This window comes from Theropithecus gelada, chromosome 14 (assembly GCF_003255815.1).
Source record: "Theropithecus gelada isolate Dixy chromosome 14, Tgel_1.0, whole genome shotgun sequence".
Lineage (NCBI taxonomy): Eukaryota > Metazoa > Chordata > Mammalia > Primates > Cercopithecidae > Theropithecus > Theropithecus gelada.
The window spans coordinates 105371599-105443687 of NC_037682.1; the positions used below are offsets into that span (position 1 = coordinate 105371599).

At 40.4% G+C, this 72089-nt stretch overlaps 3 protein-coding genes and 2 pseudogenes across 23 annotated transcripts in view; 2 read left to right on the plus strand and 3 right to left on the minus strand.

Annotated features, from left to right (window-relative positions):
* Positions 1-6437: 6437 nt before the first annotated feature.
* Positions 6438-47615, minus strand: ZW10 (zw10 kinetochore protein). Its single transcript, XM_025358152.1, has 16 exons — positions 47372-47615; positions 42035-42169; positions 34024-34125; positions 33724-33801; positions 33420-33579; positions 31766-31918; positions 30861-31049; positions 21482-21645; positions 20757-20939; positions 17099-17337; positions 14985-15056; positions 12489-12658; positions 11528-11658; positions 10838-10969; positions 9877-10079; positions 6438-7067 (listed from the first exon to the last, which is right to left on the minus strand). The coding sequence occupies exons 1-16, from the start codon at positions 47474-47476 to the stop codon at positions 6947-6949; spliced, it is 2337 nt and encodes a 778-aa protein (XP_025213937.1). The 5' UTR covers positions 47477-47615; the 3' UTR covers positions 6438-6946.
* LOC112607277 lies at positions 24349-30779 on the minus strand (annotated as a pseudogene).
* LOC112607089 lies at positions 43179-43408 on the plus strand (annotated as a pseudogene).
* Positions 47616-52561: 4946 nt separating the features above from the next.
* CLDN25 (claudin 25) lies at positions 52562-53244 on the plus strand. The gene has a single exon (XM_025355312.1). It carries the CDS (start codon positions 52562-52564, stop codon positions 53192-53194), a length of 633 nt encoding a protein of 210 aa, XP_025211097.1. The 3' UTR covers positions 53195-53244.
* A 15418-nt stretch (positions 53245-68662) lies between these two features.
* The window catches only part of USP28 (ubiquitin specific peptidase 28), an 80347-nt gene continuing 76920 nt past the window's right edge, over positions 68663-72089 (minus strand). For all 21 annotated transcript variants that reach the window (XM_025357702.1, XM_025357696.1, XM_025357695.1 and 18 more), the window contains 2 exons: positions 72051-72089; positions 68663-70224 (listed from right to left, as the gene is read on the minus strand). The exon at positions 72051-72089 is cut by the window's right edge and continues 157 nt beyond it. In XM_025357702.1, coding sequence (XP_025213487.1) covers positions 70049-70224; positions 72051-72089 — 215 coding nt within the window. In that variant the 3' untranslated portion in view covers positions 68663-70048. The remainder of the gene's footprint in view (positions 70225-72050) is intronic.

Consider the following 72089-nt stretch of genomic DNA (forward strand, 5'->3'; position numbering starts at 1 on the left):
ATAATACAATGAAAAGCAGGAGTGCAGCTGCAGATGGAAACCAGCAATAAATTCTATAACATTCTATGACAGTATAAACAATACAACAAACAGTACCTTTGTCAGCAAAACCGTAAGAATAGCCTGAACACGGAAAAATAATGACAGGATAATCAAAGGCCAGAAAAGCATTATTTCAAGGAATTTGGGGTGAGAGAAGGGGGTATGGTCAGTGAAAGAAGAGGAACAAGAAAAAGATTATGCCTGAAGTTGATGACTTGAGTTAAAAAAAAAAAAACAAAAAAGATGCCAGAGGCCTGGTAGAGTGGCTCACTGCCTGTTATCCCAGCACTTTCGAGGTTGAGATGGGAAGACTGCTTGAAGCCAGGACTTCAAGATCAGCTGGGCAACAAAGCAAGACCCCAGCTCTACAAAAAAGTTTTAAATTAAATAAAAAAGTTTTAATGACAGAAAGTTGAAGGGCTCAAGCACTATTGTGCTTTTATATTTTCTATGAAGAATGACCTTCAACCTGAAAAAGCTAGAACAAATGTAGTTGAGAGGAAAATGAAACCTAACATAAGTGAAAAGACAGGAAAAGAAGCCGGGCACGGTGGCTCACGCCTGTAATCCCAGCACTTTGGGAGGCTGAGGTGGGCAGATCACGAGGTCAGGTGTTCAAGACCAGCTTTACCAACATGGTGAAACCCTGTCTGTATTAAAAATACAAAAATGAGATGGATGTGGTGGTACGTGCCTGTAATCCCAGCTACTCAGGAGGCTGAGGGAGGAGAATCGCTTGAACCCAGGCGGCGGAGGTTGCAGTGAGCCGAGATCGCTCCACTGCACTCTAGCCTGGGTGACAGAGCGAAAAAAAAAGAAAAGAGAACCTTGGTTTTCAGTGAGTTCACAACACCAGACCCAGAGGAATTATATCCCAGAGGATTTACAAATAAAAGAAACTGCAAATGCAATAACAAAACCATGTTACGTAGTCCTTGAGATGAGCAAATACTCTAATTTTCAAAAAGCGGGCAAAAGATCTACTTTGACTTCAGACCAATGCAACTGAAGGCAATTTTACAAACAACCATAGAGCAGATTACTACATAAATAGTTGGTGAGCAAAAGTTCTAATTTTTTTTTAGTTTTAAGCAATAATGTAGATACAGATATGGCAAACTAGACTGTGTTTAGGAACAGAGCTTAGTTTGAAATTAAAGGAAATTTATAATAAAATGACATACTTAATGTTATACATAATTTTTATCATACCACATGGCAATCAAGCATAAATGGAACCCTTCCTACTAATAGAAATGATTAATATTCTTTTAAAGCATCATTTCTAAAGCAGGGAATGGGGAATGGGAAACAGAAGTCAGCCAGTGGCTGCTCCACTACCGATCATTCCAGACAGATCTTAGGGAAGGGGTAGCTCTGCCTTAAACGACGCCAGTCCCAGACTCCAGCCTCCATCAAGTCCTAGGACTCAGTAGGTGAAACTGGGTAACCATGCCTTCTGGGATTCTCTGTGAAAGTAACCCCTGATAAAGTGGTTCTAAGAGTACAAGGGATATACTCTCTGATGAAACAAACAGTAAGAGGAAAGCCTCCCATGCAGATTTTGAACACCCAGAAGCTATGGGATTGGGTTAGTTAGAGCAAGTGGCTGAGGCAGAGGAAGGAGCAGACAAAGGGGAAGTGGAGGCATGAGTCAGTTGTCAGCTGCTTTGCGGGTGTTTGTTATTTAATACTGAATGTTTGGCCGGGCGCGGTGGCTCAAGCCTGTAATCCCAGCACTTTGGGAGGCTGAGACGGGCGGATCACGAGGTCCGGAGAGCAAGACCATCCTGGCTAACACAGTGAAACCCCGTCTCTACTAAAAAATACACAAAAAATAGCCAGGCAAGGTGCCAGGCGCCTGTAGTCCCAGCTACTCCGGGGGGCTGAGGCAGGAGAATGGCCTAAACCCAGGAGGCGGAGCTTGCAGTGAACTGAGATCCGGCCACTGCACTCCAGCCCGGGCGACAGAGCGAGACTCTCAAAAAAAAATACTGAATGTTCAGGGAATGGGAGTGGAGTGGAGATACTAGGATGAGCCTGAGTGGAGAAGTGCGGCTGGGGGCAAGAGGAGGAAGGAAGACAGCTCCTGGGAGCAGAGGCAAGGGGGAATGGCAAGAGCTGAAGGAAGGATGCCACAAGAGAAAACTGCACAAGAAACAACATTCAGACTATGGAATCAGTCCTGAGTTTCAAATACACTGCCTGGCCCTTGCTTCAACAATCCACTGTGTTTGTGGGTTCAGGGGAAGGGAGGCAGGATGGGCACGATGAAGCATGACTGGCCACGTGATAATAATTGTGTAAGCTGAGTAATGGGTATACGGGTTCACCATACTATTCTACTTTTATGTTTTCATTTTTTAGTGTGTGTGTTTTTTTCCCCTAAGCTACTAAGGGTTTACCATTTAACTCGGGGTTTAAAAAAAATAAATAAACATAAATTCTGTTCTATAAGACCTGACACAATCTTGCCCCTCTCTTCCTGTTACTGCTCTAGCATCCTTGTTGCCTACCTGCTCCCTCACTCTCCGTTATTCCCTGAGCTCACCAGACATGCTCCTCTCACCGCAGGCTTTGCAAGAGTTGGTCTCTCTCCCTAGCATTGACTCCGCTCAGACATCCACACAGCTTACTCACCTTCTTAAGGAGATGCACTCTGCCCCGCCTATGGAGAACTGCAGCTCGCCCCTCTGCTCCACCTTCTCCGGAACTCCTAATCCTCATCACCCTATGTTTACTTTTTCCTAACACTTATCATCTTCAAACATATATATATATATATATATTTCATGCTTATTATCTTTCATCACTGGAATTACCAGAGGGACAGGAAATTTTTGTTTTGAGGTTTTTTTTTTTTTTGGTTGTCGTTCAGTGACTAGAATGCCTGGCACCCAATAAATTTAAGTAGAATGAATGTAGAAAGTTTAAGAACTACTCAGAAGCCTGTGGCAAGGGAGGGTGTAGGTGTCTTTGGCCTTGTCTTCTTTAATAGCTAGAGTAGCTAAGACCCAACTACTCCCACCCTACTCTTCTGTGCTAAACAAAAAAAACTAGGGCACCCAATTTCTGAAGAGGAGTGAAAAACTTATACATAGCTCATCTGAATTACTGCCCTCCTCCCCAGCTTCTAGGCAGAGATTTCATAACTTGATTTTGAGACATCTAAGGCTATTTCCAGCTATAGCTTGTGATATCACAAAATTCTTAACCAAGCTCTTCATGATAAAGTGAGAAATTTCTGTCTAAATTATAAAATAATTGGAAAACTTCTCAAAACCAGGGCTGTGTAGTTTTTCGGAAATTTTAGGCTTTGGCAAAATGCATATTTTTTTTTTTTTTTTTTTTTTTGAGACGGAGTCTCGCGCTGTCACCCAGGCTGGAGTGCAGTGGCGCAATCTCGGCTCACTGCAAGCTCCGCCTCCCGGGTTCACGCCATTCTCCTGCCTCAGCCTCCTGAGTAGCTGGTACTACAGGCGCCCACCACCGCGCCCGGCTAATTTTTTGTATTTTTAGTAGAGACGGGGTTTCACTGTGGTCTCGATCTCCTGACCTTGTGATCCGCCCGCCTCGGCCTCCCAAAGTGCTGGGATTACAGGCGTGAGCCACCGCGCCCGGCCCAAAATGCATATTTTTAAGAGAAAGTTATCACATAACAAATGTTTAAAATTGGTTTTGTGATTTTGTGATTAGGAAGAATGTAGGCATCAAAACCCAATTTAGAACTACCTGGTGCCAAGACTTTTTGTACATGAGACAATTTCCAATAGGCTTATCCCTCCCTGCATTGACAGCTATGTCCCATGGCTAAGAAGTTACTCCTACATATCTCCACAAACCAGCTATGGAGTTGAACAAATTACCTTCTTGAGCCGGTTTTCTTACGACACAAAATATCCTGTGTGTGTGTGTGTCTGTGCGCGCACGCACACGTCCTCACATATTTGTGAGTACCATTCTACTTTCAGAAGATGGACAAAATCTTGTGAAATCAGATAAACAATAAAATAAAACCCACCCCAAAAAAGCTAGGAATCATTGCCTTAAGTGATAGCATAAGTATTTGCAAGCATGAGAAAGGGATTATCCAAAACTCCTTTAACGGTGTTGTTAATGAGAGAAAATACTATTTGATCTATCCACAAGTGATTGCTGAGCAATATGCTGCAGCATATAGTACAGATGCTGTTCAGAGTACGGATGACCTTTCCAGAACTGACCAAGGTCAGAATATAAACTCAGGGTAAAATGGTCAGGTTTCTCTGGCTTGCATTTCCACAGATGAGGTCTAGATGCCTTGTGAGGCTCCCAGGCTGAGGTAAGAGTGCCATCTGGAGGATCTCCATTTCAGAGAGAAATGTGTTTGCAAAACTGACTGTAAAACAGGTCACCAAGTCAGGATCCACATAGAAACAGGAACCATTAGCAAATAATTGCATGAATTTATGCTGTTTGCACACTTGCCTTTTTAATAAAACCTTTCCTTTGGGAAACTTTTCTTGAATTTCATCTCTCAAAGTCATTTGTATAGTTCTTGTTGCTCTTTAGGAAGGGGGTCTCTTCTACTTGGCCCATAGATCCACTGAGTCAAGCCTCTTACAGTTCTCCTTCTCCCATAATCTACACACTTTTCCTAAAAAAAGTTTTGATTCCCAGGTGGTACAGGTACCCTCAAGATCCCAAGAAACTCTCAGGCTCCCCATCAGAACAGGTACCCTCAAGGGTCATGGAACAGTTGCCATGCCAACTTCCACATGCTCAATTAGATGATTCATCTCTAACCAGAATGAACATGCACTTAATCATCAGCTATCAATAGCCTTGACCAGGGAAGAGGATAGAGTCTGCCTACTCTATGTGCCATAATACATCACTTTTAATGGCAAAAATTGCAGTTACTTTTGCACCAACCTAATATATTCATTAGGTGAAACAGTCCCGAGGGACTGCATCTGCTTAGGCTAAGAGCTGCAATGCAGTTTTCTGTGTTACTGTGAGGAAGAAGTGAAAGGCATGCTTTTCAGTTACAAGAGATCCTACCTCCAAATTACTGTACCTGTCAGGAATAGCTTCTATGAAGAAAAGAAATCTGCCATTCTGTGTAATCGCCCTGTGATGCCTTTATTTCAGTTCTACCCTTAGTTCCCCATTCTCTCAATTGCTGAGAAAAGTAATGCTAGCTGAAATTACATGAATTTTCAAAAATGGGTATTTTCTTCACCTGTGAAAATGTGCCCTTCCTCCTCTCTTAGAAAGCCAACTTCTTTGTTCCTCCAAAAAACAAAGCTGATTCAGACAATTCTTTTTTCTGCGTTCTCATAGTAGGACATGCAGAATATAGATAAATAGCTTGTTAACCACAGATGAATTCTTTCACAAAAAGAAAACCAGTCTTCTTTCTTAATAGTTCTTGTATGACCCTTAAATAGGAAAAAGAAAGACTAGGCAACCAGAATGACATGGTTAAAGGGGCTGAGCCAGAACTAAGAAAAAGGTTAAGGGCAGGAGGAAAAACAGTTTGTTCCACGTCTGCAAGGAATTGGAGGACCTTCTGCCCGCAAGGCTGAGGATTAAGGAAGCACACCCACTGGATTAGCAATTTTTTTTTTTGGAGACAGGGTCTCATTCTGTCGCCCAGGCTGGAGTGCAGTGGTGCAATCTCGGCTTGCTGCAACCTCCACCCTCCCAGGTTCAAGCAATTCCTCTGCATGAGCCTCCCAAGTGTCTGGGACTATAGATGCCCACCACCATGCCTGGCTAATTTTCGTACTTTCAGTAGAGATGGGGTTTCACTATGTTGGCCAGGTTTGTATTAGCAACTTTCTTCAGACAGCACCAACTCAAAAGAACCTAAAGGTCATACCCCTTATCCTCTTTTCAGGACAGGAAACTATATTTCAGTAGGAAGAGATACAATTCAGAGTCCTAGACAGGTCCAGAATAACCTCAATATATTCCTCCAATGGCTGCAAAGAGTTAAAAACACAAAAAGCTGAATTGAAGGCTTACCTATGTCCACCAAACAAAGGATTAGGCTATGAAGACCAGAGTCAGCATGTCATGGCACACACATTCCAGAGGAACATTGGCAATTTAAGACCTTTGCCATCTGACAAGATAAAGAAACAGTGTTGAGAAGGAAGAAAAGTCCAACCAAGAAAATAAAATTTAGTTGAAATAGCAAAAAAGTGCCAAAAATGTATGCTTAAAGAAAGTCCTAGGAGTTCCAAGAATTCTGAAAAATTATCAGGTAGTGTTCTGATGAATGAAGATGACCAGTCAGTGAGTCCTGTGTGACGGTCATAAACCTCAATAAAAAGGATGGCATAGAACATAAGAAATCTTGTTGGTCTCTTTTGTCAAAGCTCCCATGTTATTAAAGACACTCACCCTTAATTGTAAAAAGCATTATTTATTGGAAAGAAATATTACAGGAAGTCTCCTTAATTCCTGCAAGGCCAAATATGGTGCCAATTCTTCCCTTCCCTCCCCCTACACCCCTAAAATATCACCCATTTGCTCAGAAATTCTCTACCCCGACTCCTGGAATCTCCCGATTCCTTACTCCAAAGCCAAGGCCTGCATTTACAATGTATAGGTTCCCAGAGGGCTCTGGAAGCAGCATGAAATAATGCTGCCTGACAGTTTGTTAGCTAATCAAAGGAAGATGGCTAGAAAGTCAATGAATTGAGGTGCTTTGCTTGACAATTTATCTTAATAAACAGTTCTTAAACAAAGCCTCATACAGGCCAGAAGGTAAGACGTTCTTCTGTAAAGTCAAACTTCCATGATGTACTGGTTCACCAAAACCAATGGGCAATTCAAAGAAGTCTTTAAGGGAGTAATTATGCCAAGGGAAGAATCCACATATTCAAGACATAGCTTTCTTAAGAAGATGGAGCTATTTAATTTTAGCAAGGGCAGCTGCTCTTCTTTCTGTGTTCTGAAACAAGGCACGAATTAAAGCTTTTACTTCACTGGAAGAGAAAGCAGCTGCCAGGGGTCCTTTTCCATCTGCCCACCTGCAAAACAAAAGATAGAGTTTCATTTCCTATTAGGTCTCGGAAGTATAAGCAAGACTTAAAAATTGCCTATTTGATCCAAATGCTTATTTGCTTGAAACAGAAATAAAACAAATTCTGGGCATCCTTCCTCTTCTTTATAGAACTACCCCACAATGTCTTTGACCTCTTTGCTCACCCACTACAACTGGTATCAGCACAGCCAGATGAAAAGACCAAGTGAAGAGTATGAGACTGTTCTCCCTTATTCTATACCAAGTCCTCTTTGAACTAATAATTATGACCATACTCTCACGCCTTAGGCTCTGTAACTGTATTACAAAGTAAGCCACAGGCAACCAATTTTAACTGACGAAGGACTAGTGTAAAAATATATAAAGAAGTCCCATGAATCAATAGTGAAACCACAAACAACCTATTAGAATAAAGGGCAAAAAATATGAACAGGCATTACATAATAGAAGAAACATAAATGACCAATGAAAACATGCTCAACATCATTAGAATTTACGGAAATGCAAATTAAAATGACAATAACCTGTCATTGTATGCCAATTAGATCAGCTGAAATTTTCCAGTCTGGTAATTCCAAATACTGGTGAAAATGAGACTAAATAGGACAAATAAACTATGAAATATTTGTACAATGGAATGACACAGTGGTGAAAATGAACTGCAGCTACATATACCATCAAGAATGGATTTCAGGCCAGGCGCGGTGGCTCACGCCTGTAATTCCAACACTTTGGGAGGCCGAGGCAGGTAGATCACATGAGGTCAGGAGTTCAAGACCAGCCTAGACAACATGGTGAAACCCCATCTCTACTGAAAATACAAAAATTAGCCGGGTGTGGTGATGGGCACCTTTAATCCCAGCTACTCGGGAGGCTGAGGCAGGAGAATTGCTGGAGCCTGGGAGGCAGAGGTTGCAGTGAGCCGATATCACACCACTGCACTCCAGCCTGGGTGACAGAGTGAGACTCCATCTCAAAAAAAAAGAATAAATGTCAAAAACAATAATAATATTGAACAAAAGAAGTAAGTTACAGATGATTCTACTTATACCAAGTTCAAAAAAAGGCAAGTCTAAACTTTATATTATTTAGGAATACATGTAAATGTAGTAAAACTATAAAGAAAGGCAAGGAAATAAATAGCATAAAAGTCAAGATAGTAGTTACCCCTCATGGAGAGCATTTGGAGAAGGGTATACATGGATTTTCAAAATACGGGTATTATTTTTCTTCAGTTGGGTAACAGGTACATGAAATTTATTCTTTTTCTTTACGTTGTAAATATAGAGTATATCTACTGTATTCCTTCATATGTATATTTTACAACTTTAGCCTTATATTTACAGAAATCTCTGGGGAAAAAAAAATTTCCTAGGCAGTAAAAAGAAGTTGAGTTATACTGTTATAATTTTTCTTATAACAAGGAATTAATGATCATTCTTAGACTGCAAGAAGGCCCTTTAACACATAGAAAAATTCTTATCTACTGCCCACTGGAGCCTACTACTTAAAAGCATCTTTGTTACCCACTGAGGACTTGTAAATAATAAATGAATAAATCTAAACTTTCTATGAAATGTGATTGGAGGTATTCTGACGTGACTTTTTTTTTCAAGTAGAGATCTTGTTTACATTGTACGAATGACTAATATTTGCAGCAAACAACTCAGACACATCTAGGATAACTGGTCCAATATAACCAGACATCTGTAGTAAACCAAGCTAAAGCAGACAGACAAGTACCTACAGGGATGGAGATGACCTTAAGGCCTCTACAGAGAGTCCTCTATGTAAGGTATACATACCAACCAATAATCTACCAAGACAATATGAAAGCATCCATGAATGCGTAACCGACCCGCATCTATTCTGTTGTGTGCGATGGCCTCTGCACACTATGATATGATATAGCATACACTCACTGGGCACAGCAACATTAACTGATGGTGTTGAGAGAAAACATCATCCACTACATTTAAGAAAGGATGAATCTCTACTAGGTACATGGTCCTTAACCTTTAAAACTACTGCACTCCCTGCAGAAAGACTGCGATCAAACAGTAGTTTGATGCTCAGTATTTCAGACAGATAAAAGTCACTTCTCTGTTAATATATTAAAGTAATTCTGAAAATTCATCCAGGCTGGCTGCAGTGGCTCATTCCTGTAATCCCAGCATTTGGGAGGCCAGGAGTTTGAGACCAGCCTGGGCAACATAGAGAAACCTCATCTGTAAAACAAAACAAAAGAAAACAAATCAAATCAAATAAAAAATAAATAATAAAATGATAAAATAAAATAAATTAGCCAGGTGTGACGGTAGGCACCTGTAATCCCAGCTACTCAGGAGGCTGAGGTGGGAGAATCCCTTGAGCCCACGAGTTTGAGTCTGCAGTAAGCAATGATTGAGCCACTGCACTCCAACCTGGGTGACAGAGTAAGACCATGTCTCAAAAAAAAAAAGCATCCACTGTTCCTTAAAGGGAGCAACAATTTCCATCCAGATGTCAGAAGGCTGTAATTCTTACAGTTGCCAGATCATTTGTACAGCATGCCAAAACCACATATTCAAGACCAAAATAATATGGATAAGAAGTCGTTATGTTATCAAATATGGGAAAGTGGTAATGAGATCTGCACTATGATAGATCATGAAAAGGCCCCAGCTACTCCTACTCATTATGAAAGTCTTTCATGAGTAACATCAGCAAACAGGGAAAAGCCCTGCTATCAAGGGCACTATTACTCTTTTGTAGCTATGGAGAGTTATATGCCTCTATAGAAGGGTTACACATACCGATCCCCAATTTCTTGCAAGCTGGCTTGTAGCATCATCATCAATTCCTTGAATGGCATCCATTTTGGCACATAGACTGGAACCTCTTCTTGATATTTCTTGTTCTTGCTTTCTTCAGATAAAGGTGCAAATACTTGGGGTCCTTCATCCATCACTGTTTTGCATAAGGAATATAATCTATCGCCATCTTCAGTAGATATGTCCTGGTTTTGCATAGAGGAAAGACAATAGAATAGAATTGGGCCAGCTCAGAAGTGGGGAAAGGGCAGCAGATCTTTGATGCATGCTGTCCAGGTGGGTTGGCTACAACAATGTTTTCCAACCAATTTAGCACAACTTACTAGACACTACTTTTCATCAGCTCTCTGACAATACTTTTATATAAGAATGACACAAAATATGTTTCAACAGATTGTCAGTAATTTAGTTTGCCTGCATGAAAGAGCCCGTTTCTCCAATAGAATGTCGCACAGCTTGTTGCAAAGCAGGGGATGTGATTACAAATAAGGATTTAGTCAATCTATGATTTAGAGGCATCAGCTGGCCAAGCCCAGCCACTTTTCCTGAAGAATCACATGTAAAATTTAAACTGCAACAGTGTGTTGGAAAAATGGAACCTGCACAAGACTGCATTCACTTTACTAAATCAAATTATTGAGTTTACTTGCAAATTGAATGACTTTACACTATGCAATGCATCTCAGGACCACTACCCAGTTTCTAACTTCCTCATTCATAATCAAGATGGTATGTTGACAAACAGTTAAATCCTACTTTCGTATAAAAGAGATTAACCAGTTTCTAGTAAAATAGAAATAAAACAAAACTGAAAGACAAAAAATAACAGCATGAGTTAGACATGAAAATATGAACAGTTTCTTCAACATCACTTTCTCAGCAAAGTCACAATCTGGGACATGAATTGCATCTCAAGGCTGGGGTAGCATCTAATGGCCCTTACCTCTAGGGCAGTAATTTTGCCAATGATCTCAGAAATTGCTGTATTGAGTAAAGTCCCCATAGCTTTGCAATATATATTCACTGGCAGGACATCCTGCCACACAATTCCAAGTCTCTTTAGTTGGTGCAGTACCTGTAGAAGAATACAGCTATTTACATGGAAGAAAGATTATTGTGACTCATATTTTCCAGATTTACATTTATCATTTGTGAGTTTATAGCGACAGTGGCATTATGCCAAAATGAGGTAAAGTAACTAAGGATATATGCTTCTTGAACATTTAACCATAGTGATATCCCTGGTAGATGAAAAGCAGATTCATCAACCTGAGGATAGGAAAACTGCAGCAAAAAGATAAATCACTTAAGAAAGCGGAGCATTAAGATAAAAGCCAATATTTAAAATTCCCAAATCTAAGTTCAGGAAACAACTACGTGCTACAATAGACTTTCTAGGTAACTAGTTGCAATTATTGAGTCAATGAAAGGATAGTTTCCTGTTGTCTTGGTGGGAGAGGGGAAGAAAAAGTTCTTAAACATGACTGTAAAAGGTATCTAGATTTTCCAAAGGTGGGGGTGCAGGGAATCAACTGAGTACTTGTTACATATTGTTTTCTGCTTTAAAAAAAAAAAAAAAAAAAAGGCATCTAAGGATAGAATACAAATTTCAGTGCTAGCAAGAGCCTCCTACCTGCCGGACTGCTTTACTTGCTACAGAATAATTCTCTTCATCGTCCATATTTGAAAAGTTCCTAGCACTTGATAATCTTTCCAGAAGTTCACCTTTCTGTGCCCGCATTTGGGCCAAAAAGCATTCTGTCCCTGTGATGGAAAAACAGAATAAAAAATTTTAAAACCTGTTCAATTACACACTGGAAAACCAGGATAGACAAGAGATGCATAAACCATGTATCTGTTCTGCCTATATAAAAATAATTGCTAGATAATATCATAAAGCTGCCCTAAAGCTACTAGAAACAATCACCTTGAATACATTAGCCCGTTTCTCAAACCCAACCTCCAGATAATAAGTCTTTTCCAGTAATTTGCTTAGAGCCAGAGTCAGCTAAGAAAAATTACTATAGAAAAAAGAACTACATGTTATTCTGATATATCTACACCACCTAAGGGAAAAGTCAAGAACTGAAAAACTAAGTGAACCATATAGATTCTCTACCATGATCAACATATTGATTTACTCCACATTTCATTTCTTTTGCCTTTTAGTAATCCCAAGTAAAACTAAGGGAGGTGTAAGATGGGGGAGCTGTCTTGGGGTTTTGCAAAAGAAACTAGCACTGACACTGGTGAGCTCTTACCAACAATATAAACAGAATTGTCACAATATAAATCCTATTATGTGTCATTCTAATGACATAATCCTGATCTGGCAAATTCAATGCACACTAGCACTGCAGTTTGGAACTCTAACATACCATGAAATCATCTTACAAAAAAGTAAAAGTCTCCCACAAAGACTACACTCACCTTATACAATTAAATAACTGGAAACACTTGCAGATTAAATGCCCTCCCACTTTCCGATACAGCTCAGGACCACCATTCTAATTATTTCATTCAAAAACTACAAAGATACTATGTTGACAAGCTGCATAATCCATATGCTTTCCTACATTTAAGGTATCAGTTACCAAGTCTCCTGAAGCCAGGTACAAGATCCACAAAAGTAGCAGTGCCATCACAAAGAATGGGGGCAAGACGCAATCTGAACTGATGCCCGAGGGTCAACAAGTGGTGAGCAATGTACATACAGTTGTTGTGATGAATAGCGGCCAATTGGGGAAGTTTTTGAAGGTTCTCCCTAGGCCAGAAGGAGAGGCAGACAAACAAAGAAACCACCTGTTACTGAAGCTGGGGTTGATGAAACTCACAACTTCTCTAATGTATTTCTAGGCTTTAATAACTGTCTAGTTTCTAAATGCTACACATAACAAGATCCAATCTCATCCCTCCCACTCCTAGAGGGAGGCTGTTCTGCCTCAATGGGATCTTATCCCATAAAACTATCCTGGTGATTAACAAAAAAGAAAGATTCAGGGAGTCAAGATGTTTGCCTGAGTCAATGTTTTGCACTGAAAACCTAGCAGAGCTATGTATAATAATATCCTTGAAGTTTTACACGGATACATCTATGGAAATACAGGTTTACTTCACCTTTCTCCGAATTCCTACTTCATTTATATAATGAACTGTTCAATTATTTTCTAATTCACTAGTTTTCAAAAACTAAAGATTAAGAGTCATTTGGGAATTTTAAAAATATATAGATGTTTAGACTTTACCCCAAACAAATTAAATCACAAGCTCTAAGAGTGAAATCACAGCATTTATGCTTTAAAATTTTCCCAGGTGATTTTAATTTTCATCCAGGATTGAAAATCACTGCCTTAATTCTTCTACACATATTAGTCTTATCTACCCAGCTTGGGAAGAAATCTTATCTTATATTTCTGCTATCTACCCACTAACAGTCATTCAATTAACAGTTTCTAGTTTGCTAACTCAATATAAAACTAGGATATACAACTCAGAAGCCAACAATCAAGACAGTCCTTATTTCAGGCTACACATCAGAATCACCTGTGGGGCTTAAAAACAAAAACAACAATGCCTGGGTCTTACATCAGTCATAAATCAAAAGCTCTAGGAAGAGGGTAAATATGTATATTTTTAAAGCTCCATAAGTTATTCTAAAATACTGCCAAAGCTTGGCCAGTGCAGTGGCTCACAACTGTAATACCAGCATTCTGAGAGGCCAAGGCAGGAGGATCACTTGAGCCAAGGAGTTCAAGACCAGCCTGCCCAACATATACAGACCCCATCTTTACAAAAATAATAAATAATATTAGACAGTGTGGTGGTGAGTGCCTGTGGTCCCAACTAGTTGGGAGGCTAAGATGGGAAGATCGCCTGAGCCCAGTAGGTTGAGGCTGCAGTGAGCTATGATTGCACCAGTGCACTCCAGCCTAGGCAACAGACTGTCTCAAAATATGAAATTAAATGAACGGAATGGAACTGAAATGAAATGACATAAAATAAAATACTGCCAAAGCTAAGAACCATTATCGAAGGACAGTGGTTCTCAAAATGTGGTCCCCTGACAGGCAACATCAGCATCACCTGGAAATCTGCTAAAATTCCAAGCCCCACTCCAGACCTACTGAATCAGAAACCTTGGGCACGGATCGAGCACTCTGTGTTTTAACAAGACTTCCAGGTGATTCTGACGCACACTAAAGTTCTGAGGTTACACAAAGGAGAAAGAGAGGCAAATCTAACTCCACAACAGGGTGAAAAATGTTTCCGAGCCACGAAATGTCTAAGCCAACTGTCTTTGAATCCCCAAGGACAAGGCTGTCAGCTAATGCAAATATGTTTTCTCTTTACTTTTGCTTAAGTAAAAAATGAAGCAACAATGTTAAACCACAGTAAAGAGAATACAAATAAAACCAATAAGGTTCACAATAAGCTTTTATAATAAAAACAGGTGAGCCTAGTTAAAAACATCCCAATAATTCAAAAATCTGAACTAAAAAATACTTTAAATAGTAAACAGCTTTTGGGGTTTTTTTTGTTTGGTTGGTTTTTGTTTTAATTAGAGACGAGTGTCTCACTATGTTGCTCAGGCTAGTCTCGAACTTCTGGCCTCAAACAATCCTCCCACCTCTGCCTTCCAAAGTGCTGGGATTACAAGTGTGAGCCACTGTGCCTGGCTGATTCTCGTCTTTGAAATTCAGAGTTCTTGGCTAAGCAATAGCTTTGTTGACATGTTATCAAAAATATTTATGAAAAACATCTAAACATTTTAATTCAAATAACAAAACTGAACTAGAGGCTTAGTGTTAAGTAAAACAGTTCTGAAAATGCTTAGCATCAAAACAAGGGAGTTCTTTTGAGTTTTAAAATGTGCATCACTAACTACACTGCAAGATTATAAAATCCTAATTAATTTAGTAATAAATGACCAAATCCTTTAAATATGCGTCTTAAAATTATTTACTGCATTTTAGTGTGAATGTTAGTAATCAAAATGTCTTTAGTGGGAATATAAAATTATTTGTTTTAACTTAACTTACACATCTTAGACATACAAATATTATATAGAAATGAGATACAGTGGTACTTACTTGTGATATGTTGGTACAACATCATGGAACAAATGGAAGATATTCCTCACTGAGTAGAAAAGTTGAACAGCACTAAAAAGAAAACAGACTTAACAGAAATGCCTAAGAATACACTAAAAATAAGAAAAAAATAAAACTAAGTGCATCTTCAGTGAGAGTCATAAGCTAAAACTACAGTTGCAGAGAACACCTGCTTTGGTTGCTGGAAAACACCATTAATCTAGATGGAAATATAGTCTCAACCAGTATTTACTAACCAGACTACAATTCTAAACACCTGGATCCATTAATAATTGTAAGAAGAGCAGCATTCAACCCAAAGCCTCTTTTCTATTTATCAATTTCTGTTCTGCCAGTACCCAGAGTATCCCTTCAGTAACAAATGGAGCTAAGCCTCAAGCAAATGTCATCTACTCACTGATGCACTCTGCAAAGGGCAAGGTATCAATAAAAGCACTCACTTGGTTCTTTTAGAATCAGTGTGACTTTCAGCTTTCACCTCTTCTCCTTCTTTCCTCAATGCAAGGAGGTGAATCAACATTTCTAGGATAGAATCTAGCCCTCAAGATATTTTGCCCTTTAAATCTAGCCTTAAAACACCTACAGATTATTATTAAAATGCACTTTTAAAAGGCAAACATAAGGTTTGTGTAGCTTACCTCTACATAAGAATATCTTAAGCTATGTACCTTAAAAGCTTACAGGGATTTTATAAATATTTAGGAAAATAAGTCACACCCAAAAACCCTGTTACTATTTGATTATTATAATACCTGATTAAATTATTTCATTTTTGTGCAGAAGCTGCTGTTTGAGTTTGATAATGAAAAAGGGGGTTGTTGTACTGTAGCTGTGGTTTTGTTTGTCCTGTTAAAAACTATTACTTTTAATGGAAAGAATGTCCATAGATAGTCAGTATACAAATACTATTTGGTGTCTTGTGTTCTCAAAAAGTTTAAGAAATATTGCCCTGCATCTCTAACTTCTGGTCTGATATATTTCAGAAGAGTGCCATGTGAAGAAACTGTCCTATATTCATTTTGCCAACGGTCACTCCTATGTTCATTTTATTCCTTCTTACAATTAACTTTGAATGGACATGTGAATGTAATGATTCATTAAAGTCAGAGAAGTATCTTGGGAGACATGTTCTTTCTAAAGCAGAATAAAATAAAGAGGTTTGCTCGTATGTGAGATAAAAACTGAACTCTGGAAGTCCATCTAAAGATGCAATTTGATTGGGTCAAACCCCAACTGAAACTGTTTTCTTTATGAAGATAGGAAGAATGAAATTGTTAAGCACAGATTCAAACTAAAGAAGCTTTTATAAACCTGCGCTGCTATCAACTTGGTCCATGCTCTGCCATTTTCTTCTCAATTTAGTCTAGGAGTAGGGAAGAAGCTTATTAGACAAAAACAGATTCCGTATAAGATAATAGAATAGAACTTAAGGTAACGTGAATGCAATATAGATTAGAAGTCATCTTGAAAGAGTGAAGCCAGATCCTTGGCATGTTCCATTCTTTCCCTTCTACCTTTGGCTGCCTAACAAATTGTCACTGCTTTAAATATAAACATTTAAAACGTAAATTAATTAGGGACTGGGTTTCAAAAGGTAAAAAGAATGTTAGGCTAAAGAGCCCAAGCAAGCTGGAATAGAAGATATGACTATTACCCACTGCCACCACAATAATAAACATTTAAGTATTAATCATTTTCCAGGTAAGAGTCTAAGTTCTTTGCATGTGCTTTCTCGTATAATATCATTCAATTCAAATAAAAAGTAAAAGTAAAAATTCAACAACAATTGAAGAGCTTTTGTTAAAAAGTGATTAACAATTTTTAATGTCAAAAAATCCATTTGTGCATCCATACAAGTGCACCTACTTCTTATGCCTTGCTCATACATCTACGCTATTGCAAATAAAAGTTAGAGATAGACATAAATCTGTGTGATGCACTGGGTTTTGTTTTGTTTTGATTTTTTCCAGAAAAAGCATTAACTTCTAGGATAAGAAAACCCAAAGAATTCCAGCTAATTTTCCTGATAAACATCTAGTTAGGTATGCATTTAACCAAGTCATTGCCATTTTCACACAACCCAGAATTTGTACCATTGATCACTACTGGTTGTTGCCTCTAGTAAAGTCTGATAGGCAAGTTCCATTAATTTCTTCACTGATTCACTGATCCGGCATGTGGGCAAGGAAAAGGAATGTTGGTCCAATGTATTTTCAGGCTCTAAATTCACCACTTCATTGTACTGAGTATTGGACACTTTCTGTACTTCCAGTTTGTTATCTTCATCAGGAGTGGGTAACTCCGGCACATTTATCTTAGAATCAGGAATAATCTAAGATTCAAACACAGAAATATAGAAAATATATTGTTTTCAGAATAATTCAAATATAAGCACATGGTGAAGAATAAGATACTGCTTGCTTTCATGGTACAGCTACGGCTCTACAGAGTAATTAGAAGATTTCAATAATTATGACAATATTTTAATGACTGCTGAATCCTAAATGAAAGCATGTCATAAGTGATAAACAATCCCCTTAATCCCCTTTACTGTGACATTCTTCTAAGTGTTCTTTTTGAGATAGGGTCTTGCTCTGTCACCCAGGCTGGAGTGCAGTGGCACAATCATAGCTCACTGTAGCCTCAACCTCCCCCGTAGCTGGGACTACAGGCACCACCACACCCAGCTAATTTACTTTTATTTTTAGTAGAGAAAAGGTCTTGCTATATGGCCCAGGCTGGTCTCGAACTCCTGGGCTCAATTCATTCTCCCTCCTCAGCTTCCCAAAGTGCTGGGATTACAGGCATGAGCAAACGCACCCGGCCCCAGGCATTCTTAATCTTGCCTGAAATAGCAAAGCTGTGCAACTAGCCTAAGATTTCAGCTAAATAAAAAGACCTTCAAAAATAATTTGTCTCATACTAGACTATTAGTATTACAGAGCAGCATAATTTGTCTAGATTCTTGAACAAATTATTTTGTACCAGGCACATGTGTTGGTTTAGTCTAAGAAATAACTCATTCAAACTAGCATATCCTCCCATTATAAAAAAAAAAAAAAAAAAAAAGCTTCAGCTTCAATCAAAAATTTCCTTTGTTGGGACTAAATGAAAGAACAGTAGGCTGTGAATGTGAAAACAGTAATATTTTTTACCCTAACTTTTAACAAAGTCATTTAACCTCTCTGGATCTCAATTTTCTCATTGTAAAATAAATAATATACTAATAATGGCTTTCGAAACTTGTTTCTCAAAGATGTTTCAGGGGTTAAAAAAAAAAAAAAAGATTAAGCATGTAGAGGCAGCAGGCTCCCTACTCCCACTGCAAGAGTAACAGCTTTGCACATACTGGACTTTGACAGAGATTTTCTGGCAGAAAAGGTTCAAAGTCTAATAAAACCATTTAAGTCAGTGGACTTGGCTTTCTAATCTGTAAAATGGTCTAATAATATCTACTTCAGAGAGCTGTTATGAAGTTTAAATGAGAATACAAATATCAGGGGCTGGGTGGTCAAAAACTATGGCTAAGATCAGAATGATGATGAAAAAATTTACTTACAGAGATGATTAAAAATGCTAATCTTTGTCTGAAAAATAGCGGGCCTGGATACATAAGACTCGAAAAAGTGACTTCATGAGGAGGGACAAAGGAAACTAAGATGGAAGAATGTTAGACCTAATAAGACGTCTCTTAAGACAAAATGTAAAAACCACACAACAACAAAAAACATAACTATAGATCTTTTGGGAAAACAGTTAGTACACATAGGGAAATAAAGAGAATTGAGAAAAAGACCATGAAAAGCAATTAAGTTGAAAATGTGTTTTAGAAAAGGGAAGAGGAGCTTTTTCAAAGTTGGGAAGTTTAGAAAATCTAATTCCAGGGCCTAAATGTCAAGAGAAAGAACCAGGCTGCAATCTAAAGCAGTGGTTCTCAATGAGGGACAGTTCTGTCTTCCAGGGGGCATTTGGCAATGTCTGGAGATATTTTTGCTTGTCACAACTGGAAGAGGTGCTACTGGAAACTAGGGAATAGAGGTCAGGATGCTGCTAAATATCCCATAGGACAGTCCCCCTCAGCAAAGAATTATCTGGTCCCAAATGTTAACACTGCCACTGCTGAGATATCCTGACCTAGAAGAAGCTACATTAGGACTTGAGTACTCAGGAAAAATGCAGTTTTACAAACTCTCAAAATTACTTGAGTAGGAAACTCAGATTATCTAGTTCTCTCACAGTACAGAAGAGGAAAATGAGGTTCAACAAGGTGAAAAGATTAAGCCCAGAGTCACAGAGCAATTCAGTAGTAATGCTGTTTACATCAAGGAGTTGTGAGATACATATGAATTCATTTACCAAAGGTACTTAGTAAGCACATAAGCACTGAGTACATACTAGTAGTATGTATGTACCAGGTATTTTCTAAGTGCTGGAGATAAAACAATAAACAAAACAGTCAAAAAAAAAAAAAAAAAAACCCCACAAAACTCTATCCTCATGGAGCTTACTTTCTAGAGGGAGAAACAATAAACAATTCATATAAAATGTTGGTTGATGAAAAATAAAAAAAAGAAAAATACAGCAAGGAAGGGGTACAGGAAGGAAATAGGGGAGGTTATAAATTTTTTTAAGTGATCAGAAAGTACTTTTTAAAAAGCAAATCATATGATATGCAGTAAGAATATTCCATGCAGAGGTAACAGGTGGTTCAGAGATTCAGAAACCAAGTAGGCCTAGCACATTCAAGGAACAGAAGTAAGTCCAGGGTGCCTGCAGCACAGTGAAGGATGAATGCAATAGAAAATAGAGTCAGAGAGGCAATAGGAGGCAGATCAGATAAGGCTTTGTAGTCCACTGTAAGGCTACTGGGTCTTCTCTAAATAAGATGGGAAGCTACTGGACTTTCTGCAGAAGAGTGACATAATCAATTGATATCTATGTTAAAAGAAACCACAGCCCAGTTCTTGGTATTGAGTAGATTTCTGCTCCCTTAACAATCCACAATTACTTCAAAAACTGTTAATATCTGTGCATTTCAAATGGCTAATTAAATATTTTGTTGAAGTGGACACAATAATAGGGTACCCCAAGGAAAATGGGACACAGCAAAAGAAGGGATGAAGAAGAAAAGCCTAGTTCCCTCAGTGATAGCAGAAAATGGCTGAAGTCTGCTGTTAAGGGATTGCCTCAATCTATGTTTTGCTTTATACCCAATTCAAAGTATATACATTATTTCATACATGTAAGAAATGAAGAAAAAAAAAAAGGTTAAGAGTCCACTGCCTTTACAGGTAATTATTTATATCCTATCTTTTTATTTACCTGTTTTATTATTTTAGCTTTAAAACTAGTCCCTCTATTCAAGTAAACATTTGTATAACAGGATATAATTTCTGGACATAATATAGCCCAAGTGTACCTGTCACAAAGTTGTGTCCTAAAACCTTCAGAAATAAAGATGAGAATAATCTACTATCTCACTTCAACAATAATAATCCATTACATGTATGTAGACTTTTCCCATTTTTACAAGGCTTTCATGAGCATTATCTTATCAGCACTTCACAATACCCAATGGAAGACGTAGAGATTAGGACCACTTTAACAGGGACAAAACCAATGTAAAAAAGATTAATAACTTGACTCAGCTCAACAACCATCATCCTCTTTTCCACTTTACTATATGCATCTCAAAATGAGTTGCTTTCTCATATACAATGCTTCATATACAATGCAATATAACCCTGATACCTTCACAGTGTTATGAATTTCAGAGGTCATTAGATTTCTGGCTGCCACAATCACATCCTGGCACTTCTTGTTTGCAAAATGAGAATTGATGTTACGAGCATATTTCAGCAAATCTGTAGTATCTCCTTTTAAAAATCTCATTTCCTTTAGGGCATTTTCAAATTCTTCAGTGGATTGTATGATCTGAGATACACACACAAAAAAGAAAAGAATCACATACATATATTTCATTACAATATTAGGATTTCAAATCCAATGTATAAAAAATAAGAACCAAGCTGTTCATTTAAGATTTAGAATGGACCATCAATTACTGGGTATAAAAATATACATATTTCCAGCCTTAAATTTATTAGAAAGAATATCTTCAATAGAAATGTCTGACTCTACTTGGTAAAAGTACAGTTAAAATAAATATACTTATTTTAGTACTCAAGGAAACACTAAAAAGAAGCAAAAAAGTAAAATGTCACACAATAGCTATTATAGCTAATGTAAGTATAAATGAATATAAAGAAAATATATTTAATAAGAAAACAAGCTTCTGCAGTTAAAGAGGTAGGAAGCCAGGAGAAAAACGAAGTTATATGGAATTTGTCTCTATTCCTTATTAACAATTTGCTTAAAGGTATAACTAAAGAACAAACTATCTCCAAGGAAAAACAAAAGACAGCAATAATAATCAACAGTGTCTTAAAACCTTCTGTGCTATCACGACTCTTTACCTCTTCATATTGCTGTAATTTGCTGCTATTTGTTGGAATAGAATAAACCAAACAGTTTTTGATGAGGCACTCAGACAAGTCCTCCCAGATCATGTCTCCAAGCATCTCAGCCAACGGGACAGTAGACGTTTTTTCATTTTCCAGGTCAGAGTCAAGTGACAGATCTGAATTTTTAAAAAAAAAGAAGTTTTAAACAAGAAACCATTCACAGTCCTGGAATATTCTTACGTTTTCTAGAATTCTTTAATTTTAAGATGATGGGGAAGAAAACAGCACAGATAATTCTACAGCCTTCTCAACTGACTGCGTGGGACAAATCATGACACACAATTATTATTATTTTATTTTCACTGCTCAAATGAATTGTCTGTACTATATTACTGCCTGTACTCTGTAACAATGAGGTATTAAGCCATCTACATTATAATCATCTAGTGCTAAGCTGCTGATCTGATTTGACGAGCACGCACAAGTTCTGCATTCTAACTTGAAACTAGTTTAGAATAAAATCTCACTTATTTAATAATGAATAAACATACTTTTTTCATCTATGCATAGAATCTCAGTGTTTGTACTTTATAGTAAAACATAACTAGTCTATAAAACAGAGTATTTCAATACCTCCTCTACAGTATATGTTATGGTGGTTTTTTCCAACACATATTGAGGATGATGTTTAGAACATCCTATTAATCAATTAAATAATAGTTAAGAACCAGTGGCCAATGTAGAAGGAAGAGGACTCATAAAAGAGACTAGCTGTTATGAACCTAGTTCTGATTCACAAAGGAAGACTTAGGGGATTAAGAGCCTTAGAAGAGCAGGGCACAGTGACAAAGCCATTCCGGAGGCTGAGCTGGGAGGACCACTTGAGCCTAGGAGTTCAAATCCAGCCTGGGCAACATAGCAAGATCAAGTCTCTTTAAACACAAACACACACACACACACCTGAGAAGAAAGTGAACATATTATCTCAAAGCCTTTAAGATACTTCACAACGTCTAAAGTCTAGTCTGCATTGTCCAATATGATAGCCACCAACCACATTTTGCTACGAAACACTTAAAATGTGGCTAGTGTGACTGAGAAATTCAACTTTTTAAAGTTTTGATTAATTGAAATTTAAGTTTAAAAACAGAAGCAGGGGTGTGTCCTTATAAAGGGGCAGCACAAAGGAGCCTTGTGGTTTTGGAACAGTTCTGTATCTTGACTGTAGTGGTGGTTACATGAATTTACACATATGAAAAAATTGCACAGAACTACACAAACACACACACGAGCATGTAAAACTGGTGAAATCTAAATAAACTCAATGAATTGTACCAATGTTAATTTCCTGGTTTTGATATTGCACTATACTGCACTATATATTACTATATAATATTTAAGATGTTAACACTGTAGAAAATTGTGTGAAGGAGGCACAAGACCTCCCTGTAATTTTTGAATGGAAAAAAAATTTTAAAGCAGCAGGGTAAAATACTTTTCCATTAAACACAATTTCATTGTTTTGATAGAACTACATTTCACTGCAACCACTGCATCACATAAAATATTACTGTTGTATTGTCAAGCACTCAACAGGCACAAATGTCATTTCTAGTATTTCATATAATACATTGCCAAACCAGTCAGTGTCAACAGACTGATTCCATCATCATTTTTTCTCCAGACTGATCCTATCACAGTTTTCTTTCCTCTATGCACTAGTATAACACTGTAATGTGTTTATTTGAATATTTTATGCATAGAGCACAAGTTATGGTGATACCTACATAAATGGTAATAGGTAGTTAAATTGAAATACTTATTTTAGTTATGATATTACTCTTTTTCTAGATTAAGAAAATATGTACAAATTTTAAAATTTAAAACAAAGCATACTATTGATACAGTCAAGTAAAGATGGAGAAGCTGGTAGTACCACTGAAAGAGCAAAGGTAAAAAAGACTAGAAGAAAGCATGTCACAAATTTCACAATCAATGGCGGCTGCAATTTGCTACAACAGGGTAAAACAAAAAAAGCTGCTTGCTTGTTGTATACAAAACTTTTTTTTTTTTGAGATGAAGTTTCGCTCTTGTTGCCCAGGCTGGAGAGCAATGGCGCGATCTCGGCTCACTGCAACCTCCACCTCCCGGGTTCAAGCGATTCTCCTTCCTCAGCCTCCCAAGTAGCTAGGATTACAGGCACCCACCACCACGCCCAGCTCATTTTTGTATATTTAGTAGAGACAGGGTTTCACCATGTTGACCAGGCTGCTCCTGAACTTCTGACCTCAGGTGATCCACCTGCCTTGGCCTCCCAAAGTGCTGGGATTACAGGCGTGAGCCACCTCACCTGGCCACAAAACATTTTTTAAGACAATAAAGTGAACAATATTAAGGGACATTTTCAGCAAATACATTAGGAATTTGATGCTTCCTGTGAAAAAAGAATTGACAAAATTAGTCACCTGGAATCAGAATTAAATGTCCAATAAAAAGTGTGATTTTAACAGGACCTGAACTTCTAACTTTCAATAACTTGGATTCTTATATTTAAAAAAAAAACCCTTTTTAAATGGAGAGCTAGCAAAAGAAGTGATTATTTTTTAATTTTCTTAAAAATTATAAGGAAAAGACATGTTTTTTAAAATGTAAAAGATCTTCAACGAAGCAACCACAGAATACAGTCCACAAAATATAATATCTTTCTAACAATATCAAAGATCAATTGATTCAATTTCTGGAAAATTGAAAATACTTTCCGTGTGTGTGTGTGTGTGTGTGTGTGTGTGTGTATGTGTGTGTGTTTATTTTATGTACAAAGAGGCATCATGGTTTTGCATTAGGTAGGTGCCTTGGATAATCCTTTCAAGGAAGATCATTTAGTCCAACTTAATGAAACCAATATCCTTCGCATACTGACGGAAACACTGGCGGCACATATTGAGGCCATATTTCCAGATCAGACCATGCTGGTTTGAGCAGACACGACAAAAGCAAGAATTCTGGCCGAATTTTCACCAGTGGCTCCAGTACAGCTGCTGGTGACCTATCTTGCTCTCAGGAGTGCGATGAGGTAAAAAGGCCAAATACTTTTCTTTAGCTGTAAATCATACTTTGGGTACATTTTTTCTAAAGGGACTTCCAAATTTGCAAAGAAATATTATCAATTCATAGCCTAAAAAATCAGTCTTACTGCACAGTTTTTGTCTGTTTTGCATAGATATTTTTAACCTTTCACATTTGTCAAAGAATTTCAGCAAGATATGAAAAAATAATTTTTATTACAACGAACAGTGTTCTAGTTCTATGTTAGGAGAAAAAAAATCCAGATTCATTAGAGTTTTAAAACAAAAGACTGGCTGAGCGCGGTGGCTTATGCCTGTAATCCCACCACTTTGGGAGGCCAAGGCGGGCAGATCACGAGGTCAAAAGTTCGAGACCAGTCTGACCAACATGATGAAACCCCGACTCTACCAAAAATACAAAAATTAGCCCGACGTGGTGGCGCGCACCTGTAATCCCAGCTACTCAGGAGTCTGAGGCAGGAGAATCTCTTGAACCGTGGAGGCGGAGGTTGCAGTGAGCGAAGATCGCACCACTGCACTCCAGCCTGGGTGACAGAGTGAGACTCCATCTCAAAAAAAAAAAAAAAGACTAATGATTTCCTTATTGCTTCATTTCATCACGTGATAGATACCTGTGTTGTTTTTTATCTGAAACATACTCTACAAAAAGTTTAATGAACATTGTTAAAAGTATTCAGTTTACATACATGCAAATACTATTAATTATTACTGGTTAATGGAACTGTTGAAAGAAACAGAAGACAATAAATATGATGAACTTATGTTCTTTGCCAATGCTCATTACTTGAATCTGGAAGGGTTTTAGAAAGATTTACTACATTGTTATCTTTAAGACTTTGTTAAAACAAAAGAAATGCTTGCCAAATATTCAAATAATCAAAGATTTAAAAAGGCAAAAAACTTGTTTTCATACTTACATCACACTGCACATGAACAAGATGTGTGTGTGTGTGTGTGTGTGTGTGTGTGTGTATGTGTATTTGGCAAATACAACTACTATGGACTAAATTGTGTTCCTGCCCAAATTCATACGTTGAAGTCCTAGCCCCGAATGTGACTAGATTTGGCTATACAGGCATACTTCATTTTATTGTGTTTTGCTTTAATGTGCTTCACAGATAATGGTTTTTTGGGGTTTTCAAATTGAAGGTTTGTGGCAACCCTCCATTAAGCAAGTCTATGAGCACCATTTTGTCTAAGAGCATGTGCTCACTTCATATATCTGTCACATTTTGGCAATTCTTACAATATTTCAAACTTTTTCATGATTTTTGATGTTACCATTGTAATTGTTTTGAAATGCCATGAACCACACCCATGTAAGACAGTAAACTTAACAAATGTTGTGTGTGTTCTGACTACTCCACTAACCAGTCACGCCTTTCCCTCATACCCCTACCCTTTCCACTCACGTCTCTGTCTCCTAGGGTTTCCCTATTCCCTGAGACACAATACTGAAATTAGACCAACTAATAACCCTACAATAGCTTATACATGTTCAAGTGAAAGAGTCACACACCTCTCACTTTATATCAAAAGTTAGAAATGATCAAACTTAGTGATAAAGGCATGTCAAAGGCTCAGGTAAGTCAAAAACTAGACCTCTTGTGCCAGTTAGCCAAGTTTTGAATTCAAAGGAAAAGACTGGGTTTTTTGTGTGTGTTAACATTGCTTTAAATTCCTTATTTATTTACCTTTACTTTTTTTTTAACTTTTATATTAAGTTCAGGAGTACATGTAAAGGTCTGTTATACAGGTAAACTTCTGTCATGGGGGTTTGTTGTATAGATTATTACATCACCTAGGTATTAGGCCTAGTACCCATTAGTTATTTTTCCTATTCCTTGCCCTCCTCCCACCCTCCACCCTCCACCCTCCAATAGGCCCCAGTGTGTGTTGTTCCCCAGTATGTGTCATGTGTGTTCATCACTTAGCTCCCGCTTATAAGTGAGGACATGCAGTATTTGGTTTTCTGTTCCTGAGTTAGTGGGAAAAGTGCTTGAAGGAAATGAAAAGTGTATTAAAAGTGTATTGCTGAACAGATGGATTATAAGTAAAACAAGCTTATTTATGGATAAAGTTTTGTTTTTTGTTTTGTTTTTTTGAGATAAAGTCTTACTCTGTCACCCAGGCTGGAGTGCAATGGCATGATCTCAGCTCACTGCAATCTCTGCCTCCTGGGTCCAAGCAGTTCTCTCACCTTAGCCTCCTGAGTAGCTGAAATTACAGGCACGTGCCATCATGCCCAGCTAATTTTGGTATTTTTAGTAAAGACAGGGTTTCACTATGTTGACCAGGCTGGTCTTGAACTCCTGACCTCAAGTGATCTGTCCGCCCCAGCCTCCCAAAGTGCTAGGATTACAGGTGTGAGCCACCGTGCCTGGCAATTTATGGAGAAAGTTTGAGTGGTCTGTGTAGAAGCTCAAACCTACCACAACATTTTCTTAAAGCCAAAGCCTAATCCAGAGTAAGGCCTTAACTCTCTTCAATTCTATGAAGGCTCAGAGAGGTGAGGAAGCTGCAGAAGAAAAGGATGAAGCTAGGAGAGTTTGGCTCATGAGGTTTGAAGAAAAGAAGCTGTCTCCATAATATAAAAGCTCAAGGTGAAGCGGCAAGTGCTAATGGATAAGCTACAGCAAGTTATCCAGCAGGCCTAGCTAAGATAATCGACAAAGGTCTCTATACTAAACAACAGATTTTTAGTGTAGACAAACTAGCCTTCTATTGGAAGATATGCCATCTGGAACTTTTATTGCTAGACAGAAGTCAATACTTGGCTTCAAAGCTTCAAACAATAGGCTGACCCTCTTGCTAGGGACTAATGCGGCTGGTGACTTTAAGTTGAAACCATGTTCATCAACCATTCCAAAAATCCTAGTGCCAGGCCGGGCGCGATGGCTCACACCTATAATCCTAGCACTTTGGGAGGCCAAGGCAGGTGGACTGCTTGAGGCCCGGAGTTCGAGACCAGCCTGTGCAACATAGTGAAACCCCATCTCTACTAAAATTATAAAAATTAGCTGGGCGTGGTAGCACACACCTGTAATTCCAGCTACTCAGGAGGCTGAGGCAAGAGAATCGCTTGAACCCGGGAGACAGAAGTTGCAGTGAGCTGAGATCATGCCACTACACTCCAGCCTGGGCAACAGAGTGAGACTTGTCTCAAAAAAATTCCCAGGGCCTTAAGAATTATGCTAAATCTACTCTGCTTGTGCTCTAGAGATGGGATAAAGCCTGGATGGCAACACATCCACGACAGCATGGTTTTTCAGGGTATTTTTCAAAAACAGCATGTCTTATTTTGTTTTATGAGACAGACTCTTGCTCTGTTACCCAGAAGTGCAGTGACGTGAACACAGCTCACTGCAGCCTCCAACTGGGCTCAACTGATCCTCCTGCCTCAGCTTCCCAAGTAGCTGGGACTACAGGCACATGCCACTATGCCTGGCTAATTTTTTATTTTTTTAGTAGAGGCCAGGTATCACTATGTTACCCAGCCTGGTCTCAAACTCCTGGCCTCAAGCAATTCTCTTACCTTGGCCTTCCAAAGCTCTTGGATTACAGGTGTGAGCGACCATGCCCAGCCAACAGCATGGTTTACTGAATATTTTAAGGTCTCTGTTGAGACCTACTGCTCAGAAAAAAGATTTCTTTCAAAATATTACCGCTTACTGGCAATGCACCTGGTCGCCCAAGAACTCTGATGGAGACAAGCAAGGATATTAATGCTGTTTTCATGCCTGCTAACACACGATCCATCTGTAACCTATGAATCAAGGAGTAATTTTGACTTTCAAGTCTTATCATTCAAGAAATAAAATTAAAGCTGCCACAGTGATTCCTCTGATGGATCTGAGCAAAGTAAACTGAAAATCTTCTAGAAAGGATTCATCATTCTGCATGTAATTAAAAGCATTCACAATTCATGGGAGGAGGTCAAAATAGCAAAATTAACAGGAGTCTGGAAGAAGTTGATTCCAACCCTCATGACTTTGAGGGGTTTAAGACTTCAGTTAAAGAAGTAACTGCCAATATACTAGAAATGGCAAGAGAGCCAGAATCAGTAATAGAGCCTGAAGATATAACTGAATTGCTGCAACCTCATGATAAAACCTGAATAAATGAGGAGTTTTTTCTAGTGGATGAACAAAGAAAGTGGTTTCCTGAGACAGATTCTACTGCTGGTGAAGATGCTGTGAACATTGTTTAAATGACAACAAAGGATTTAGAACAGTCCATAAATTTAGTTGATAAAGCAGTGGCAGGGTGAGAAGAATGACTCCAATTTTGAAAAAAGTTCAACTAGGGATAAAATGCTATCAAACAGCACTGCATGTTACTGAGAAATCTTTCAAGAAGGGAAGTCAATTGATAAGGCAAGCTTCATTGTTGTCCTGTTTTAAGAAATTGACACAGCCATCCAACCTTCAGCAACCACCATCCTGATCAGTCAGCAGCCATCAACATTGAGGCAAGACACTCCACCAACAAAAAGATTATGACTCACTGAAGGCTCAGATGAGTTAGCACTTTTTAATAATAATATATTTTTAAATTAAGGTATGTACACTGTTTAGACATAATGCTATAGCACACTTAATAGACTACAGTACAGTGTAACTACAACTTTTATATGCACTGGGAAACCGAAAAATTTGTGGGACTTGCTTTACTGGGATACTACTTTATTGCAGTGGTCTAAAACCAAACCCGCAATATCTCTGAGTATGCTAGTAGTCCCTTTAAGGAGGTAATTAAGGTTACATGGGGTCATAAGGGTAGAGTCCTGATCCAACACAACTGGTGTCTTTATAAGAGAAAGAGACACCAGGATGCAAATGCAGAGAAAAAGCCATGCAAAGACACATCAAGAAGGCCATCTACAAGATAAGAGAGGCTTCAGGAAAAACCAAACCTACCAATACCAGAAGAGCAATGAAGATAAGGAGAACTTAAAACTATGTCATTCAAAAAATAAAAATGTTTACACTGGTGATAAGATGTAGGGGAAATAACAGCAACTGTAAAGAATTTGAAAATCCATCATGTGTAATAGGAATTAGACTCATTCTATATGGCTCCACACTATAAAAACAGCATCAATAAAGTAGACATTACAGGGTAGCATATTGTGACAAACTTTTAAAATAACTACCCTAAAGATTTAATTTGCAAAATTAGCATTTTTGTAGTAGTATTTAAGAGTACAGGTAAGAAATGTGAGTTTTAAAAAACAAAACAAAACAGAAACCTGCCTGGTACTCAGAACTGCCAAGGGGCAGGATAAAATGCCTCAAGTTCTCTCTCACTGAAAGTGTTCAGATTGGTTATCTGACCAATTGATGGAATATTATAGAGGAGATTCAGGCATCTGAGATATTTGGACCAAATTATCTCTCCAATTCCTTCTAACCTTTGGATGCTTTGTTTACAACTTAATTTATATCTAATGAAAACAAAATTGTATTCCTCCCCAAGGGGAGGATCTGGGAACAAGAAAAACTACCTTGAATTTCTGAAGTTTATGCGAGCCTTAGGATTTTTTCTTCTCTGCTCTCACCAAAACTATAGAAAAGTCCTTGCTTTACATATAAATTATTTATATGTAAACATACAGTATATGACTGCCAGGAAGGCCCACAAACAATAGGAGCATTTCTTTTCTACTTTAGCCACAGCAGGAATGGTTAGCCAGGCTATTCAATATGACAACTGAGAAAAGCACAAAGAAGGTAAGTCAAATAGACTTAAAAAAAAAAAAAAAAGCAGTATTGAAACACAAGAGACTTCACTTTTAATGGTACAATAACCAAAAACACGATTTAAGGAATACAGAAACTGGCTGTTTCTCGTGTGAATACACAAAGATCAACAGGCTGAAATACAATTTATTTCCTATGTTAAACCAAGTTTGTTTTTATCAGATTAACAGGGGTTTCTATGGAAATATGTAAAACAACACTTGGTTCATTTCTTCTTCTCCTATAACTAAAGTACGAGTTCCAATTTGTGATGGTACTGGGAGTCCAGTGAGAGAAGTGCATCCTAGAATTCAACCAAAATAATATTACAAATACAGAATCTGGGGTACCACTGATGGCCCTACTTGTCAATATAGTGCAGAGAAGGAATGCAAAATAGGCAAAAAACAAGACAGCAACTCCTTTGCCCCTATGGCACAATTTACCTACTTCTGAGCCTACTTTCTCACACATTATAGGCATTTCTACTTTAAAATAATATTTACTTTTAAAAACAATATTTACTCTTCCAAAATATAAAAACACTGCCTTGGAGATACATACCTAGAAGCTGTTTCTGGAGCACTTCTAGTACCAGTCTGATCTTTGTAAAAACTTCAGATGGTGATGGATATTCCAAGTTAGTCATTATAGATTCAAAACGAATAACTATGTTAGGTTGGCTTTCTATCACAGCGTGAAGGGATGGACAAGATGCCAGAGGCCTAAGGATATACTTCAGCAGCATCTGACCTGAAAAATCAGATGAACATTCACCAAAAAATCACTGTAAGATACTTCTAGGCCAGGCACGGTGGCTCACATCTGTAATTCCAGCACTTTGGCAGGCCGAGGCAGGTGGATCATCTGAGGCCAGGAGTTCAATACCAGCCTGGCCAACATGGTGAGATCCCATCTCCACTAAAAATACAAAAATTAGCTGGGCATGGTGGCAGGCACCTGTAATCCCAGCTACTCGGGAGGCTGAGGCAGGACAATTGCCTGAACCCAGGAGGTAGAGGTTGCAGTAAGCTGAGATCATGCCATCGCAGTCCAGCCTAGGTGACAAAAGCGAAACTTCATCTAAAAAAAAAAAAAAAAACTTCTAAAAGGTAAACCTGTCAAAAAAAGAATATGAATATTTGAACCTAACAACCAAAATACATATACCATGACATTACACACCAACCATTATGCAGTGTAGGTTTTACCACTGAAGTTTCCCAGATTGTCTACAGATTTTTATTTAAATTATTCAAAAACCAAATAAAATAGGAACAGTTTAAAAAAAAAAAAAACCCAATCCCTTAATAAAAAGGATAATATTTATGACAATTCCCTTTGATGAATTAAGAGGCCAGACCCTATATTAATACTCCCCAGAGAATATTTTATCATCTTTTCTGTCTTCCCTTTAATAGTGGGCCTTAGGAGATTTTGTGTAAATGAAACAAAGTAGCATGCCTCACCAAATGATTTAAGCTTGCTATGTAGTTCTCCAAGAACAGAAAATGCCAAGAGGACAGAACTGATGGGTGGCATAGGGGTCTTCTCCTCTTTATGTGATTGTTCAGTGTATAAATGAAGTTCAGTTTGTAGGTAAGATTCCAAACTGCTGGTATCTAAGAAAAAGGAAGAAAAACATCAGCTGTCTCACCAATATGAGATGTTCCCACTTCTATTCCTCAGAGTTCATTCTCTGATATTTCCAATGCAGTTCTATTACAATATACTCCTAATGCAAACAAATATGAATTATGACATACATGTCCTTGGCATCACTTTAAAAAAGGAAATGACTTTTTGAGGTCAGGTGAGGGGACTCATGTCTGTAATCCCAGCACATTGGGAGGCCGAGGCGGGAGGATCACTTGAGCCCAGGAGTTCAAGACCAGCCTGGGCAACGTAGTGAGACCCTGTTTCTAACAAAAAATTTAAAAATTCATCAGGCATGGTAGCACGCACCTGTGGTCACAGCTACTGGGGGCAGGGTGGGAGAAGTAGGTGGGGCTGAGGCAGGAGGATCGCTTCAGCCCGGGAGTTTGAGACTGCAGTAAACTATGCTTGAGCTACTGCACTCCAGCCTGGGCGACACAGCGAGACCCTGCTTCACAAAAAAAAAAAAAAAAAAATAGAGGTCCTAGTTTCACAGACCTTACTTTCTATGTTCTTTCCGCCAAACAAGTTTAACAAGTAGGGTGTGGTATAACAAATAATTCAACACACCTGCCCTCTTCTCAACTAATATTCTACTTGAGAACAGAATCTAAAATTTCCAGGATAACTCCCTTCAAATACTGATATACATACACATATGCACATGTGTCTATGTACACACATAAGTACACAATGAATTTGTAGGCCAAAGTGGACATAGGAAAGGGAACGGGGGAGACAGTTCCTCCTGAAATACACTAAATTTCAAAATCCAATGTTGGAAAATACACCAGGTACAATAGCATGTCCTTTAAATACAGCCTCTGAAGTTTTACTCTAAGGGCAAACACCACACCAAAGAGGGCTCATACCCAGAGGTAGGCAGAAAGGCTGAGAGCCAAGTAGCATAAATCAAAGCCAGGGCAGAAGTAATCCCATTTCTTCACCTTGCAAAGCACTCCCTAGCTCATTATTTTCCCCAAGGACTGGAAAGAAACTGAACAAAACCCCTCCTCTACCCACAAGCCTACTGATTCATCTTCTTTCCTAAGCAAGAGAGAGAATGGCTAGATAGCTCCTCTACACTCTCCAGCCAAGATAAACTGCTGGGATCAGGGCTGTCAGGAACGAGCACGTCCTACAAGGCAATGGAAACAATGTGGTGGCAAATTGCTACCACCTCCTCTAGCACACTCTCACCACATGACCCCAACTACCCTATCATCTTTTCTCACATTTCCAGGGAACGGGACAGCTAAGAGGGATGTAAGGGAAGCAAGGTGAGGGCACTTTAGGGACTCAGATGAGCTGGTCCTAAGTAAGCATCTTGCTAACATGAGCACTCAATACAGACATGGAAGATTATGAATGAACCCTCATCTACCAATACAAAACTGTAGAGTATATTCAGACACTACACTGGTTCAGGCAGATGAAGCAAAGCAGTCCACCTGAGGTCAGCAGCACCTTTTGATGGTGGGAACTTCCATACAATCAGCTTCTGCCACTCTTCTCCAAGGTGATAAAGTATGTTCTGTTTCTGTATTGTGAGCTCCATGCTGAGAGATTTCAATATTTTTAAATCAAAGCATTTTCTGGATTTTAATAACTTCAAGCATTTCTGTGCCTGGTAATGAAATGAAATCACTGTTAAACATTCAATCTGGACTCAGGGCAATTAGAATATATTTGCATAATGATAAAAAATACAAAATTTACTGAAAACAAGAAAAGCACTTATTGTTCATGCTTTGGGGAAAGCATTTAGTACCTCTTCCAGATGCTGAGCACCAGTGACATATTTCTTCTCTGTTAATGCACAATTATATTCTTCAATAGCAGTGGAAAACTGAAAAGTTAAGTATAATATTTTATACATCCTATTATTTCAAGTCTGTTTGCTTTTAAAATATTAAGAAATGCTCCCACTTTCCCTCCCTCTAAAAAAAAAAAAAAGATGAAGAAAAGAAAATATGAAGATAAAAAAACCCCATTATAGTCAGGAGATAGCCATTGAATAATGAGACCTTCCCACCACCAAAATACTAAGGTTCAAGTTGAGTTTACTGACCTCCTGCAACTGTTTAAGCAAACTTAGGACAACTGAGTCTCTTTCCAACTGCTGCTTTAAGTCTGTAAATTCACCAGTTGATACATGAAGATCCCGGCAGACCTAATTCACACACCAAAGACAAGTACTTTTAAGCTATACCATACCTAAGAAATAAAACATTTACAGCAAATCAATAAGCTTTACTAGGTCAACATAATTCATGTTGAAATTTAAATGCTAGTTAAGACTGGAATAAAAATCACAGAATGTAGTAGGAAGATACCCTAGAGGTCCAACTAGTCCAAACCTTTATCCTATCCCAAGAATACCCATTTCTTTCAATATGATATCCTCAAGTGACCAACTATTCTTAATTTAAACAGGTATCTTTCATCAGAGAGCTCATCCACCTGGATTACTAGAAAGGTATCCCCACTGCCAAGTGATAACTCATTTTAGAGTCAGACAGCTCTATTAGGATTTTTTTTTTAATTGAAACAGGGTCTCACTCTGTTGCCCAGGTTGAAGCACAGTGGTGCAATCTCAGCTCACTGCAGCCTCAACTTCCCTAGAATCAAGCGATTCTCCCACCTTAGCCCTGCTGAGTAGCCAGAACTACAGGCACGCACCACCATGCCTGGCTAATTTTTGTATTTTGTGATAAAGATGGAGTTTCGCCATTTTGTCCAGGCTGGTCTTGAACTCCTGGACTCAAGCGATCTGCCCACCTTGGCCTCCCAAAGTGCTGAGATTGCCAGCATGAGCCACCGCACCTTGTCAGAAAGATTTAATATTGAGGCAGAATCTACCTCTCATTCTGTCCCACCTTATCAAATGACTTTACATGATCAATTATTCCCTGTCTCCTAAAATCTCCAATTAATCTCTCCCTAATTTATCTTCACTCATTCGTGAAATATATATTGACTGAATACCTGTAAGTGCATGGCTTATCCCATCAAATTTAAATATGTTAAAATTTCTCCCATCTTTTGGAAAAATATCCCTCCACCTCACCAACTACCCTATTGCTCAGCAACTGCTTTATTTTTCTCCTCCCTCTCACAAACAGCTTCCTGAAATAGTGACCTATATTCACTGTCTTTACATTCTCACCTCTCAGTCACTCTATACCTCACTGTGATCTGGTTCCTAACTGTTCTTGCCAAAAAAAAAAAAACACTAAACTCCTCATTGCTAAATCCAAAGCATACATTACTAGTACAGTCGTGTGTCACTTAACAATGGGGACACATTCTGAGAAATGCATTGTTAGGTGATTTTGATGTCATGCAAACATCATAGAGTATACTTACACAAACCTAGATGGTATGTCCCACTATGTACCTAGGCTACATAAAACTATTGCTCCCAGGCTATAAACCCATACAGCATGTCAGTGTACCATTTACACAATGGTAAATATTTGTGTATCTAAACACAGAAAACATACAGTAAAAATACAGCATAAAAATGGTGCACCTGTATAGGGCACTTATCATGAATGGAGGTTGCAGGACTAGAAGTTGCTCTGAGTGAGTCAGTGGGTGAGTGGTGAGGTAATGTAAAGGTCTAGGACATTAGTGTACTCTACTGCCGACTTTATAAACATTATACATTTAGGTAACACTAAATTTATTTTTAAAAATTTTCTTTCTTCAATAATAACATTATCTTACTATAACATTTTTACTTCATAAACTTTTTAACTTATTTTTCTTTTTTTTGAGGAGTCTCACTCTGTCACCCAGCTGGAGTGCAGTGGCACAATCTTGGCTCACCGCAACCGCTACCTCCTGGGTTCAAGCAATTCTCCCACCTCAGCCACCCAGGTAGCTGGGATTACAGGCGTCCACCACCACACCCAGCTAATTTTTGTATTTTCAGTAGAGATGGGGTTTTACCATGTTGGCCAGGCTGGTCTCGAACTCCTGACCTCAAGTGATCTGCCTGCCTCAGTCTCCCAAAGTGCTGGGATTACAGGTGTGAGCCACTGCACCTAGCTAAACTTTTTAACATTTTGACTCTTGTAATAACACAGCTTAAAACGCAAACACACTATACGCTGTACAAAAATATTTTGTGTGTTTTTATTTCTTCTAAAAAAAAAATGGGATACACGTGCAGAACATGCAGATTTGTTACACAGGTATAGATGTGCCATGGTGGTTTGTTGCACCTATTAACCCGTCTTCTAAGTTCCCTCCCCTCACCCCTCACCCCCCAACAGGCCCTGGTGTGTGTTGTTCCCCTCTTTGTGTCCGTGTGTTCTCACTGTTCAACTCCCACTTATGAGTGAGAACATGCGGTGTTTAGTTTTCTGCTCTTGTGTTAAGTTTGCTAAGGATAATGGCTTCCAGCTTCATCCATGTCCCTGCAAAGGACATGCTCTCATTCCTTTTTATGGCTGCATAGTATTCCATGGTGTATATGTACCACATTTTCTTTATCCAGTCTATCAGTGATGGGCATTTCAGTTGGTTCCATGTCTTTGCTATTGTAAACAATGCGGCAATAAACATATGTGTGCATGTGTCTTTATAGTAGAATGATATATATTCCTTTGGGTATATACCCAGTAATGGGACTGCTGGGTCAAATGGTATTTCTGATTCCAGATCCTTGAGGAATCACCATGCTGTCTTCCACAATGGCTGAACTAATTTACATTCCCACCAACAGTGTAAAAACGTTCCTATTTCTCCACATCCTCTCCAGCATCTATTGTTTCCTGACTTTTTAATAATCGCTATTCTGACTTGCATGAGATGGTATCTCATTGTGGTTTTGATTTGCATTTCTCTGATTCAGTGATGTTGAGCTTTTTTTCATGTTTGTTGGCCACATAAATGTCTTCTTTTGAGAAGTGTCTGTTCATATCCTTTGCCCACTTTTTGATGGGGCTGTTTTTTTCTTATAAATATGTTTAAGTTTCTTGTAAATTCTGGATATTAGACCTTTGTCAGATGGGTAGATTGCAAAAATTTTCTCCCATTCTGTAGATTGCCTGTTCACTCTGATGATAGTTTCTTTTGCTGTGCAGAAGCTCTTTAGTTTAATTAGATCCCATTTGTCAATTTTGGCTTTTATTGCAGTTGCTTTTGGCATTTTTGTCATGAAGTCTTTGCCCATGCCTATGTCCTGAATGGAATTGCCCAGGTTTTCTTCTGGGGTTTTTATGGTTTTGGGTTTTACATTTAAGTCTTTAATCCACCTTGAGTTAATTTTTGTATAAGGTATAAGGAAGGGATCCAGTTTCAGTTTTCTGCATATGGCTAAACAGTTTTCCCAGCACCATTTTACTGAATAGGAGATTCTTTCCCCATTGCTTGTTTTTGTCAGGTTTGTCAAAGATCAGATGGTTGTAGAAGTGTGGTGTTATTTCCGAGGCCTCATTTCTGCTCCATTGGTCTATATGTCTGTTTTGGTACCAGTACCATGCTGTTTTGGTTACTGTAGCCTTGTAACATAGTTTGAAGTCAGGTAGTGTGATGCCTCCAGCTTTGTTCTTTTTGTTTAGGATTGTCTTGTCTATATGGGTCTTTCTTTGATTTCATATGAAAACTAAAACAGTTTTTTTCTAATTCTGTGAAGAATGTCAATGGTAGTTTGATGGACCAGCATTGAATCTATAAATTGCTTATGGCCATTTTCATGATACTGATTCTTCCTATCCATGAGAATGGAATGTTTTTCCATTTGTTTGTGTCCTCTCTTATTTCCTTGAGCAGTGGTTTGTAGTAAAAATATTTTATTTGTATTTGTCTTCTACAAGCTGTTTTCTATTTTAAATTTTTTGTTTTAACTTTGTAAACTTTCCTGTTAAACACTAAGACACAAACACGCACATTAGCCTAGCCCTATGAAGTCAGGATTATCAATAGGTGACAGGAACTTTTCAGCTCCACTATAATCTCACGGGACCACACTTGTATATGTGGTCTGTTGTCGACTGAAATGTATTTAACAGTACTGTGTTAACTTTCCTTCCTTCTGAAACATTCTTTCCCTTAGTTCCATGATACCATTCTCTACTGATTTTCCTCTTAGTTCTCTAGCCCTTCCTTTTTCACTTTCTTTTGGGAGCTTCATTTTCTGACCACTCCATATACATTGACACTCCTTTCTTCCTGATTGTCTTCTTATTCCAAACCAGTGGTTTTTAACAGGAAGTGATTTTGCCCCACCCTCAACCAGGGACATGTGACAACGTCTGAAGACAGTGGCTGCCACTGGTTGTCACCATGAGAGAGTACTATTCACATCTAGCGAACAGAGGCCAGGGATACTGCTAACATGATATGATGTACAGGACAGACCTCCACAACAAAGAATTATCCAGCCCAAAACATCAACATCAATAGTGACAAGGGTGAGAAACCCTGCTTTATATACTCTTTCTGGGCAATCTTGTCCATTCCCATGGCTTCAATTACTAAGTGCTGCTATCTCAAGTCCACATTATTTTCCTCACCTCCAAACATGTATATGGGTAAGATGATGTGGAAACTGTCCACTAAAATCCATTCTTCTTTTTTCCATATTAATAGCACCCAACCACATTATATATTTTAGCCTCCTTCACAGTTGGCTGACACCATGTCTAAGATCTTACCAATTACTAACAGAAGTAATTGGTAACTCTGAGTCTTAAGAAAATAGATGTGGCCCCTACATGCCCTCTCTTTTCCCTTTATCTCCAGCTATGACCTGGATACCAGAAGAGACCAGATTGAATCACGTAAATAATGACAAAACCCTAAGAGCAATACTTCTCAAACTCTAATGCATATACATATCACTCAGTGACTCTCAGTAAAATGCAGATTCTGATTCAGTGGGTCTAGATTGAGGCCTGAGATCCTGCATTTCTAATAAGCTATCAGGTACTGCCAAAGCTGCTGCTCTACAGACTTTTGGGAGACAATTCTCTAGATGTCTCTCACATTTTTGCACCATCTTACAAGTAAGGCAATTACTGTCTTTAGTTCTGGGCTATCTTTTCAAGAACGCCTATATAGTAAACAGCCTTGGAAGACAGAGATGGTGTCTCCCTCCAAAGCAAAAGGGAGGTATGCTTGCTACCCATTAAAAAGATTCAGGTGGCTGGGCGCGGTGGCTCAAGCTTGTAATCCCAGCACTTTGGGAGGCCGAGACGGGCGGATCATGAGGTCGGGAGATCGAGACCATCCTGGCTAACACGGTGAAACCCCGTCTCTACTAAAAAATACAAAAAACTAGCCGGGCGAGGTGGTGGGCTCCTGTAGTCCCAGCTACTCCGGAGGCTGAGGCAGGAGAACGGCGTAAACCCGGGAGGCGGAGCTTGCAGTGAGCTGAGATCCGGCCACAGCACTCCAGCCTGGGCGACAGAGCCAGACTCCGTCTCAAAAAAAAAAAAAAAAAAAAAAAAAGATTCAGGTTCCTTAAACTCAGGAGTCCTTTTCTATTAATATAAAGCAATCCACTGCACAATGTCCGACAGGAAGCAGGACTGGGCAACTGATGCAAAAATGCTGATACTCTGGCTACTGCTGTAAGTAATAAACTGTCCTTCATCTCGCACCAAGGAGACTCATGTCTTCTACAAAAATCCATGAAACTTTCCAGGAATGGTGACTCAAGCCTGTAATCCCAGCACTTTGTGAGGCTGAAGAAGGAGAATTGCTTGAGCCCAGAAGTTCTAGACCAGCCTGGGCAACATTGTGAGACCCTGTTTCTACAAAAAAATTTAGCTGGGCATGGTGGCTTGTACCTGTAGTCCCAGCTACCCGGGAGGGTGAGGTGAGATAATCAACTGAGCCCACGAGGTTGAGGCTGCAGTGAGCCATGACTGCGCTATGGGCAACAGAGTGAAACTGTCTCAAAAAAATAAAAAACAAGAATTTTTTTTTAAATTTTTAAAAATTAAAAAAAAAAATCCATGAGGCCAGGTGCAGTGGCTCATGCCCGTAATCCCAGTTACTTTGAGAGGCAGAGGTGGGTGGATCACTTGAGGCCAGGAGTTTGAGACCACTCTGGCCAACGTGATGAAACTCTATCTCTACTAAAAATACAAAAATTAGCCAGGCATGATGGCACATGCCTGTAATCCTAGCTACTCAGGAGGCTGACACAGGAGAATTGCTTGAACGCAGGAGGCAGAGGTTGCAATGAACCTAGATCACACCACTGCACTCCAGCCTGGGCAACAGAGTAAGAGTGCATCTCAAAAAAAATGTAAAAACAAAATCCATGAAACTTTAGCAGGCTAACTTACTGACTTTCAAGAAAGTTAACATCCTAGATCCCCTTCAATTCTTGACACACACTATGCTAGAATAGCTGGGCCCTAGATTGTAGAATCAGCCTGCTTACTAAAGTATTATGATTTTTTTTTAAGTATCTTGTTTGAGCCACCGCGTTTCAAGGTATCTCTTTTTATTTATTGTTTTTTTAACAACAGTCTAGCCTTCACCTTAATATAATCCAACTGTCTGTGAAAGTGCATTTGATATTCCACAGGCACCTTAAATTTAAACTCCTCAAATCTCTCACAAAAACCTGCTCTTTCTCTAGACTGTCTCAGTGAATGGAATGAAACCATGACCTAGTTCCCCAGTTATCCTTGACTCCTACATCCTTCACTCCCTACATCAACAAGTCCCAAATATCCTCTCTGAAATGTCACTAGGATCCATCAATTTTTCTCCATCCCCACTGCCACTGACTTTAGGGCAAATCACCGCCCTTTTTTTCCTCGATTATTTTAACTGCCTCTGAATATTTTAACTGCCTTCTCATATCCTGGACTCATTTCCCTCAAATTCTTTCTTCAAACTGCAAGCAGAATAGAATTCCTGAAATTCAAATCTGATGTCACTCTCTTGCTTAAAAACCTCTATGGGTTCCACAGTGCCATCAAGATAACGTCCACACTAACTTTATCATGTTACTACTAACCTGATATGCAAGGTCTTTGCTTACCTTTCTAATTCATCTTATGTTCCTTCCCACCACAATCTCTAAACATTTGTCTTATGCAATACTTGTAGCTCCCCAAAAGTGACCTCTCTCCATTACCTCCATGCCTCTGCCTAAAACTAACATTTATGGCTACTTACAACACTCTTCCTTCCCCTGTTGCCTATCACTTCCCGTCTTGGTTTGGATGTCATTTCCTATAGTAAGCCATCCTTAGCTATATCTCCTCTCTCTAACTGTATTACTCCTATTTATTGTTATGTCACACTATTATTATCAGGTATGAGATTCACACCTTGAAATAAAAAACATTCTTATTCAGCAACTATCTCAGTACCTGGCACCTTTTAAGTGCACAACAAATACACCAAATGCCTGAATAAACTTCTAACATACACCTATTGAAAAAAAATTCTCTATTACCAACGATAAATTTGAATATTCCTCCCATATGACAGAGCTTCAAATATTGAAAGTATTTCTTCCCAAGGCTAAACATCCTCAGTTTATTTCACAGTTCTTCAAATGGTACGGTGTTCAGGGCTAAACCTTCTCATCCAGACCAGCCATCTTTCAAACTACAACAACCAAAACTAAATGAATTTCAACAGCCAGGATGTGGCCAGTAAGAGGTACAGAGAGCCAACTATTGTTCTGTTCCAGACACTTCATTTCTAATAGCACAGTCTAATATTGCACTATTGATACTGACTCCCTAATCAATCAACTAATTATAAATACACTCTGGGGATATTTTTTGTACTGTGCCAGAGGTGCAAAATAACAGATTGATCCACTCGCTTTGGCCACCACAAAATGCTGGGATTACAGGCGTGATGCACCGGGCCTGGTCAAATTTTCTTCCATAAAAAATAAGTTATTTAAATTACACTTCTGGAAAATATTTCTATTTCAGAATTGAAGTCACCCTACAATCATTTAGTTCAACCACCATTTACCAAACAGAAAAGTGAGGGTTTAAAAAGTTGTACACAATTAAGCTGTCTTAGGAATCAGGAAGCTGAACCACTTCCCTACAAACCTACCCAATTTAACAAATTATCCTTACCTCACTCTCTATCCTGGATTTCAGTAAGTCAATGTCTTCAGACAGTTTATCCACCTGGGTAATCAGGCCCTGCGCACTCTGCATGCTAGGCAGGAATTCACTGTACTTCTTGCTAATCATATTGCACACCTCACCCTAAAATATAAAACAGAATTACAATAAAAGACAGTGAAATGAGTAGAAAACTCTGATAAAAATATATTCATCTTCCACAAGGCATTTTCCATGTTAGAACCTTCTTGCCAATTGCCCACAACCATTCACTTTCCCTCCAAGCCAATGAGTTTCTTTCAAAAACACATTTCTCCCACCATGAGGGGTCTCATAACACTATTAGGGTGAAAGAAGACAACAGTATCAAACATCACTACGTACTCTAAGAGTATGTACAACTATTACTGGTCGATTAAAACATTAATTAAAAAAAAGAAGACTATGATCACCAAACCCCACCAGTGCCCAAGAGTTGTACAATTGCTGGAAAAGATAAAGGTGGAGTCAGAAGTTCTCATATTGAACTATATCAGACTGTGGTCACCAATTTTAATGATAAATCTAATAGAAAAGAAAATAAATGGATAAATTAAATCCATAATCTATATCTCTCAATCAATTTCTATTTTCTTGCCTATAACATTTTATGGCCTGATCTTAAAACCCTACATTGGCCAGGCGCGGTGGCTCAAGCCTGTAATCCCAGCACTTTGGGAGGCCGAGACGGGTGGATCACGAGGTCAGGAGATCGAGACCATCCTGGCTAACACGGTGAAACCCCGTCTCTACCAAAAAATACAAAAAACTAGCCGGATGAGGTGGCGGGCACCTGTAGTCCCAGCTACTCGGGAGGCTGAGGCAGGAGAATAGCGTAAACCCGGGAGGCGGAGCTTGCAGTGAGCTGATATCCGGCCACTGCACTCCAGCCTAGGTGACAGAGCGAGACTCCATCTCAAAAAAAACAAAACAAAACAAAACCCTACATTGATTTGAGTTTCATCATCTCCTTTAATGCAAACTAACTTAAACGAAGTACTGAATACTGTGTATCGAATTATTCAGTACCTTGAAAGATACAAGAATAAATTATGGCTCCTTCTCTGGGGAAGTAGTGAAGGCAGTAGATGCGGGAAGCTGGACTCCAGGCATCATGTACTACAAATTTAGTAGCTTCACGTTCAAGTTGGTGGGAGCATGGATTTCAGAGGCCTATAGCCCACAGGGATTAAAGCCTGTGGTTTCCACAGAAGCACCACCTATCATATTTGCCATACCAACTAAGCTGACCTGATTCCACTGCATATAATTTTGCTAGGAAAAACAAAGTTCCAGAGCTGAAGAAGTTTCTCCGGAAAGCTGATGATGTGCCCATCCACCTGAAATGAGGATTCCCTGACCAAATGCTATAATGGACCACCATGGTGCTGACTATGGGCGGGATACTGCCTGATCACCCCCTACATGGTTTCGCAGCCTCTAAAGAAATGAGTTAGCGCCAAAACAAATAAGGACTGGTTTGCTTTTTGGCATAAACCGTTTGAATTATCTTTTTCATTGTTTTTGTTAATTTTTGTTTGTTTGTTTGTTTTTTTGAGATGGAGTCTCGTTCTGTCACCCAGGCTGGAGTACAGTGGTGGAATCTTGGCTCACTGCAACCTCCACCTCCCGGGTACAAGCGATTCTCCTGCATCAGCCTCCCAAGTAGCTGGGACTATAGGCATGCGCCACCATGCCCGGCTAATTTTTGTATTTTTAGTAGAGACAGGGTTTCACCATGTTGGCCAGGCTGCTCTCGAACTCCTGACCTCTGGTGATCCACCCACCTCAGCCTCTGAAAGTGCTGGGATTATAGGTGTGAGCCACCGTGGCCAGCCTAATTTTTTTTTTTTTTTTTTTTTTCTTTACTTGGATGATACATGTTTACAAGAAAAACAGAAAGATATGAAGACAGTATTTTGGCTTGCTTATGAAATGCATATGGCTTGTCAGAGCTCATTCAACAGTTAAAGCCACTGTTTAAAGAAATGATGCATCCCAGCATTGTGGCTCACACCTGTAATCCCAGCACTTTGGGAAGCCAAGGCAGGTGGATCACTTGAGGTCAGGAGTTCAAGACCAGCCTGGCCAACATGGTGCAAACCCATCTCTACTAAAATACAAAAAAATTAGCCAGGCGTGGTGGTGGGCGCCTGTAGTCCCAGCTACTTGGGAGGTTGAGGCAGGAGAATCACTTGAACCCAGAAAGCAGAGATTGCAGTGAGCCGAGATCTCGCCACTGCACTCCAGCCTGGGTGACAGAGCGAGAGAGACTCCACCTCAAAAACAAAAAAAAAAAAAGAAATGATGCTGCACTCTGTGTTTGTGCTCCTGATTTCCCTGGAGGTTCTAGACCTCAGGCACTTAAGAAGCAATTTTTTTTTTTTTTTTTTTTTTTTTTGAGACAGAGTCTCACTCTGTCACCCAGGCTGGAGTGCAGTGGAGCAATCTCACCTTACTGCAACCTCCACTTCCCAGGTTCAAGCGATTCTTCTGCCTCAGCCTCCATAGTAGCTGGGATTACAGGCGCCCACCACCACACTCAGCTAATTTTTGTATTTTTAGTAGAGAAGAAGTTTCACCATGTTGGCCAGACTGATCTGGAACTCCTGACCTCAGGTTATCTACCCGCCTTGGCCTCCCAAAGTGCTGGGATTACAGGCGTGAGCCACCGCACCTGGCCAAGGTTGCATTTTTGAGCATAGGGTACAGAAGCCTCTCTGGATTTGGATGTGGCTGAGGAAAGAAGACAGAAGCCAAGGCCATGCACATAAAATGAGGGGTTTGAGTTAGTACTCACCTGGGCGGGGAGGGGGTGGAGCAGGGAGTGGGGGTTCCATCTTGCAGTAAAATTTTAAAAGAAATTTTTAGCCTGCCTCGATTCCTTGGGCGGTTCATTTCAAAGGGTTTTTTGCCTCATTTCATATCTTCAGTGAAATTTTATGTGTAATTGTGTATATTTATGTTGCACTTTAGATTGGTGTCTTGTTTTGTTAATGCAGCTGTGCCACAAATTCTCCTTTCTCTTTTAAAAATGTTATGACTTTAAATTGATTTTTTTTTTGTCTCTTTTTGAGATAGAGTCTCACTCTGTCCCTCAGGCTGGAACACAGTGGCACAATCTCAGCTCACTGCAACCTCAACCTCACAGGTTCAAGCAATCCTCCTGCCTCAGCCTCCAGAGTAGCTGGGATTACAGGCGCACACCACCACGCCTGGCTAATTTTGTTAAATTATTATTTATTCTGACAGTGGAATAAATACATGAATTACAATAAAACGAATTGCTTGCCCTCAAATTCCTAGGTAGTAAAGATACTATATACCTGAGCAACGAGAATACAGGACTGAAATGTAATACAGCAACAAAGTTACAAAGCCTTCCAGCAGCACAAATGAGAAAGAGATCCCCTCTCCCTGAGGGAGGATAAAGACTTTTTTTTTTTATGCAGGAGACATTTGAAATGGAACTTGAAAAATGGGTAGAAATACTACAGGTAAAGATGGAAAAATGGCAACATAAGCAAAATATGGGATCAAAAAAAGAGGGGACAGCAGAGAAAGTAATTTTCAATTGGCTGAAGATCCAAGTTGGTAAAGGAAACTAGTGAAAGGAAAGAAAGGCACGTTGGGTTCAGAACACATAGGAGCTAGGGTAGCTTGCCATGCTAGAGTAGCTTAAAAACCTGTCTTCTTTCCATCACATTAAACAGTGGTGAAAAATCTGAAAGCCATATATATATATATATATATATATTGTTTGTTTGTTTGTTTGTTTTGTTTGTTTGTTTTTTTTGAGACGGAGTCTCGCTCTGTCGCCCAGGCTGGAGTGCAGTGGCCGGATCTCAGCTCACTGCAAGCTCCGCCTCCCGGGTACACGCTATTCTCCTGCCTCAGCCTCCCGAGTAGCTGGGACTACAGGCGTCCGCCACCTCGCCCAGCTAGTTTTTTGTATTCTTTTAGTAGAGACGGGGTTTCACCGTGTTAGCCAGGATGGTCTCGATCTCCTGACCTCGTGATCCACCCGTCTCGGCCTCCCAAAGTGCTGGGATTACAGGCTTGAGCCACCACGCCCGGCCCTGAAAGCCATATTAAAGAAGAGATGTCAGGGATATGACTACTTAAAATTCAGGAAACTACTTTTGTAAAATCAAGAGCTGTTAGGAAGTTATACCTGTGCCTTTATTGTGTGTGCCAAACTTGCCCCCTCCAAACCCTACTTGACTCAAATACACAAAATTTTAAATGAAAGCAACTGAAGATGTGGGCAAATACTGGCAAGGTAACAATATTGGTACAAAGAAAAACTGTGTGTGGCTCCCTGCTTCCAGTTTTTGTATCAACCTCAAAGCAGCAACGTCTACCTAAGTACCACTGACACTCAGCACAGCTTCAAGTGCTTGTAGATGAAGAAGTTTTAAAAACACATTAAGAGGCCGGAGACGGTGGCTCACGCCTGTAATCCCAACACTTTGGGAGGATGAGGCGGGTGGCTCACCTGAGGTCAAGAGTTCGAGACCAGCCTGGCCAACATGGGGAAACTCCATCTCTACTAAAAATATAAAACAAACAGAAAAAAAATTAGCCAGGCGTGGTGGTGCGCACCTGTAATCCCAGCTACTCAGGAGGCTGAGGCAGGAGAATCGCTTGAACCCGGGAGGCAGAGGTTGCGGTGAGCCGAGATCACTCCAGCCTGGGCGACAGAGCAAGACTCCATCTCAAAAGATAAATAGATAGATAAAAATTAAAACATACTGAGGGTTTGGGTTTTTTTTTTTTTTTAATGTCGGGGAGGAGAAAGGTGCAATCCTCCAGGCTATTTTATTCATCAACAAATCAAGGAGTGGGTGGAGGAAATAAACACTCATCGACGGAAGAAGGAGAAGGGGGGATCCTGTCTTTTCTACTCCTCTCCTGCGCTCGCTCCCTAGCTTCCTCGGAGCTTCCAGTTGCTCCTCCCGCTCTGCTGGTCTCTTCAGTCTCCCCATTCCCGCGGCACACCCCTCCCCAACATAACTCCACTCCCCAGTGCTCTCCAGCCACCGCCTCTTCGTCCCCACAGTCCCAGGCCTCCTCGCCTCCTCAGTTCCCAACCTCTGTCTGGGCTCCCCTCCAAGATCCCTCCTCAATCCACACACTCTGGGCCTCCCCACTCCTCATTCAGCCCCCACAACTAGATCTCCCCGACAGGCCCCACTCTGCTGGTCCCCACTCTGTCTGCCCTTAGCCCCCAACTCCTCTCTCCAGTCCCTTCACACAGGGACCCGTCGTCCCCTTCCAGTCAGCATACAGCTGCCCCGCTCTCACCTTAATCTCCTCCACCCGCCGGGTCAGACGGCTGATCCGGGTCCCCAGATCCTCCTTTTCCAGCCTCCCGGAGTGTGCCAAAACTTCTGTCACGAACGAGGCCATGGCCAAGACGGGAATCAATGCTGACTGGGTCACTCTCGTAGCCAGCGCGGCGGCTCCCGTCCCGCCGGCCGTCTTGACGCGCGGCCTGCCGGGAAACGGAGTCTCGAGGGCCTCAGACCGCCGCCCGGAAGGCAAGGAGCGCACTACAACTCCCAGCAGGCACCGCTCCAAACCCGGGATGGGATTTCCACGGTGTCCCGTAGTTGGCAAACTGTATGCAGACGCGTTTTCTTCCTTAGTTGTTTTCAAAGTTTGTCGCTTCCCGCCCGTTTTTCACTGAAGGAAATTAAACGTTTTTAATGACCAGGTCTAACTGAATCTTTCTAAACTTCAAAAGGCTTACGTGTAAAATTACCTAACTGAAAGAGCCAACGAGCCCATCTCGATCTTTTTTCCTCAACTTTTATTGGGCCGCTGTGGCACCAGAAGCTATGAACGGCGCCCTCTGGAGTTGTGTAAAGAAGTGGCGTCACCTCATTATAAATAAAAGGTTGCCTGTAATTGCATCTATGTACATATATTACATCTACGTGATACATTACACATTTACATTACCTACATTACATATTTATATTACTTAGATAGACATAATATTAGTCCTGTGTGAACAAGAACAAGATACTTAGTACCTTCTGTCAGATTATAAATATGTAAATGTGTCAAAAGCTTTTAGAAATGGTTTATTTTAATGCATTGCATATAGAAAGATGTTCACCATATTCTATGTATAGTATGGTTCCTTTTCTAAAACGTAAGTCTATAGCCATTGTTTGGTCAAAAAACAAAAAGTAGGTAAGTATGTATGTAAAGGACAGACATCAAATTATCCCATGGGTGGTGGATTTATGGTGTTTATGCTCTTCTCTGCCCTTGCTTTCTCTATTTTTCTGCAGTAAACATACACAGTCCTCCCTTGGTATGGGGGGATTGGTTCCAGAAACCTCCCCTGCCCCCATAGCAAAATCCATGGATGCTCAAGTCTCTTACATAAAATGATGTAATGTTTACAAGTAATCAGCACACATCCTCCCCATACACTTTAAATCATCTCTAGATTACTTATAAGACCTAATACAAATCAGTCTAAATGCTATATAGTCATTATATTGTATTTTTATTTGCATTATTTTTTGTTGTTGTATTGTTATTTTTTATTAGTTTTTTCCAGAATATTTTTGATCTGTGGTTGGTTGGATCCATGGATACCAAGAGCCAAATGTACTGCTTTGATTAAAAGTAAAAGATTTTTTGTTTTTTAAAATGGTGTATTGTGAGGGTTGACCCCAAATAGGCACTGACCCTAAGATCTCTGACAATTTTAAGTGTCTGCGAGATAATCTGCTTATCCCAGTGAAGCAAGGGCTGATTCATGTGCCATAAGCAGAGGAAACAAAACTGGGATTGAGAGAGGAAGCACTGAAAACAGTCAAAACATCAAGAGAAACTCCTTTCCTTGGAAAACCAAATCAATTTCTTTTTGGTAGACCTGTCAACTTTACTTTGAATTCTAACTGCACTAATAATAAATGCCCAATGACAAAGAATGACTGACAGATGAAAATTCTGAAACTTTGTACTGCATATTTATTAAGCAATTATCACATAGCAGACATTGTGCTAGGTCTGGGGACCCACGACATGTGAATATATAATCACAGAAAAATATGATAATTACTAATCTGTAGGTAGATGAGGGATGGATCTAGATTTAGTGGAACCTGAATCTTATGCAGTTGCAGGGAGGGGAAGGACTCTTTAAGAAAAAGAATATAAAATAATGAATACAAAATTAGATGCCAGTCTTAGAAGGGACCTGTGAAAGTAACGAGCCCCGAAGTTTAATCTGCCCCTGAGGAAGGTGCAAATGGCAGAGGAAATGTTGGAGGAGAAGCACCCAGTCTCTGACTGAATCAGAAAGGTTTCACAATGTTAACATTTACAGGAGACCATTGCTTTGGACTGAGTTCCTGCACTAAGCCCAACAGACCAAACCAAAATGGAGTCACTCATGCTAAAGCTCTGCTTCACCAAACCAAAACTAAGCTGTCTATCTGACCTTCTGAGAAATCAGGAGAATGAGAGATAATCACCAAATTCCCAAACCTGCCAGTTTCAGTCAGCGTGATAACGAAGTTCCCTCTGTTTTAATTCTTACAAAAAAGTACTTGAACTAAACTGATGCCAATCAATCAGTTATTTTCATATTGTTCTGTTTCTCGGTTCCCACCTTACAAGGAAATTAAATTTGAAACAGCCAATCTGCTTTATGTTCTTTGTTTCTCTTTTCTTCAGCCTTTTTCTTTCTATAAAACCAACCTCCTCTGTTCAGCTCATCAGGACACTGATTCTACTTTATGGAATGAAGTGTTGCCTGATTCTAGAATCACAAATAAAGTGAATTAAGATCTTTAAACTAAATTTGTTGTAATTTTGTCTTTCGACAATGGTAATGAGAAATCTGAAGTGAGAATGAAAGGAAGTGCTACTTTGAGATTGAGGTTCTGGGACCTCCCTCCAGAAAACCTGTCTGTACATACCCACAAAACACAACTGCCTAAGCTCTTGCTTCTTCCTGAGCAGAGAGACTACTGGGTAAGGAAGACTGTTCCTCAAGGTCCAAGGAAAAGTCAAGGAAGAGCCAGAGTTAGGCTGAGAAAGGAGAAGAAATAGCATGCAGCATGGACTGCGATGGCTGTACACAGTCAATGCATGCAACAATGAATGAATACTTGAATTTTAAAAAAGAAATTAATAGATGCATGTGTTCTGTATTCCCTCATTAACCTCATCTTCTTCATAGTTCACATTTATCATGGCTTATATGTCTCCCAATTCACAGATGTTCACAAATCATCAGGATAAGGCAAGGAAGTCAGGAGCAAAGTCTGAAAGGATTCCTCCTGGCCTATCATGACTCACATACACATGACATACCTGTATTCAAGAAGCAAAGTAGCGAATGCATTATTTCTGGCAGAGGACAGTATAAGCAGACAGCCTTTCCAAGTTTGCACAGTATTTTCCATCATGTTGCTATAATAGCAGCATAAGGTGCCTACAATTTGAAAAAGCAACCCGTTTGCTTCAAAATAGTATGAAAGGGAAGGAGTGGGTGCAGGTAGAAATGAAGCAAGATTGGGATGAGTGGATAATTTTTGAAGTGGAACGATGCAATATGGGATTTCTTTATACCATTCATTCTACTTTTGTGTATGCGTGAAGTTTTCTGTAATAAAACATTTTAAAAAATGAGCACTTCAAATGATTCTGTGTGCCTTCCCCCAAAACCTCACACCACTGATAAACACTGGTATACCAGATGTCTTAGGTGTTGAGCCATCAGTCAGACAAAGTCAAGATCCTCCTTTCTCAGGATATGTCTCTTCCTTTCAGGAACATCTTTGCTTTCACTTCATATCTACCACACAGTGTGGAGTAGGTTAATTTGTGAATAGGGAAACACATGAGTCAGACATTCACGACTCCAACAGAATAAATCCGTTTTCTTCTCTGTCTTGCTATAAAGACTAAGTCTCACCCACATGCTGTGTCACCAGTGTGCAGAGGCAGCTTCTGCAGCCTGGGGACAAGAACATGAAATGTCCGAGTTTGAGCTGCCTGGCTCACATTGGGTCTGTTGTTTACCAGCTGGGGGACCTTGGCAAGTTACCTAAAGTGTATCGTACAGTGACAGTATGAAAATTAAGTAAGGATAAAGCGTCTAGCCAAAAGTCTGGCATTTAGCCGCATGCAGTAAATGCAAATTATTTCCTTTCCTGTCAGAACCTGCTACTTGGCAGCAGCAACAAACAGGAATGGAAGCTGGTATGATTACCATTTATTATAGTTGCTGTCCCAGCAGCAAGGGGAGCCTGGGGAGGGAGCACCTCCCTCTGGGGATATTCTGGGTTTGGGTAGGTTCCTTGGATTGAGGAATTTAAAATTATTTTGTAAAATTAATATTTGTGGGCTTTTGTAATAAAAATATTAAGTGATAAATTTATAAAATGTGTAAAATGCATAGGTAAGCACAAATAAGGAAATAAAAACTATGTATAATTTTATCACCAAAATAATCATGTTAACATTTTGTGGTCTACACAAACACACACACACACACACACACAGAGGCACATATTTCTATATATTCTTTGTCTTTTTCTTTTTTTTGAGATGGGGTCTCACTCTGTCACCCAGGCTGGAGTATAGTGGCGTGATCTCAGTTCACTGCAACCTCCACCTCCCAGGTTCAAGAGATTCTCCTGCCTCAGCCTCCTAAGCAGCTTGGACTACAGGCGTGTGTCACCATGCCCGGCTAATTTTTTCATTTTCTTAGTAGAGGTGAGGTTTCGCCATGTTGCCCAGGCTGGCCTCGAACTCCTGGCCTCAAGTGATCCACCCACCTCAGCCTCCCAAAGTGGTGGGATTACAGGCCTGAGCTACCGTTCCTGGCTGCATTCTATATATTCTATGTACTGTTTGGTCACTCGCTTTTCTCACTTAACGATATATCAAAAATATTTTTCATATCATTAAAATTCTTTCTATAAAATCACTTTAAAATGACTGCCTAGTATTAACAAAAACTGACAATTCTTAACAATATTTCAATGGACATTTTCATAAATCTTTGTACATACTCATGATACATTAGGTAGATTTCTGGAAATAAGGTGCTGGGTCAAAGTATGCATATGTTTAAAAGTATGAAACATAAAGTCATGTTGCCCTTTGAAAAGATTATATCGACGTGTATTTCCAGAACATCGATCATCCTTGTGATCTCAGAGCTGAGGATTGATTTCAGTTTATGAATTTATTCATCAGATATGTATTGATGGCTCCCTGTATGGCTTTTTTGCCTGTCATGGGACCCTCCCCCAGACTCCACACCCACATCTGATATTGGACACACCCCCAAACCCAAACATTGCCAATTCCTGGCACCTGCCTCAGCTGCTGCTCAGAACACTGAAACAAGAGCCCTCTCCCAATGTGAAAGATCTTCCACTCAAGCAGTCCCTGCTAACCAGTCACTGACCCACTCGTGCTCCTTTTCTTTCTGCATCTGTGTTGGGAGTGACTATGGCCTGGAGTTTCCGTGGGAAAGTCCAGCTCGGGGGGCTACTTCTCTCTCTCCTTGGCTGGGTCTGCTCCTGTGTTACCACCATCCTGCCCCAGTGGAAGACTCTTAATCTGGAACTGAATGAGATGGAGACCTGGATCATGGGGATTTGGGAGGTCTGCGTGGTTCGAGAGGAAGTTGCCACTGCGTGCAAGGCCTTTGAATCCTTGTCTCTGCCCCAGGAGCTCCAGGTAGCACGCATCCTCAGGGTAGCCTCCCACGGGCTGGGCCTATTGGGGCGTTTGCTCTCCAGCTTTGGGTCTGAATGCTTCCGGTTTCACAGGATCAGATGGGTGTTCAAGAGGCGGCTTGGCCTCCTGGGAGGGACTTTGGAGGCATCTGCTTTAGCCACTACCCTCCTTCCAGTCTCCTGGGTGGCCCATGCCACAATCCAAGACTTCTCGGGTGACAGCATCCCTGACATCATACCTCAGTGGGAGTTTGGAGGTGCCCTCTACTTGGGCGGGGCTGCTGGTATTTTCCTGGTTCTTGGTGGGCTACTCCTCGTCTTCTCATCCTGCCTGGGAAAAGAAGATGTGCCTTTTCCTTTGATGGCTGGTCCCACCGTCCCCCGCCATCCTGTGCTCCAGTAGAGGAGTCAGATGGCTCCTCCCACCTCATGCTAAAACCTAGGAACCTGGTTGTCCAGGACTGGCCTCTGCCAAGGATCTGTGAAATAAAGGAATGTCCGTAGAATCCTTTCTCACTCTAGGTTTGTTTGCTTCATTTTGGGGGTGGTGGTCACTGTCCCACTTACCACGGATGTGATTGTCTTGATGATATGGTAGTCTTCATTTCAGAACAAAAACTCAGGGCAGAGTATCTAACAAACGTATTTTTCTGATTTGAGATTTTATTTATATAAAAATGCTTTAAAACTCATAACCTTAATTACATATTTGATTCTTTCATTACTAAGGAAAAATATATTACAAAATTGCAACCATCAGAGAAAAATCTAGTGTGAATAGGCACTTACTGTTCTGTATAGGTTAAAAAAAAAAAAAAAAAAAAAAAGTTGAAGAAGGTGCCTTGGCAAAGGAAAATGAATTACTGGCCCAGAACAGCATCTTAGGACAGAAATCCTCTTTGTGTCCATTTTCAGCCTCAGGTGTACAATTTGAAAGAGAGCTTCACAATACACCTTTGCTGTTTTACAGATCCTTAATATCCCAAAGGAGAGACAGTCTTGTTTCTGCTACATCGTGAGGCGATGAGCAGTCTACTCTGTCTTCCCCACCTGAAGGTTAACAGTCAGTGTAAGTGAGTGGTAGGGTGACCAACTCTCCTGGTTTGCCCAGAACAAGGTACTTTCAGTGCTAAAACTAGGCAAGTCCCAAGCAAACTGGGACACAGTGATTACCTTAGAATGACTGTGTCCAAATACTGCCCAATGTGAGCATGTATATGAAAGAAGTAGCTTCTCAGAAATGTCTTTTACCATGTGCAAAATCACAGTATAACTCCTTGAATTTTTGTTTTGTTGTGTTTTTTTGTTTGTTTTTGTTTTTGAGACAGGGTCTCACTCTGTTGCCCAGCCTGGAGTGCAGTGGCATGATCATAGCTCACTGCAGCCTCAAACTCTTAGGCTCAAGGGATCCTCCTGCCTCAGCCTCCCGAGTAGCTGGGATTACAGGCATGAGCCACCAAGCTCAGCTAATTTTTTAAATTTTTTGTAGAAATGGGGTCTCGCTATATTGCCCAGCTGGTATCAAACTCCTGGCCTCCCCTTAAATTTTAACCTGTCAGCACACCTACCCAGGTTGCGGCTACAAATCAAGTCCCTTCCTAACCTAAGTTCCTTTGCTTGCTCTGCCTGCAATGGCAGGCTCTCTCCTGACTACCCCACCTCAGGTCTTCCTCCTGCATTTCTGCAGGTCCTCAAGGAGGAGCCTCCTGTTGCTCATAAACCTGTTTGTCAGCTGCAATCATCCTGCAGCATCCACCTTGGTCCTCTCCCTGCCACCTGTCCTCCACTCCTGTAATCAGTTTAAGAATCACCATTGGCCCTGCCAACAATTCCCTCAGGACAGCAGCTAAAGGGGATGGCTCCTAATGCCCCAAGTAGGTCACTTCTGCAGGTTCAGAGGCATGCTGGATTCCTCACAGTACAGGGGACACTCCTCCCTCCCCAAGCTGGTGCTGTGCTTTGTCAGCTCAACTCTGAGGTCTCACAACGCTTCTCACCTCCTGATAAAATAGCCCCAATATCATGAGATAGCCATTGCTCAAGCAAGAATATACACACTCAGACACAAGAGGAAACAAATTTGCCAAAGTAGCCCGGGACAGTTTCCTCCTTAGAAAAGTGCCTTTTTTTTCCCCCTGCAGAAATGGAGTCTGCACAGGTGCAACTTCATCTTCTGCAACTCTTACCTTCTTACCCAGAGCAGATTTCTCTGGAAGTCACAGTTTCTCCAGAAAGCTCCTTCTCCTTTTATGGCTGTCCTTTTATGTATGTCTACTTGGCACGCACAAATCAAAATGATCCCTAGGCAAATACAGCTCTGAGTACAAAGGGCCAGTTTGCATCAAAGGTGTATCCTGGCTTTCCGTGTCTGGTAGGTCAGAAAATGGTTTCTAATGCCTGTTATATTAGCTACTCCTTCTCAATAAAGTTTCAAAGCTCTTTGGACCAAGTTTCAGTCAGGGGTGAGGCTCAATTATCTAAGCACTTTCTTGACCTCCCAGTGTCTACATGAAAGAATCATTTCATTATTCATCCATCTGATCATTTATTCACTCACTTAACAAACATTTATGGAGCACTGACCATGTGCTAGGAACCAGGATAAAATGGTAAGACAAAATATATTCCTGTCCCTCATTCAGGCAAATTAGGGAGACAATTTTTTTCTTTCTTTCTTTCTTTTTTTCTTTTTTTTGAGACGGAGTTTCACTCTTGCCCAGGCTGGAGTGCAATGGTACGATCTTGGCTCACTGCAAACTCCGCATCCCAGGCTCAAGCAATTCTCCTGCCTCAGCCTCCCAAGTAACTGGGATTACAGGCGTGCGCCACCACACCCTGCTAATTTTGTATTTTTAGTAGAGATGGGGTTTCACCACAGTCAGGCTGGTCTCAAACTCCTGACCTCAAGTGATCCACCCACCTCAGCCTCCCAAAGTGCTGGGATTATAGGCGTGAGCCACTGCACCGAGCCAGGAGACAAATATTAATGTAAAATCACTCAAATAAATGTAAATAGTAACTTTGACAACCTTTACAAATTTGGAAAGGTACATGGTTCTATAAGATCATGCAATAGTTTAATCAACTTTTATGAATGTAAAAAAGAGAAAAATATATATACATAAAAAAGATCATGCAATAGGAGGGATTTAACCTAGTCAGTGGTTCATGAATCGATACTCAAAGGAGGCGATAACTGGCTGAACAGTAAAGGGTGGGTAGCAGTTCCAGATGAGGAGGGGAGAGGAAGATGCATAAGGTGAAGCTGGCAAAGCAGGAAGAAGTCAGACCTTGTAGGGCCTTGTAGGCGTCAATAAGGAACATAGTCTCTATTCTCAGGAACATGGGAAACCAAGCGCATGGTCCGGGAACAGGAGCTTGGCAGCAGTAACCCGCTCTCTCTTTTCTAATGACTTGTCTCTATGAAATTTCCTTATCACACAGTTGTGTTGGGCTTACAGGTTTACAAAGCACTCCTACAGATGTTGGTAGTTTTACTGAACATATCTTAAAAATTTTTTGAGTTTTGGAAGAGCAGATATTATTTGTTTTGCTACTGAGGAAAATGAGATTCCGAGAATTTAGGTGACATGCCCATGGTGAGTAATTAACTGACTCAAGACTTGAAGCCAGGGTTTGGCACCATGGCAGTCTTTCTTCACTTTGTCCTATGACCTCATGGGATGGGTTGCCTAGACAATCGACCAGACCAAAGGAAAAACTCTCGCTGAAGGCCAGGCGTGGTGGCGCATGCCTGTAATCCCAGCACTTTGGGAGGCCGAGGCAGGCAGATCACCTGAGGTCAGGAGTTCAAGACCAGCCTGGCCAACATGGTAAAACCTCATCTGTATAAAAATACAAAAATTAGCTGGGCATGATGGTGGATGCCTGTAATCCCAGCTACTTGGGGGGCTGAGGCAGAGGTTGCAGTGAGCCGTGATCGTGCCATTGCACTCCAGCCTGAGCGACAGAGCGAGACTCTGTCTCAAAACAAAAACAAAAACAAAAACAAAACAACTTCTCACTGAAGTCGATGGAAAAACCAAAGACCTTCAAAATAAAACCCTCGTTTGTGCTTATGCTGAGGTTTAAACAGGGTCTTTGTTGCCAGGTGGCTCACCTGCTCCTGCTGATGGTTTGCAGCCCTCACCGGAATCCCACATTTGCAGGCGCTGATGATATTTTTTCATCAGCAAGTGATTATGGCTTCCTCTGCAGAGAAATGGACACTAACGATTTGTTAAGAAAATATTCTGTCTTCCCAACTCTCTTTATAAAGGACAAAAGGAGTTTTTAAAATGGGTGTGGGCAGAAACTCTTGATGACATACTGGCCATGTGGCCAACAGCATGTCCTTCCCCAAAAGGGAATGTGATCTGCATTCTGGTGGGAATCCGCGTTTAGAGAAAGAGTCTGAGGAAGGAGATGCTGTTCACCTAAAACTGCCACTGTTTTTAGCCACCTGCTTTGAAGGGGGAAATAATGAGAAATAAAAATAGAACTAATTAAATCATAACTTCAACACCGCTTTTTCTCATATAGATCTGGGGCAGATTATTCTCACATCAAAAACGTTTCTTTATTGTGGTTACACATGGAGAGGTGTGTAGTCATATGTATCGGAAAGAGAAAGAAACATTAATCAATCAATATTTCAAGCCAGAAGTATTTATTATGTGCAAGGTAGTGGAGGAAAATAACTCAGGGACTCACCGAATTTGATGCAGTTAGAGTTTAGGCATTTGGTGCTATCGTCTCCATCAAACTGTCTTTGGGTTTGAAAATTTCACCATTGGGAGTGAAGGCATTCCAGAAGGTCTCTATTAAAATACTTATCCGTAACCCTTCTGAACTCCTGAATTAGCTCTAGGGAAAAGTCCTAAGGGAACGTGATTTGGGGATGGGAAAGAAGTCAGAATGGTTTCAAGGCCTTCTGGCCGGGAGATGCGTCCTTGCAGCCAGGATCAGGACAATAAGAAACTCAGGAAAATGTTTGTTTGTAGTCACTGGTCTCATAGGGAACTAAAAGAAGATGTAGTTCCCTTTCTACTCCATCACTCGATGGATCTATTATTTTTTAACCCAGTTGTTCTTCTCATGACCCCATCTACGTTTATAGGATGTGGAATGAACTTTTCTGTTGCCCAGAGTTTTGAGTAAAGCCTCAAAGCCCTGTCCCATAGGTGATAGTGCCTTATATTCTAAAGAGATGGGCTGCTAAGAGGTGTCCAAACGGGTCCACCTTCACTCCCAACATCCCACAGGAGAGAAGAGTCCAGACTCATTAAGAGAGGATTCCTGGAAGGGATTTCATAACAGTCTAGAGTATTATTATGTTCTCTATCCTTCCTAGCGAGGAATGGGATGGAGGTGGACCTTGAGAGAACCACGTGCAGGTCCAAGTTGTTCCCAGGAGGGAAGACTGGCATCTGAGACACCCTCCATCCCAAACTGCTGAGCCACAGAAACTCCGTGGGCCCGCTCTTGCTGCAACCAGAATGGAGCCCAAGAAAGCTCTTGGGAAAATCTAGGCAGAGGCCTAGAGGCAGGTGTGTGACCTCCACTGAAGCAGCCTGAAGGCAGGAGGCTTGTTGGAGTGGGACAGCAGAAGCACCTGCACTTCTGCCTTTTACAAGGACAAGGTGGTGAATGTCCTATACCCAAATGGGCGCTGGAGAAGGCAATCGGGGTGATGTTCCAAAGTGCCTTTGGAAAGTGTGAATGACCAGGGCAGGACCAAAGAAGAATGGTAAGAGGTCAGTCAGAAAACCCAAAGGTATCAGCAAATGAATGGTGTGAAGGTTTTCTACAGGGCTCTCTGAAGAGCCCATAAAATGCTCCCTGCAAGACCTAGTAATTGGGTTCCTGTCATAATAAAGGACATTGAATCAAGAGAGTATTATACATGACAGTATTTTTTTAATTTTATTTTTATTTTTTAATAGAGGCAGGGTCTCACTATGTTGCTCAGGCTGGCAACTGAACTCCTGGGCTCAAATGATCTTCCCACTTCAGCAACCCAAAGTGCTGGGATTATAGGTATGAGCCACTGCATCTAGACAATGACAGGTTTTTTGTTTTTTGTTTTTTTGAGATGGAGTCTTGCTCAGTCGCCCAGGCTGGAGTGCAGTGGCGCAATCTCGGCTCACTGCAAGCTCCGCCTCCTATGTTCACGCCATTCTCCTGCCTCAGCTTACCGAGTAGCTGCGACTACAGGCGCCCGCCACCACACCTGGCTAATTTTTTGTATTTTTAGTAGAGACGGGGCCTCACTGTGTTAGCCAGGATGGTCTCGATCTCCTGACCTCGTGATCCGCCCAACTCAGCCTCCTGAAGTGCTGGGATTAGAGGCGTGATCACTGCGCCCGGCCAACAGTGTTTTAAGAAGTAAAAAATGCCCTTTGCTTTTTTCTCCTATAAACTCTCCTCCCCCAGGATCTGAGGGAACCAAATTGGTGGTTAGCCAAAGGAATGGGGGAGGGAGAGTGAAAGAAATCCTACATCTCCTTCCTTACTGCTGGTCTGGGAACCACTGGCTGAGGCCTGAACTAAGGACAGGGGAGAAGCACTGAAACGAACGAGAGTGAATTTAGATTGAGACTAGCCTGGGCTCTTTCATACATGAAAATCATTCTGTTTTCCTACTCATACATGACAATAAACCTTTGAGATCTTTTAGATGCTATCAAGGAGAAAGGAAAAGAAAGATCATTTTGAAAGTAATAGTGGGCTGGGCGCAGTGGCTCACACCTGTAATCCCAGCACTTTGGGAGGCCAAGGCAGGCAGATCACGAGGTCAAGAGATCGAGACCATCCTGGCCAACATGATGAAACCCTGTCGCCACTAAAAATACAAAAATTAGCTGGACGTGGTGGCAGACACCTGTAGTCCCAGCTACTTAGGAGGCTGAGGCAGGAGAATCGCTTGAACCCAGGAGGCAGAGGTTGCAGTGAGCTGAGATCACACCACTGCACTCACTCTAGCCTGGGTGACAGAGCAAGACTCAAGAAGAAGAAAGAAGAAGAAAAGAAAGAAGAAAGAAGAAAGAAGAAGAAGGAGGAGGAGAAGAAGAAGAAGAGGAAGAAGAAGAAAGTAATAGTAAAAACAAAAACAAAGCTGTCAACTCACCATGTCCTATCAATCAAGTTCAGGCCATTCAATAAGCTGTCTACAGAAAAATATATCTAAAACAGGATGAGTCTATCTGTTTTTTTTTGTTTTTTTTTTTTTTTTTTTTTTTTTTTTTAAGAAACAGGGTCTCACTCTGATGCCTAGTTGGAATGTAGTCATGCGATCATAGCTCACTGCAATCTTGAGCTCCTGGACTCAAGCGACCCTCCTGCCTCATCCTGTGGTGTAGCTCAAACTACAAGCATGCACCATCACGCTCAGCCCAATCAGATCTGAAATACTGCAATTTTTATATCAAGCATAAGCCCCAATCCCCTCAATAACACTGTCTTCCATCACACTGGCTAGTATGAACACATCCACTTGCCAGAGGCCCATAGCTCCCTGGATATCTTGATAATACACCCCAATTATCTAAAACCCACGTGTGGGCCCTATGCAGGTCAGGATAACCCTTAAAATTCTTGCCCGGATGATGAATTTCCCTGTGAGAACTGCACTTGCATCTGCATCTTTACACTGAGTCATTTCTATGTCTATTCTCTTCTTTAACCCTTAAAACACAGCCCCCAGGTAAATATTTTCGTTTTATAGATCAGAAAGAAAGGTTCAGCCAGTATTTGAACTCAGATCTGTCAGATTCCAATGTCACTATTCTTTTCACGGAACCACATCTTATAAGACATACTGATTCAGTAATGACTTATCAGGAAAGCTGTAGAACTGCTTAACCTATGAATGAGCTCTGGCTATTCCATAAGTAGAGACAGTCGAGATGACTTTGTGAATGACAATACTACTTTCAAGTCATCACTAGGGATTCTGCCCTGGCTGTTAAAATCTAAGTGCTAATTTGGGAAGATCATCTTCACCATGCAGTGAAACATCTAGCCCATCACCAGGACTCTAGATAGAAAACCAACCATCCCTCCATGAATTCTACTCACATCAGGACCAGCAAATATTTAATTTTGAGAGCTCACTATTGGCATTCCTGGGTACTTTTGTGCCAGCTTATCAATTCCAAGTCATCTAAATTCTTCAGATGGTTTCTAACCTCTCCTTGTACTCAAACTTAATATTCCTGCTCATTAATTATCATAATTTCTTGTCCTGCTGGGATAGCAGGGACAACCCAGGCTTATCTTCTTTTGAAAAGGAAAGAGGCCAGGTTTGTGCCTTGTTGGACCCATTCCTGGAATAGATTCTGTTCTCCTGTCTATAAATGGCAATCAGATAACACAACAAGGAGATTGAGGGGTCATCATAATTGGCCAACAACTTAATGGGCAATGAAGCAATCAAAGGTGCTGTTTTGCTTTGAGACAGAGTCTCACTCTGTCCCGGCTGGAGTACAGTGGTATGATCTCGGCTCACTGCAGCCTCCGCCTCCCAGGTTCAAGCGATTCTCCTGCCTCAGCCTCCCAAGTACTGGGATTACAGGCGCCCACCATCACACCTGGCTAATTTTTGTATTTTTAGTAGAGATGGGGTTTCACTGTGATAGCCAGACTGGTCTTGAACTCCTGACCTCAAGTGATCCACCTGACCCAGCCTCCCAAAGTGATGGGATTACAGGCATGAGCCACCACACCCAACCGAGGGTGCTAAAAGGAAGACACGGTAACATCCTTAAAATCTCTTAACTCTCACCTATGCTTGTGTACCTTTACTATACACTGACACACACACACACATCTCTCTTAAGCCAGTTCTACTCAGACTTATAGTAAATCAACATGTCAGTTTATTGTTCAACAACTTAAAAAGAAGGTAGAGAATTTTTTTAAAGGTTCAGGAAAAAGTAATGTAATGATTGATTAGCTCAGAACTTCAACTTATGAGAAAACCTTAAGGAACTGATGAGTTTTTGGTAATTAAAGGAAAGGCTAACTGTACAGAAAATTATATATATATTTCTATATCGCCACTAGAGTCAAGTTTAAAATGAAGAATGTGCAGAAGATAAAAAGTATTAATTTAAAAGGTATGTAATATTTTTTTTTTTTTTTTTTTTTTTTGAGATGGAGCCTCGCTCTGTTGCCCAGGCTGGAGTGCAGTGGCACGACCTCGGCTCACTTCAACCTCTGCCCCTCCAGGTTTAAGCAATTCTCTGCCTCAGCCTTGGGAGTAGCTGGGATTACAGGCGCGTGCCACCACGCCCAGCTAATTTTTTTGTATTTTCAGTAGGGACGGGGTTTCACCATCTTGGCCAGGCTGGTCTTGAACTCCTGACCTCGTGATCCACCTGCCTCGGCCTCCCAAAGTGCTGGGATTACAGGCGTGAGCCACCGCGCCTGGCCGGTATGTAACCTTTAATCTGTCATTGAAGGAGTTTCTACAGACCTTTTATAAAACTATAAAGTGTTGATAATGTAAAATCCGTTTTTGGGGGTTTTTTTGGTCTGTGTTTTTTTAGTAGGTATAAAAGTTCTATAGGCCAGGCATAGTGGCTCATGCCTGTAGTCTCAGCTATTTAGGAGGCTGAAGCGGGAGGATCGCTCGAGCCCAGGAGGTCGAGGCTGTAGTGAGCTATGACCATGCCACTGCATTCCAGCCTGGGTGACAGAGTGAGACAGTTTGAGAAAAGAAAAAAAAAAAAGTTATATGAAAGAGTAGGTCTCAGTTGTGACTGTATATCAGAATCACCTGTGATGCTTTCTAAACCATAAAAGCGTTAATGGCCCAGCCCAAGCCTAACAACTCAGTGTCTATAGGGTTGAGGCCTTGGCAGCTGTATTTTTTAAAGTGACACAGCTGATTCTGAATTGGAAGCCAAGGTTAACAACCACCACTGAAAAGTTTTTTATTAAAAATGCAGGAAAAAGGGCTGGGCACGGTGGCTCATGCCTATAATCCCAGCACTCTGGGAAGCCGAGGTGGGTGGATCACGAGGTCAAGAGATCGAGACCATCCTGGCCAACCTGGTGAAACCCTGTCTCTACTAAAAATACAAAAATTAGCTAGGCGTGGTGGCACACGCCTGTAGTCCCAGCTACTCAGGAGGCTGAGGCAGGAGAATCGCCTGAACCAGGGAGGTGAAGGTTGCAGTGAGCTGAGATCGTGCCACTGCACTCCAGTCTGGGCGACAGAGTGAGACTCTGTCTCAATAATAATAATAATAATAATTTTAAAAAGCAGGAAAAAAACTTACAAAAGGCAAAAATAAACAAAGCTAATAATTACTTGAAAAGACTAATTAATAAACCCCTGAAAAGACTGACTGCAAAATACTGAAAGCAAAAAAGATACAAATCACCCAGTATCAGTAACAAAAAACAGATATTACCATACAGACCCTAATTAGAAATAAAAAGTCGGCCGGGTGCGGTGGCTTATGCCTGTAATCCCAGCACTGTGGGAGGCCGAGGCGGGCAGATCACGAGGTCAAGAGAACGAGACCATCCTGGCCAACATGGTGAAACTCTATCTCTATTAAAAATACAAAAATTCACTGGGAATGGTGGTGCGCGCCTGTAGTCCCAGCTGCTTAGGAGGCTGAGGCAGAAGAATCGCTGGAACCTGGGAGGCAGAGGTTGCAATGAGCCGAGACTGCAACACTGCACTCCAGCATGGGCGACAGAGCGAGCCTCTGTCTCTAAATAAATAAATAGTTACAAGATAAAATTATGAACTTCCTGTAAATAAAATTTTAATTTTAGATAAAATGGACACACTTCTAATAATTTTCCAAAACTGATACAAAGAAGCAACCAGAAAGATCTGAAAACCCCACATATCTGAAAGAAACTACATCTATAATTAAAAGCATTCCCACAAACCAAAATGACAATTCCAGGCTCAGATGGCTTCAACAATGAATTCTTCCAATCAGGGAAGAAATAACTCTATTTTACAGGCACTATTCCAGAGCATAGAAAACGAGACCACTTGCCAATGCATTCAATAAGGCCAGAATAATCTTGACACCAACACCTTAACAAGCACATTATAAGAAATGAAAATACGAGGTCAATCTGTCTTACGAATATTCATGCAAAAATCCACCTACATATTAAAAAAATCATGGTCAAATTTACCTTATTCTGACAACACATGGCTAGTTTAACATTGGAGATCGAGAAATGTAATTCACACATTAACAGAATAAAGAACGAGATCTATGTAATCATTTTGATATACATACAAGCATTTGATAAAAATTCAAGCTTAAAAAAAACTCAGCAAACTAGTAACAGAAGGAATCGTTTTCTACCTAGTAAGTGAAATTTACAACAAACCTACAGCATACTTAATGGTGAAATATTGAACTCCCCCCACCACCAGATACTAGGGGACAAAGATGCCCACTTTTCACCATCTATATATTCAGCATTGTACCAAAGGTCCTAGGAAGTGTAATCAGGCAAGAAACATAAATAAAAATTGTAAGAATTTGAAATAAAAGTCATCATTCACAGATTACCTAATTATGTATACAAAAATCTTTTGAAGTCTATAAACTATTAAACATCAATTCACTTCTAGATATGAGAATAAAAATGCAATCTGAAAAATGACATTTACCAGAATGTCAAAACACAAAAAAACCCAGGCATAAATCGTTTGGAAGAGGTGGAAGAACTTTATATAAAAATTAAGAAAAACCTTTAAAAAATAAGATACACCGGCCGGGCGCGGTGGCTCACGCCTGTAATCCCAGCACTTTGGGAGGTCAAGGCAGGCGGATCACAAGGTCAGGAGATCGAGACCATCCTGGCTAACACGGTGAAACCCCATCTCTACTAAAAATACAAAAAATTAGCCGGGTGCGGTGGCGGGCGCCTGTGGTCCCAGCTACTCGGAAGGCTGAGGCAGGAGAATGGCGTGGGTCCGGGAAGCGGAGCTTGCAGTGAGCCGAGATCCTGCCACTGCACTCCAGCCTGGGCAACACAGCGAGACTCCATCTCAAAAAAAAAAAAAAGATACACCATGCAGATGTCAGTTTTTCCCAAATTATCTCGTCACTGTAAACTTAATAAAAAATAGCTGGAGATTTGTGTGTGCATGTGTAAAACTAACAAAATGATCCTAAAATGTATGCCAAAATGCAAAGGATCAAGAATAGCCAAGAGGCAAGCCTCAGTGGCTCACGCCTGTAATCCTAGCACTTTGGGAGGCCTAGCTGGGAGGATCACTTGAGCACAGGAGTTCAAGACCAACCTGGGCAACATAGTAAGACCCCCATCTCTACAAAAAATATAAAAATTAACCAGGTCTTGTGGCAAGCTACTGTTGTCCCAGCTACTCAAGAGGCCTAGGTGGGAGGATCACTTGAATCTGGGAGGTTGAGGCTGCAGTGAACCATGATCACACCACTGCACTCCAGCCTGGGTGACGAGACCCTGTTCAAACAAACAAAAAATGAATAGCCAACACAATCTTGAAGTACAAAACTGGGGGGAAGTTGTTTTACCAGAAATCAAGAAATAAAGACTTGTTACAAAGCTATACTAATTAAGAAAGTGTGAAGGCCGGGTACGGTGGCTCACGCCTGTAATCTGAGCACTTTGGGAGGCCAAGGAGGGCAGATCACCTGAGGTCAGGAGTTCAAGACCACCCTGGCCAGAATGGCAAAACCCCATCTCTACTAAAAATACAAAAATTAGCCGGGTGTGGTGGCATGGGCCTGTAGTCCCAACTACGTGAGGAGGCTGAGGCAGGAGAATCACTTGAACCCTAAGGCAGAGCTCGCAGTGAGCTGAGATCACACCACTGCACTCCAGCCTAGGTGACAGAGCAAGACTCTGTCTCGGGAAAAAAAAAAAAGTGTGTTATTTGTACAAGCAGACAAATAGGATAATGGAACAGGCAAAAGAGCCCAGAAACAGACCCCTGTGAACACACCTGATTTATGACAAAACTAGTAGCATTGCAAGGCACTGGAAAATGGACAATATTTTCAATAAACAGGGCTTGGTCCATCAACTATCAAAGGTGAAACTTGCCTGGGCATGGTGGCTCACACCTGTAATCCTAGCACTTTGGGAGGCCGAGGCGGGCAGATCACCTGAGGTCAGGAGTTCAAGACCAGCCTAGCCAACATGGTGAAATCCCGTCTCTACTAAAAATACAAAAAGTTGCCGGGCAAAGTGGCGCTTGCCTATAATCCCAGCTACCTGGGAGGCTGAGGCAGGAGAATCGCTGGAACCCGAGAGGCAGAGGCTGCAGTGAGCCGAGATCGTGTCACTGCACTCCAGCCTGGGTGACAGAGCGAGACTCTGTCTCAAAAAAGGTGAAACTTCCCAAAGGTAACGGAATATCTTTATGACCTTGGGTAATAATTTCAAGAGGACATTATAAGCACTAAGCATGAAAGAAAAGATGAATAGATTCAAATATATTCATATCAAAAACTTATTTTCATCAAGACACCAAGAGTGAAAAGCCAGAGTTGAAGAAGATACATGCAATGCATACAACCAATAAGGGCTCCATAGCTAGAAGATATAAAGAACTCCTATAAATCATTAGGTTAGAGACAATAAATCCAACAACAAAAATGAACAAAAGACCTAAATAGGTATTTTACAAAAAAACAATGACCAAAGGCCAGTAAGTACATAGAGAGGCTCGATGTTAGCATTCAGGAAGTGCACATCGAAACCACGAGATTATCAAAATTAAAAATACTGATAAAACCAAATGTTGACAAGCATATGGAGCAACTGGAACTCACAAACCGACGGTGGGATCAAACTGGTATAACCATTTTGGTTATATGACCTGGTAATTTTACTTGTAGTTATACACCAACAGAAATGCACTCATGTGTGCATCAAGACATGTACAATGAATGTTCTTGGTAGGATTGTGCATTAGCAGCCAAAAATGGGGAGCTCAAAGGACAATAAATGGTGAATATGGTCATACAATGAAATCCAATAAACTGAGCAAGGAAAATGAATAAACTAACAGCTACAAGACTTCTGACACCATCCCATCTATCCTACCCTTGCTACATTCCCAGCACTCCACTTGATCCTTGTCTCTTATTCACTAAATTGTTTTGTTATATGTTATCTACCTCATATGTTCTTGAAGTGGATAGGGTAAAAATGAGTTAGCATGCCTGCTAGTTCTTAAAGGAGCTAACAAATCCAAACAGAAGATGATTGCAATTCCAGTTAACCCAGTCTAAATCTAGTCTCAAGAGAATTTATGCTGAGGTGAGGTATCCTGCTCAAACTCTTGAATCATTTTGGGTAAGGGTCACATAGATTTCTTCTTCCCCATGTCCTTATTCTTCTCAAGTCTTTAAAAAGGTAAAAACCAGGCCAGACACAGTGGCTCATGCCTGTAATCCCAGCACTTTGCGAGGCCAAGGCGAAGGGATCATTTGAGACCTGTCTGGGCAACACAGCAAAACCCCACCTCCACTAAAAATACAAAAATTAGCGGGGTGTGATGGTGCACACCTGTAGTCTCAGTTACTTGGGAGGCTGAGGTGGAAGGATCATTTGAGCCCAGGAGGCGGAGGCTGCAGTGAGCTGAGATCATGCCACTCACTCCAGCCTGGGGGATAGAGTGAGACCCTCTCTGAAAAGAAAAAAAAAATGCTTAGCCTGACAGCTGTGAAAAAAACAAACAAACCAGTCTGAGACCTTAGTTTGTGGAGGCCTTTGGTTGTACCTCAAGGTAGTCAGCTACTGTTAGGAGTAAGAAACTATTAATAGTTCTCAGGACTCCCCCTGGTGGATCCAAATGATACAGACCACTCAGCACCACACACTCCAGATGTCCACCTGTTCCTTTCTTGGCCAACTGTAGATTCCCAATAGCTGACCAGGAAATAACTACTGTGAAGGAGACACAAAACAAAATATTTTACATGACTACCAAAGACAGTTGAACAGTTGTTAAAAGCACAGGCTATGAAGTCAGACACACCAAGGATTAGTGTGCTAGTTCTACCACTTACAAGATCTATGACCTTGGATAAATCATGGTGCCTATCGTCATCCCAGTGTTAAGTAAAATAATATAACTGAAGCACTGCACACAGGACTCAATATTGACAGGGATTAAAAAGTGAAAGGCAAATGGTGGTACACAGAATGTTAAACTGTAAAAGGTAATCAGTAAGAAAACTGATGAACTTCCCATGAAACAAATCTTTGCAATGAGTTTTAAAACACTAAAGCACCTCTGAGTATCTGTAAAACATGGCCTACCATTAATCAAAGTACAGTTTGATCCCTGAAAAACATAGGTTTGAACTACTGAGTCCACTTACATGAAGTTTTTTTCAACCAAACGCAGATTGAAAATAAGAGTATTCACAGGATGCGAAAACCCAAGCATATGGAGGGTCTTTTCCTATATGTAGGTTCTGCAAAGCCAACTACAGAATTTGAGTATGCATGGATTTTGGTATATGCAGGGGTCCTGGAAGCAATTGCCAGTGTCTGCTGAGGGATGACTATATAAGAAACTCCATTGTAAGAAAATTGCTGGTTTTGCATTCTAAAATTTGACAAATTACAAAGTAGATGAGCTTACATGCAATGCAAATAGCCAATGAGATTAAAAAGTATCAGTTATCACTAGGTGCTGCTCAAGAATTGACTGTTGCCTTTTATTTCAAACACTGGCACTTCAGTCCCCATCAAGTTTATCAACCCTTTAATCTGCTTTTTGGTTTTAAAGAAAAAAATTGGAACAAGACAAATACCAAGTACGTCTATTTCCCAAATGGAAAATACATATTTAAATAAAGACCATACTGCACACCAAAGGTAAAACAAATACTTTTATTGCACATTTATAAAATCTGCATAGTTGTATCAAGAGTTCTTCCCTTTCATGATTCCATTAATCTTTAAAATTTGGTTAAAACACAATATCCAATCAGAAGCCTTTTAAAAATGATCAGTGGGAAGTATTTTTCTCTACATATACATATATATATAGTTTTGCATATGTATGCTGCTTTTTTCTTTCGCTTTTTTTTTTGTTTTTTTTTTGTTTTTTTAAACAAACCCACATCCCTTACTTTTAAGGGCAAAAAAGAAGGCCGGGTATGGTGGCTCGTCTGCAATCCCAGACTTTGGGAGGCTGAGGCAGGCAGATCACGTGAGGCCAGGAGTTAGAGATCAGCCTGGCCAATACGGTGAAACCCCATCTCTACTAAAAATACAAAAATTAGCCAGGTGTGGTGGCACACGCCTGTAATTCCAGCTATTCGGGAGACTGAGGCACGAGAATCACCTGAGCCCAGGAGACGGAGTTTGCAGTGAGCTGAGACTGCGCCACTGAACGCCAGCCTGGGCGACCCAGTGAGACTGTCTCAGAAAAAAAAAAAAAAGAGCAAAAAAGAGGAAGTGAACTAAAATAGTCTTTGGGCCAGCAGAAGCCTTATTGACTGTTTTTGACTGTTTTATGTATTAGAAAATTTTACCTAAATGCCTAACAACTATTAATGCATGATCTTCAGTCAAGTTACACAATGCTGTTCTGTCTAAAGTCCTTAACGCTTTCCTTTCTTTCACTGAGGACTGAGTATGAGGTTTTCTGGTTTATTTAAAAGATAGAAAAGAAAGGAGAGAGACAGGTCTCTTTTGACTTTTCAACATCTTACTGCCATGTGATCTTATATTCTACCCACATATAAAAGGGCGCGGTTCATCAGCAACCCATTTTGTCATCTCCTGTCAAGAGTCAGGCAAGGTTTGTACTTCTAATCTCTTGCAGTTAAGAATTTTTAAATGTCATCTGTATTTGATAAAATAACTAGTAGATGTTCATCTGGTTTAGGTTCTCATGAATCATTCTTCTATTCTGCTGTCCAAAATATTTATGCCTGAAGGATAATTTTAAAAGTGGCAAGAGGCTTAGAAAAGCCTAAGCATTGTTGTAGGTACAAGGCATTTCAGGTCTTCTGGTGTAATTCAACACCTTAATACACTGCTTTCTGCCTTTTCTAGTGAAATAGCTTTTATAATTTTGTACCTAAAAAGTGCAATTTTATTTTCAATCCTTCTTTACACATGCAGCATGGTTGGGGTCTGAATCGGAATCTTATGTGCCCATCTAATGCTCTTCCCAAGGTGAGCACTGTGACAACGAACTTCTGTGCAAGAGGCAGGCAGCCAGAAACCAAAATGGCCTTGAACATGTGGGAGCTTATTTCACTGTCACAGTTGAAACTCCTTGAATTGACTCCATGACAGCTGCAAATCGGCTACATAGGTCATAAGGAGAATTGGGTCGAATAGTTGGAGGCTCCTTCAAGACGATGATTTCTGCAGAAGGATCTAAAAGTCTGGGTAGAAACTCCCCTAGGCACAGCTGCAGATTTTCTGTGGAGGGAAAACAGATGTTACATATACAGCTAAACAGATCTCTGAGTAAAGGTGAATAAGCCTGAAAGGCCTTCTATTAGCCCCTTACCTAACCTCAAACATCAAAGCATTATGCTGGCCAGCTACTAATAAATAATTATTCCTTCAGGCCAAACCAGGAGCAAAGGCAAATAAACCAAACTTTAGCTCACTGCTTTAGGCCACCTGAAGCTGGCAAAATAACACTACATAATTACTTAATTATGAAAGGGTCTTCTAACCAATTGTCTTCTTAAAATACAAGGAAGTAGATATGATACTCTAATATAGATATGATGGTAATATTTTCTTTCAAATGTTTACAATATATCCATGTATACACACGGTTTCAAATCAGGGGTGTACAATCTTTTGGCTTCCCTGGGCCACACATGAACCTCACTAACAATGGCTGACGAGCTTTAAAAAAAAAACCTCATAATGCTTTAAGAAAGTTTACAAATTTGTCTTGGGCTTCAGGTTGGACAAGCTTGGTCTAAATAAAAACTGAAGACAGTAAAGGGAAAGACATAGCAACTAGCTATTACAGAATTTTAAAATAAATACTATCAACTTAAACACTTGAACAAGTCAACGGATTTTTTTTTTTTTTTTTTTTAAGATAGGGTCTCACTCCATTGCCCAAGCTGGAGTGCAGTGGTATGATCTCGGGTCACTGTAGCCTCAGCCTCCCAGACTCAAGCAATCCTCTCACCTCAGGCTCCTGAGTAACTAGGACTACAGGTGCACACCACTATACCCAGCTAAGTTTTCATTTTTTGTAGAGGCAGGTTCTCACTATGTTGCCCAGGCTGGTCTTGAACTCCTGGGCTCAAGTGAGCCACCCACCTCGGTCTCCCAAAGTGCTGGGATTATAGGCGTTAGCCACTGTGCCCAGCCCCATCAATAGAATATCTTTATGTCAGTGAGAAACTAACAAAGAGGATTCATATCAGAATATATACCAATTTTCCAAGTCTACTGAACTCACCTAAAAACAACCAGCTTTAGGTTCCCTCCTCAAGATGCTTGAAACAAGTAAGGATATTCCACTAATAAACTAATTTTGAAGTCATCATAGTTAATATGTTATGTAACTTCAAGCCACAGAAAAATTTAGTCAAGGCTCCCTCCCATAACCATACTCTGCATGAATTTTTTTTTTTAATTTTTTTTAATTTTTTTAATGGAGTCTCACTCCGTGGCCCAGGCTGGATTGCACTGGTGCTATCTTGGCTCACTGCAAACTCCGCCACCCAGGTTCACACCATTCTGCCTCAGCCTCCCGAGTAGCTGGGATTACAGGCGCCCGCCACCACACCTGGCTAATTTTTGTATTTTTAGTAGAGACAGGGTTTCGCCTTGTTGGCCAGACTTGGTCTTGAACTCCTGGCCTCAAGTGATCTGCCCACCTCGGCCTCTCAAAGTGCTGGGATTACAGGTGTAAGCCACTGTGCCCAGTCAGATTTTGATTTTTCAATTATAAAAGAGTTCATCTTTTGGCACATGAGAGAGTAATGGAAGTCTGACATTCCTGGAGAGCAGTGACTTTTTTCAAACCAGGCTTGTTGGCTGCCCATGGAGGTGATTTGGCAGTCACAGGGAAGTTAAAAAAGGGAGGTTAAGAGGGGCAGAGGCCCAGGTTCCCTCCTCTTGTTTCAATAGAGCAGAACCATTTTTAATTTACTTATATGCTAGAAGGTTCCAATTCCTTAAAAAGGTTTGGCAACCAGTGCTATCAAGTGAGAACACTGCAATTTCTAGAATTCTCAAAACCTTACAATACTATTAGCAAGAGCATATACCTGCAATATCTTGCCCAAGGTAAGAGCACCAATGGTTTC

Excerpts from the sequence above, each read along its gene's own strand:
- CLDN25 (XM_025355312.1), top strand. The coding sequence starts at position 52,562 with ATGGCCTGGAGTTTCCGTGGGAAAGTCCAGCTCGGGGGGCTACTTCTC.
- ZW10 (XM_025358152.1), bottom strand. The coding sequence starts at position 47,476 with ATGGCCTCGTTCGTGACAGAAGTTTTGGCACACTCCGGGAGGCTGGAA. Across the intron at positions 17,338-20,756 it reads AAATTCATAACACTGTGAAG|ATTATTCCTGATTCTAAGAT; the intron begins GTATCAGGGTTA and ends TTTGAATCTTAG. Across the intron at positions 12,659-14,984 it reads GTTGTACCAACATATCACAA|GGAGAACCTTCAAAAACTTC; the intron begins GTAAGTACCACT and ends CTTCTGGCCTAG.